The sequence below is a fragment of the Trachurus trachurus genome, assembly GCF_905171665.1.
Source record: "Trachurus trachurus genome assembly, chromosome: 5".
Classification (NCBI taxonomy): Eukaryota; Metazoa; Chordata; class Actinopteri; order Carangiformes; family Carangidae; genus Trachurus; species Trachurus trachurus.
This window is the reverse complement of record NC_139896.1, coordinates 8361313-8432353: the sequence shown is the minus strand read 5'-3', so window position 1 is coordinate 8432353 and position 71041 is coordinate 8361313. Positions and strand designations below refer to the sequence as shown.

At 42.3% G+C, this 71041-nt stretch overlaps 4 protein-coding genes across 8 annotated transcripts; 2 read left to right on the top strand and 2 right to left on the bottom strand.

Moving 5' to 3' along the window:
- Positions 1-8421: 8421 nt before the first annotated feature.
- On the bottom strand, positions 8422-12715 carry LOC310986545 (keratin, type II cytoskeletal cochleal-like). Of its 2 annotated transcripts, XM_083972493.1 has the most exons (8): positions 12235-12715; positions 10625-10894; positions 10417-10512; positions 10126-10290; positions 9889-10014; positions 9567-9787; positions 9422-9474; positions 8422-9316 (listed from the first exon to the last, which is right to left on the bottom strand). In XM_083972493.1, the coding sequence occupies exons 1-8, from the start codon at positions 12643-12645 to the stop codon at positions 9156-9158; spliced, it is 1503 nt and encodes a 500-aa protein (XP_083828619.1). In that variant the 5' UTR covers positions 12646-12715; the 3' UTR covers positions 8422-9155. The 2 variants fall into 2 exon arrangements, with proteins under 2 accessions (XP_083828619.1, XP_083828618.1); XM_083972492.1 differs by having other exon boundaries at positions 9889-10290.
- A 15438-nt stretch (positions 12716-28153) lies between these two features.
- LOC310986543 (keratin, type II cytoskeletal 8-like) lies at positions 28154-35071 on the bottom strand. Its single transcript, XM_083972490.1, has 9 exons — positions 34540-35071; positions 32606-32814; positions 31282-31342; positions 31044-31139; positions 30760-30924; positions 30305-30430; positions 29901-30121; positions 29759-29799; positions 28154-29152 (listed from the first exon to the last, which is right to left on the bottom strand). Exons 1-9 carry the CDS (start codon positions 35014-35016, stop codon positions 28686-28688), a joined length of 1863 nt encoding a protein of 620 aa, XP_083828616.1. The 5' UTR covers positions 35017-35071; the 3' UTR covers positions 28154-28685.
- A 6845-nt stretch (positions 35072-41916) lies between these two features.
- Positions 41917-45799, top strand: LOC310986548 (keratin, type I cytoskeletal 18-like). 2 transcript variants are annotated; one of them, XR_014595416.1, is made up of 7 exons: positions 41917-42510; positions 43999-44081; positions 44288-44444; positions 44540-44704; positions 44793-44918; positions 45143-45430; positions 45578-45799. XR_014595416.1 is itself a non-coding variant. In XM_083972496.1 (7 exons), the coding sequence occupies exons 1-7, from the start codon at positions 42037-42039 to the stop codon at positions 45615-45617; spliced, it is 1266 nt and encodes a 421-aa protein (XP_083828622.1). In that variant the 5' UTR covers positions 41917-42036; the 3' UTR covers positions 45618-45799. The 2 variants fall into 2 exon arrangements, 1 of the variants encoding a protein (XP_083828622.1); XM_083972496.1 differs by having other exon boundaries at positions 45143-45363.
- A 2279-nt stretch (positions 45800-48078) lies between these two features.
- eif4ba (eukaryotic translation initiation factor 4Ba) lies at positions 48079-65732 on the top strand. Of its 3 annotated transcripts, none has more exons than XM_083972487.1 (15): positions 48079-48124; positions 50389-50586; positions 51888-52087; positions 52969-53085; positions 53260-53314; positions 53420-53563; positions 56418-56597; positions 56758-56925; positions 57083-57452; positions 58134-58222; positions 59306-59573; positions 61712-61749; positions 64753-64882; positions 65352-65424; positions 65639-65732. In XM_083972487.1, the coding sequence occupies exons 1-15, from the start codon at positions 48112-48114 to the stop codon at positions 65714-65716; spliced, it is 2121 nt and encodes a 706-aa protein (XP_083828613.1). In that variant the 5' UTR covers positions 48079-48111; the 3' UTR covers positions 65717-65732. The 3 variants fall into 3 exon arrangements, with proteins under 3 accessions (XP_083828613.1, XP_083828612.1, XP_083828614.1); XM_083972486.1 differs by having other exon boundaries at positions 58134-58228; XM_083972488.1 differs by lacking the exon at positions 64753-64882 and having other exon boundaries at positions 58134-58228.
- The last annotated feature ends 5309 nt before the right edge of the window (positions 65733-71041 follow it).

The following is a 71041-nucleotide window of genomic DNA, read 5'->3' as shown; positions in this document are numbered from 1 at the left end:
GGGGCATGTCGTGTATGAAGTGATGACCAGGAGAGATTTTTCCCCTTCTGTTGCCATTAAAAAAGAAAAAAGCCTGACAAGAAAAAGGGCAAAATGAAAACCCTGAACAATTACACATTCTTCCTCTATAGGGGTATCTATTACCTGATAAGGTCAGTGCTCATTCGTCTCCCTTAAACACCCCGTCAGCTGTTGGCGAGCGGGCGAGCACGGCGGTTGTTGCTGTGATGATCAGACACAGTGAGGAAGTGGGCAGAGCACAATCACCGGGGGTAGCCTTAATGAACAGCGGGACTGTTTTTATCAGCACACGCCAGGAGACATCCTCCATCACCACGACAGACTGCACTCACCTGGGGCTTGATTGTGAAATGGTGTCGTCCAATTGAGCCAGCAAGAAAAGGAGTGCACTGGGCAGATCCTTCATGTTTTGTTGTTCGACGCTGTTCTGTTCATTATACCTGGTAGGAGAATTCATTATCCCTGAATTCAGGCCAAGGCTGTGAAATTCATCTTTACTGACAGATTCATGTGTCACAAAAGGAAAAGTACCGAGAGAATACAATGGCAGATTGTGTCTAGATTACCTGTGAATGTCTAGATTGTGCAGACCCCTAAAAAATGATCCCAATTGGATGGTTTAGAAATAGAAAGCGGTAGATATGTCTTATTCACAAACTTTTGTGGTGTTGTTTTTGATAGATAAAGGCTTCATCCTGACCTGATCTGTAGTTCACACTTTGGCCTGCAGCTCAAAAGCCATACACACTCTTAAAACTAAAACTTTTTGCAGTAGAAAACTAAAACTAAAGAAAGGTGTCATTAAAAGTTAACAATGTAGAGTTGCCTTTACTATTGCTTTCCACTAACTCCTCAGATTCTTATGCATGGTCTGTTACCACTGTTGCTCCAGGTGTCAATTGAGTCGATAGATTTTCGTGCAATAGATTAGAAAGTCAAAGACCCCAATCAACATCAGTGAGGCCCATTGATTTGTCTGATAATGAGTCCAGATAGCCACTTTACACAGGGTCCCAAGGCATATCACATCAATACCTACTGCATTTAAAACCTTTCCTTACACAAGCTTGTATTAGGGAAGTATTGATGGTCAAATCTAGTGCTGGTAGTAATATGAACCAATTAAAGGCTCAAACTTTATCAGTTCCTAAATTAAGGTGTTCAAGTTGCTGCTGTAGCTATGACTTCAAATAATGCACTAATTATGGGAGAACATAGGCTCATACGATTGGATACACATAAAGGAACCAAAGAGTCCTAATGAGCAACATCCAAATTATTAAAATAAACAAACAAACAAAGAAAAGAAGACTACATGTATCAATTAAGTGAAGTTCTTTATTTTCCATCAGAAAAAGTTCCAGTTGGCCGTATAGGGTCCATGCTACTCTGCAGCGTCATTAGTTAAAAGATAAGGCCCATGCAGGAAGTAGCCAAAATACAGCATCAGCACTATAAAGATGCATTTGGCTGATGTCCAGTGGTGGCAGCACAGAGGAACTATTATCCCTTCCAAACATTTTTTTTTTTTTTTTTGCCAATGTGTGATCCAATTAAACAAATGTGTCTTAGTATCCCTGGGCACACAGTGTACAAAGTCTGGTGCAGTGAGCAGAGGGTAAATAGATGCTAGACTGTAGCACAAGAGTCACTTTCATTAACTTCATTAAATCTGCATTAAACAGCAACTTTTTCCAGCAACTTTCAACCACATTATCAGCTGATGACACCGTTGAAGCAGAGTTAATCCCATTTGGTGATTTTCTTTAGTTTGCCCAAAAAGAAATGAATCATCTGCGTCTCAAAACACAGGAGGAGACATCAGGAGAGTACAAACTATTTTCATGTCACATGTCAATGCATGTGCGCATGCTCCACAACCATAGAGACGACACAAAGTGGAGCAGAGAAGCCGCCCGAACCCGGCAAAGTAAAGAAAAAAACCCAACGTCAGCGCCGATTCAATGGATTTCACACAGCGCGACCAGCAGGAGTGTTTTATTTTTAAAAAAGAGAGAGAGAGATGAAAAAAGGAAGCCCGTATCCTATTCTCAGTTATTATTAAGCTTACTAAGTTGTTTATATTCAGTTTTTACGAGGTGACAGAAAAGTCAACAGGACAGGGGGCGTATTAACCCGCTGAAACGACGGGTGACGCCGCATGAGGGGGCGGACCCCGTCAGTTATTCGATTTTCTCAGTTGCATGTAAATTGAGACAAGGACAGAAGTCAGATTAGACGCCAAAATCGAATTTTGAGCATAGCTCGATTAAGCTCTGCATGTAAACGTACTGAGTGACTCTGTGAAGCTGTAAGCCTTGAACTAAATGCCAATGTCAGCATGTCAGTCATGTTACTTGTTTATTTATTTTTTATCCAGCTGCAGGACATGACATCTGGCAGAACCTCTGTGATATCTGGACCACCACCGATGATCTGCAACATCACAAGCCCCCCCCCTACTCGGTCTGATCAATCATTGACTCCCACCATCATTATTAAACATCGCAGCGAATGGCAGTTGAAAGGGCACGGGAGGCGTGGAGACACAGGTGAGCGCAGGTCTTATCTAGACCCTCCAGCTGTGCCCCAGTTACCCATCACTGCTTCTGGTAACAGGAATTTAGTTCACAGAGTTTAAAATTAGCCCGGGCATCTATCATTTCCCACCGGCTGAATAGGTTGGGTGTCGGAGCCCTGGCATAGGCAATTTGTCTCCTCACGTCTGTCTGTCCCGCCTCAAAGCACCATCACTCAAACACACACCGACTTGTCACGGAGGACAGAGGCAGCGCCTGCAGAGCAAAGAAATATTGCTGTAGGACACACAAGCAAACATTCAAGGAGTTAGTGCATGCTCAGTGGTGAGTGTCAACAACAGCAAAGAAAATATCACTCTGCATGCAACAAAGCTGAATCAGAAGAAGGACAAGCAGAGGGAGTTAGTCGAACGTGTCCACGAGGAAAAGAAAAAAAAAATTCAATGGTGTTTATTAAATTGCAAATGTGATGATTTAATTCAACTGAACTGGATGGAAAAGTACTTGTGGAATAACATCCGCAACAAAGAGCTCCTTACAAATGTCTTTCTTTTTTTCCCACTGGGGCCAAAGCTGCAGGAGCACATTTGACATTGCTATTAATCTCCCAATGTTTAAGAGCTGAAGTGTCTGAACACTGGACAAGAGCTACAACACATCAGCTGGAGGGCACAGAGCTGCAGCGCCAACACAAGGCAGCCTATCACTCAGCTGTGTTGACTGTGTAGGTTAATATGCTGTGACATTACACACGTAGCTCATTTAGCATCACCCATAGACCAAGGAATAACACACCTGAGGTCGAAGATGTGTAAAAGCAACCCAAAAGCAATTTCCTCTTGAAATCACATCTTTGTCAGGGTGGCTTTTGTTAGATACAAACTTTACTCAATTTGCATATTTAAAACGACTCCTGTTTGTTCAGTAGCTGTGAAGCTGTTTGGTGAGTTTTACTTTCTATGACAAACTCTCAACGTTTTGTTTATTTATTTGCTACTGGATGCAGGAAACTGCAGGAAACGGTTCTCTGCTCTGCTCCACACACCTCACAGATTCTGGTGTTTTTATTTCTTCTTTTTTTTCCCCCTTGAAAATGCCAGTGGAACTAATAATTAACCTTTACTAACCTTTACTGGAAGCATTACACTGTATAATGCCAAAATAATCCGTCTTTGATTCAATAATTTAGGTCTGACCAGATGCACCGACTGAAGAATGATGCTGATCACCACAAATAACCAAATTCTGATTTACATCCACGTCGTTTAGCATTTGCATTGCGAAGGTCACGAATGCAGATCTTGTCCACAGTAAATAAAACAGTGCATTGTTGTACACACGTTAACATGCTATCCCCACACAACACAATGCAAAACTACTGTATGTTTATGTTCGATATCACACTGGAGGTTCATCGAATCTGAAGCATAAAGAGAAATCAAGCCTGTGGGTCGTCTTATAACTTATTTCATAGTGCTGCGTGTTTCTTTGTGCCCACTTTCTGGTGTGTTTTAGCAATTACTATTACAGTTTTTTGTTCCATTAATAATCAGAAAAGAGGCTCAGTCGGTTAACACCGCTGTGACTTCCTCAGAAAGTAATTTTCATTTCCAGTTGTTAATTGTAAACCATCCAACACCTTTTGTGTGTTTGTTGTCTGTGCACACATGCCAACTTGAAATTTACTGGAAGCCCAATCATACAAGGAGGCGCCACTGTGGCAGATGCTGCATGTGGATCAGCTTCTCCTGTTTTAATAACAGCTGCAGAGGAGTCTGTGGTAGAAAGCACAACAACAAACCAAATATTCTCCCAAAATTTGCCCAGGGAGTTGTTGTGTTGTGCTGAACCTTTTTTTTTTTTTTCAGCATAAACTACTAATTCGAAAGCATAAAATTGAAAATATTGAGTTTATTTTTCTGCAGGAGGAAAAAAAAAGTTCTGTTGTCACGTTAGATATCCATCAACTTTATTGACATACATTAATGAATAAGGGATTATTATAAAAGGATTAAATGTTTTATTAATGTCACTCTCCTGAAAGCACACACATACACACACATACGTACACCTCATTACCACTTGACAGACGCTAAGTGGTTTGACCCTTACACACTCCACATGCAGCACACTGCTCATCAGCGTTCCCAATCGCAGCTGCTGATATTCACCAGTATCGATTGAGCTGTCAGAGTTTGTGGAAGGTGCAATGTTCATTGATCGCGGTGCTGGGCGCGGGTTAAGGGTAAGGTCAATCTTTTCCATCACTCTTGAGGATTTCTTCCAGTCCTGCATGGGGAAGAGCCCCCCCCCACCCCCACAGTCAATAAGTGCATTATAGTGCTTCTTCACGCAGCAGTAAGGGCAAAAAAAAAGGTAATTTTGTATGAAAGGCTCAGCCTCCTAATGAACTTTAATCTGCTGTGCACTGATTGAGATCTTACGCTCACTGTGTGTTTTTTTTGACTCATGAGGATATAAGGAATGACAGATGCAGACTTAATTAACTTTAATCAATATGATATGAGCTGTGATCAGCTTAGTTTACATTGCATGCACAGCCTCAAATGTGTATGCATATGCAAAAAATACAGAAAGATTTGACTGATCAGATGTAGAAAAAGCAGAATTTAAGCAAAAGCTGAATTTGTCTATTTTGTCCTACAGTGAATCTGTGAGAACACTGACAAACTAACTTCGGTGTTTTTTTAATACACTGTACAATCTTTTTTATAGGTAGTATTTACTTTTGAGTTCTTGTCATCTTACCTGTTGGTTTGTGTTTGTTGTGTGCTCAGTGAAGCCGTGAGTGCAGGGAGGAGTTTGGAGTCTGATGTCCTCAGGTTATATGTCTTTTCACATGTGTAAATAATGATTTGTTTAAGTCTATATCCTCATAGTTGTTATACTTTGTTTGGACTGCAGCATGGCCAGTTGGATCATATGATGTCGTTTCCATTTCTGCTGCATTTCATCAGTTTCTGCTACAGCAATCCAAAGATATGATTTCATTATATTTTTCCAATAAGTACTGAGGTTAACTACCCTGAGACACTCGGCTGCCTCACAGCTCTACGTAATGTCAATTTGCCAAACAAGAGCAATCGTTTGAAGTCTTTCCCGAAAACAAAATATCCATATGGTAATAATCAGAGGACCTGCAACAAACATCAAACCTAATATATGGCCCAAAGCACATTAAATAGAAAGAAACCAGCCATTACAGGTCAGATATAGTGTTAGCTGCTGTTTACTTTCCAATCCATAACAAGCATTACGGTTTGAGCAACGAACTTCATTCCTTTACTCACCAGAGAGCTGTCTCCAGCAGTTGAAAACAAAGTCACTGGAGTTCGCATCCTAACCAGACTGTCTTGTCATTGTCCGACAGTGAGTCACTGTTGCCTCCAGACTGCATTAAAGATAAGGTCCCGCTCAGACCTCCTGTATTATCAAGACAATAATAGTTGAAGCTCTCGTTAAGGATTAGGGTAAGGGTTCATCACCACCTTCTCCTGACAAGAACCCACATTTAGTGTCAGAGAAAACTTCCAAGAAGGTCCTTTGCAGTATGTATAACAAGTGTGCAACTGGTTTAAAGCTATGTCGATGTTTAAGGATGTGATGTGAGCAAAAAGCATCAGTAATGCTAAACAAAATGTCACAGTGGTTTCTAAAATGAAATACTGTCTTGTGACATGTTGCTGTTTTTTTCCTGATGAAGGTGAATATGCTGTAGCTGAAGAATGGCATCTGCTGTGTATATTTGTCAGCTTTAATAGCTCATTTGTTGTGAGCTCGACTTTACACGTATCAAAGCGTTGTTTATGAGGGGAGCATATAATTTGATGTGTGTGTTTGCTCCCCCTATGGCATTGCTGGTGCTTTACACAGACCATTTCCTCTCTATTCCACTTTGTCTTTCACATTATCCTCTAAATCACAGTCTGCAGGTTTATGTCCAGCCACAGTATTCTCAGCCTGCACATGACTGCAACTGTAGCCCGATTTCTTCTTTTGCATGTGCTTATAAAGAATATTAGAAATCTTGATTGTCCACATGAGATTGCATCCAAGAAACATAATAATTCAAGTTATTAACTCTGTTGTAAACTCAGTCTTAAAGCTGTGCATCGTATTTGGCTGTACTCCGCTGTGGCTTTAGCTCTTTTCGAAGGGGGCACATTACCTGTTTTCTGAGATATATGGTGTGCTGGTGCTGCTGACACAGAGAAATGGTTAAACACAGAACAATAAGAGCAGTGATCCTCTACAAGGACAAACTGCTTATAGGCCATTGTATATCAGCTTCTCTGAGGTAATGGCCTGTGCTTTTCTTTTCTTCCGCTTCCCTCCTTTGTGCTGTCAAGCACAACATTACCGATGTTACCTTGGTCAATTACAGACACATGTTCATTACTGCCTTTTATTCTGTGTCAAACCTGTTCTCATCATCAGGAGCATTGACGGTTAATGATAGGCACACTGGTGCACAGCAGAGAGAGAACAGTCAGTGTTGTCACTCAGGAGAAGAGGATACAGGCACAGATGCTGACTGCTTGTTTGTTTGGCTAAATGCACGATTTCTAACAACAGCAGGAGTGATTTTCTCATGTCTTCCTCGGGGAGAGAGGATGCAACACCTGTAATTTTTGTCGAGCGGTGGTGTAACTGGTTTGGCACGGGCACAATTGGTTTTTTTTAACGTTTGACACGAGCTCTGCATCATTCTTATGAGTCAATCAAACTTTTAATTCCTCTGGGGCCGAGTTCAAAAAAGGAAAAAGACCTGCCGCCTGACCAGTGCCAACGCTCTGTGCTTCAGGTGACGACGTAAGTAGCAAATCTTTCATCAGCCTGCCAATGCAGACTGTGTGTGCCAGCGTCGGTACTTAAAAATACTCCATTGTATGTGCAGGAAGTGGTGCGGGTCAATCAACACCAACTCAGTATGATACAGGTCAAACCCACAAAGGCATGTCTTTCATAAGTTTGCAAAACTTCTAGGTATTTTTAGACACTCCCTTCTATCTGATCTGTGAGTACAGGGCATCACTATTACTTAGAGAAATGATTCACAGTGTTTCCTGTTTCTTACTCTGTGGAGTGGCAGGGCGTGGTGTCGTGTTGAGTCTGTGTGTTATCTTGGCTTTGTTTGTCCACCCCTGTGCTGGCAGTATGCTGGCTGGCTGCAGTAACACAACACCCACACTTGGCACGAACACTTGAAGACATCATTTCTCCTTGTCGCTGTGGGGCAAATAAATGGTTGTTGATGCGAGATGTCGGTGGGGAACGGACACGCCGGCCATGGTAGCTCAGAAAACAACTCACGCTCACATTCCTTACATTTCAGATGTAAAGTGTGTTGTGTAACAGCGGAGGCCTGTGTCAGGTTTCACTGTTCTCTGACTAGAATAGAAAATTAGTCTCAAGAGAACTGGAAGAAGAAGTGTGAAGAAAGTTAAAGACTGGATTTTGGGTGATAATGGTGCTGGTAGTTTTCTTGGTACACCTTAATCAGTCTTGATTTGAATATGATTTGTGTAGTTGCTGACCACGCTTCCCTTTATGGCTCAAGTGAAATAGTTTCAAACTGGCTTCAATAATGTTCTCCTGCCCAGTGATACTAAGGTGTTCCTCCATAAAGCGCTCAGTGAATGTGCATACAGTTCAGATGGGAATGCAAAAGTCAAGCAGGAAGAGTAAAAAATGGCACAGCACTGCCACCATGTGAAATCTACGTAGGTGAGAAAATATCATCTTGCTGTTACTGTGCAGACGTTTGCAGCAGCTTTTTTTCCCCCCCCTTTTATTTGTGACAAGAAGTCAGAGAGAAACATTCATTTTGGTACTCAGATTTATTTAACAGATTGATTTAGTGTCATTTGCTGCAACATTCATCAGTCGGTTGCTGAGAAGGCTCTTGCAAAATAAATCTGGTTTCAACATAGTTTTAGTTTTTTAGGCAAGAGAGGGCAAAACTAAGCAGGGAAACATTCGACAGAACAGTAAAAAACAGCAACAAAAAGACAGGAACAAGTCAATAACCAATCAACTGTAAACATGTAACGTCACACAAATGTTCTTATTTCCGATTTGGTCAGTGACTTGTGACTACTCAATTGTAGAAATCATCAACTGAGAACAGCACCTTCTCAGAACTACAGTATAAAATGTTCTCCCAAATAGTTTTCTTGCATAGTTTTAACTCTCCATGAAACCCTTAGTGTTTTTGCCTTTTTTTTTCTTATTTCTTGGATGGAAGTACAGAAAGAAAACAAATTTATCTTTGCTAACTGGTCTGGCCCTGGTGTATTTTAGGCCATGTCAACCTTCAGAAACTCTTGTTTAAGGATGGCAAGGTACAGACTAAGAGAAGCAGCCAGTGATCCTTGAAAAACAAAAACTGGTGGCAGTGTAACACGATCCAGTACACCTTTCTTTTAGACATTAGGAGTCACTGGCTTTTGGGAATATTCTTGTTGAACATGACAGTATTGTATTGCATAGCACCGTGAAGGGGTCACAGATTTAGATGAATTTCAAAAGTTTCTGAAGGGAAAGAGGGATGGCTCTCCTTTTTTTTGGTTTTTACATGATTCTCCTGCTGGATGTTGTGACTGTGCTGGACTTGGTGACCATGCCACCGCCATATCCGCCAGACATGCCACCACTGCTGTAGCCGAATCCGCTGCCGGAGCCGTATCCACTGCCGGAGCCGAATCCACCGGCGGAGCTGGCGTTGGAGTATCCTGGAATAGGACAAAAAGAAGGTGTTGTCAGTCATCCATCCATGTTTCTAGGTGCTCTGCTGGTTTGGGCATCATTTGTGACAATGATAAAAATCTGAAACTTACCACCAGAGCTCTGCTGCACGTGGATGGTTGCGTTGGCGCCTCCGCTGGCCAGTCTGATGGGGTAACAATATCAAGTTAGTGCTTGATATTTTAAAACCAGTGCTACAGCCATTGAAACAACACTGAACATTCAAGTCTAGCCCACCTGCTCTCCTCTCCTTCCAGCAGCTTCCTGTAGGTGGCGATTTCAATGTCCAGGGCCAGTTTGACGTTCATCAGCTCCTGGTACTCGCGCACCTGGCGGGCCATGTCCTGCTTGGCTCTCTGCAGAGCATCCTCCAGGTCTCTGATGCGGAGCTTGGCGTCCTTCACTGCCAGCTCACCGCGCTCCTCAGCCTCTGCGATCTGGGCCTCAAGGCTTGCCCTCTGTGGAAAGGAATCAAGGATTAAGGAGCTGCACATACTATACGATGGACTGCGTTGATGAAAAGGCATCCGTCAGCCATGAGAATTTTCTTGAAACGTACCTGTCCCTTGACAGCCTCGATCTCATTCTGGAGACGGGCGATCATGCGGTTCAGCTCGGCGATCTCACCCTTGGTTGTGCGCAGGTCATCACCGTACTGTCCGGCAGAGGACTGCATCTCCTCATACTGTTGTAAAAAAAGACCAAAATGTGAATCATGAAGTTTGGGAGAGATGCTCGATGGTTTGGTTATAGAAGATGCAGGGGATATCGTGGCTTGGCTTTGCTCTTCACTCACCTTCTGTTTGTACCAGGTCTCGGCCTCGGCCTTGCTGCGGTTGGCGATGTCTTCATACTGAGCGCGCACTTCAGCCACGATGGAGTCCATGTCGAGGTTGCGGCTGTTGTCCATCTCCACAACGACGGAGGTGTCCTTGATCTGGCCCTGCAGCTCACGGAGCTCCTACAGAACCAAAGGTTGGTGAAGAACAGTTACGTTTCTGTTGATTTCAGCTTTGAGATCAGCTTTGACTCAAGTGCTTATTATTATATTACTATGAAATCAGATGGCATTAAGAGTGGTACATACAGCCTCATAGACGGCCCTGAGGAAGTTGATCTCATCCTGAAGAGCATCAACTCTGGCCTCCAGCTCCACCTTGTTCATGTAGGCAGCATCGACATCCTGAAAGGAAAATTATGCACAAACAGGAAGTGTTACAACTGGTCACATTTAAACCTCTAGGGGAAAACAAACAAAATCAAACAAAGGTCCATCTATCTTGATGCATTCCTACCTTCTTCAGGAGCACGAACTCGTTCTCTGCAGCTGCACGTTTGTTGATTTCATCCTCGTACTTCTTCTTGAAGTCCTCAACCAGGCCCTGCATGTTCCTCAGCTCTCCCTCCAGCTTGCCCTTCTCGTTGCCCAGGCCATCGAGCTGTCTGCGCAGGTTGGCGATGTAGGCCTCGAACATGCCCTCGATGTTGGAGCGGGTGGTGGTCTGGTCCTGCAGGAGGCTCCATTTGGTCTCCAGCATCTTGTTCTGCTGCTCCAAGAAACGGACCTGTGCACATAGAAAACCAGAGCAGATGTCAAATAGTGTTATAAAGAATATATTGTATTGCAGTTTTTATACTGGATGGTACAAAAGTATGGATTGTGGTTTTGGATGGGGCTGAATTCTTTGAGAGCTGAGAAGTGAGTAATTAAAAAAAAAAAAAAAATTCTTATCATTTTTAAAGAGCCGGATCAGCACTAATAGAATTTGCTGGGTGTGTCGTTTATGGTGTCAGGTTTTAAAGGGCCTCACCTTTATCTGCATAACTGAGGAGATAGCGACATATCTGAATGGCCACACCCAAGTCTGAACAATTGCAACTCATGAAGGCCTATCCTTGTGTGCAGACTGCTCAAAGCTGGAAGACTAAATGGAAGTTTATAGAAAATATTTCTCCTATCCTGAATCAACGGGCACAAAGAATATATTTTACCTAAATGTTCCTCTAACATGTATGTGGCTTTAAGAATTTCTATTGTGTCTCTTGTTTGGCTATGACTCATCCTTCATGCTCTGTTGAGCCATGCAGGCACAGTCACTCCAGTCATAAAAAAAACTAGGTGTGGCAGACAGACCGCAGAAAACAAAGCAGCTCAGTATCAGGAGATGAGAGTTTTTGTGTGTGTGTAAACTCACACAAAGTGTGTTTCACTCTCGCTAAAGATAATCATCCTGTAACTCACACGCAACAAAGACTGTAGACCGTAGCATTGCAAACAAGTAAAAGTTGAGTTACAACTCTCTATTTGGCATTCCTGTTGTCCATGGCAACCAGGTGATAGGTGGCATGTGCAAATAAGAGACTTTGGACTCTGTGGGCAGAGTACAGATAGGTCCCTGCTCTCTCAGCCCGTCTGCCAGGTGAGAGATGGGCGAGGCACTGCAATTGTATGAGACCCACCCATGTTTAGATAGTGGGCAGAGAGGCTCAGACAGGCTAAATGTTACTCTATGCATATTTTGCTATATGACATGGTCACAAACGCTGACAGACTTTGAGATTTTTATAAGCTTTCCTAATCCAACAGGCTGTAACTCATTGATGGATACGACACCACATAGATAAGATTCACAGTCCTCTTGCTGTGTCAGCTTTGACAGTAAAAGTGCCGTGTTTTCATCTAGTGAACAATGGTCAGGAGTTTCTTTACAGAGCAGGTTGTTGTTAAATGTTTTAAAAGTTTAACTGTTTCTTTTCAGTAAAGAGCAGAAGTAAGACTGTTGACTTTTGACAGCTGCTAGAGGTGAGTGAAGCCCAGAGAGGATGCTATCAGTGCGGAGATAATGAGGCCTGCAGTAAATTGAACATTAAACCTAGGAGAGACAGAGAGCTGACAGGAACCAACCTTGTCGATGAAGGAGGCGAAGCGGTTGTTGAGGGTCTTGATCTGCTCCTTCTCCTGGGTGCGGACGGCCTGGATGGTGGGGTCGATCTCCAGGTTGAGGGGGGCCAGCAGGCTCTGGTTGACCTGCACAGCTGTGATCGGTGGGGCGATGTAGCAGCCTCCTGCCTGGCTGGCGGACAGACCGAAACCACCAGAGCTGCTCATGGAGGACATTCCCATGCCGGCACCGAAACCAGCACCTGAACCATAACCGGCACCTGAACCATAACCAGCACCTCCACCAAAACCAGAGCCTGAACCAGACCCATAGGTGGTTCTTTTTACAGAGTAGCTGGAGCTGGTGCCTGGTCCTGCAAAAGACCTCCTGGTGCTGCCACCGGAGCCGGAGACGGAGTATGATTTCCTCATCATTATTGTAGTGTTAAAGGTGGGCAGCTGTTGAGCAGGAGAAAACTGGAGATGAGTAGCCTTCAAAAGGAGAGCCAAGTCCCTCTGAGTGTCTAGCAGCAGTCCCTGCCTGCTTATATGGCCGTGCTGAGTCAGGGGGAGGATCCTCTTCAGCCACTTCAACCTGTACTCTTACTTTTGCTGTCCAGCTTCAGCCTACACGCCTCTGGCTCTGAATGACAGGAGTGGCCAATCCTGTAAAACAGGTAGGGAGGGATTGCGAGGAGATAAGCCGGGACACACCCTGCACAGGCTGAAGGGAGAGAGAGAGAGAGAAGGGGTGAAGTGAAAATGTGATTATGTAAGGAAAACGAGTCTTGAAGAATGTGTTCATTAATTTTACTACTTTACTTTTTTCCAACATCTGTTGTGGCAAAAGATACAATTGCAATGACATAAAATTTAGCAAATCACCTAAATAACATTTTCAGGTCGTAAAAACAAACGAACTAGCAAACACTCACAGACAAACATTCGTGTTTTCACACACTATACATATAACATGGAATAAAAAATCATCCCCCATTCTTGTCATGCACAAATACACAATCTACTCGTCTCTTAAGAATAGCATGAAACTGTTCATAGGAATAACTAGTGCATTGTTTATGTTGCTCTATTTATATAGTCCACAAAAAAAAAAACTATGTTCAGTTTGCATTCTGCATAATAAGTAGTTTTTATTTTCAGTTACATTTTGCTGTAAGTAATACTTAAGCAGCGATATTATTTGATTCTTGATTAAACTTTTTTAAATTATTCTTGGCATTTAGAAATGTGGCCATGGTGAAGTAAAACCTGGAGAACTGCATTTAAAAAAAAATTCTTTCAGCATTAAATCTGATGTCAAAATCACATTTTAACCAAACAGATGCAGCGTTGCAGGGAGAAGATCTAGACAAATGATCAATGTTAAATGAGACAAGATTACCACAAACATAACCTGCTTTACAAGTATTTAGTTGACAAGGAATGGATATTGGAAACATATCGAAGTCCCTCCCTCCCTGCTTTCACACCCAATATAAACATTATGTTAAAGGGACACATAAGTGTGTCTCTCAGAAAGTAGATTAAACAATAAAAACACAACAGTGTTTACTTAAGTGCACTAAAAGGCTTGGTAACTACATCCATTCTTGGTCTGTTACAACCAAGTTAGTGATTGTTAAAGGCTAGATTTGTAGGTAAATGTTGCTGTGTAGTATTGACCTGGTATTTTGACAAAAAACTGTTACACTGTCTGAATAAGTGTTGTTTTATTAGTTGCATCTTTGCAGAGCTGAATTAGTTAGTTTCTAGCTGGACAAGTTAATCCTGACACCTTGGCTAAGAAACAGCTTCACAATCATCTTGTCATCTGCAAATCCCATCAATTGCAGCCAGGTCACACTCTGGATTGTTGATGTGGTGTGCCTCCCAGTCAGGAATGCCATGCTGCCAAGCCAGGTCGCCCACTGGTCAACTCGCTGTCAAACCTTATGCACAAACCTGAAAGTCTGCTTAAAACAGCTCTCTTGTCAGTCTGAGACGAAGCTAACCTGACATCTGATTAAAAAAGATCTAATGGAGTTCCCTGAAACCGATGCAAATCAGACACCAGCATGAGAGTGCTAAACATAGCTTGACAAGCAAAGTCTACATTAAGTTAAAGTTATCATTGAAGGTTATTCAAACAAAGGCCTGAGCCAGAGTTATGTTTAATCAAGTCTTTCTCATAACAGCAAGCAAATGTCGATATAAATGATATCCCCCAGACTTACAGTATCATGCATTTTGTTTTATTTTGCAGGAGCGTCCTTGTTGTAGCAAAAACAATCTTGCACATTAACCAATGATACGTTCACAGGCTTAGTGATTTTTTTTTTAATCCTGTATATAATACACCACACCCAGTTGTTCCAATATCAAACACTACCGCTCTTTCTTCTTGCCCCTGCACCTTTGCTGTAGGTGAGGCCAGCATTCTTTTTCGTTCTTCCCCAACTTTTCACATGCACATGCCTTCAATTTCTACCATGGTGTGGAACTTTACTCTAAAGCTCAAATATCTGCTGTCTAACAGCTATTTGGAGACAATTTATGTGCTGGTTTTTGCTTCTTACAAAAGTTTAAACAGATGCACTAAAGTCAAACTGATGATTGTGTAAGCATTTACTTATCAATAACCACACTTTGTAGACACCTTTATCTTTCTCTCTGTTTCATTAGGCTGCAATTAGTCCACACATACTCGAGTGCCACATGATGGTAATAAATCAAAACCACCGAAAAGGGCAGAGTGAGTTGTTTACAACTGGCCTAGATAGTTACATTACAGAGGAGTCTGATAAAACTGAAGGAAGAGAGAAGATGTTTCAGTGAGGAAGCATAAAGGAAAAGTGCAGGACACAGATCACAATCGTCGTGATCTTTGTCTGTGCTTGTTTGAAATGTTATCGGTCATGGCTGTCATGAGCCAGGAGCTCAAGCCCAGTCAAGTCTGGATCATATGAACTCAGCTCAGCTCAACTCAACACATGAAGTTAAAGTTCATGTTTCCAGATGTGTGGGATGATACCTTGGGTGGTTTGCCATATAGGTGGATGACACTTGATTATTATTTGAAAATGCGGCCGTGAGTGTGAGCAGTAGGTGTGGCAGGGTTGAGGGTATAACAATGCTGCGACCGTCTGTTAATGTGTTCACATTATTTCTTATGGAACTGCGAGTTCTCTTAAAGCGGCTGTCTAGCACGTAAAAAAATACTCTCCAAGGAAAGGCATTTGCCTCATCATGGCTTTATTTGTTGTAACTCTCATGTGAACAAATAAACATAAGCAGTGGCAGAAACACATAGTTGTAATATGCAAGTTTGTACAGGGGTGCACACACATGCACAAACACAAATCTCCAACTTATCCGTGTTCACTATTGCGTGGGAAAAAAATACCTGCAAACAAAACTGGGTAATACAGCTCTGGTTGCTTCGCTGATACTTTCAGTCGACTTTTTCAGTTATTATACAAGTGCATTTGATCTGATTTACAAGCAAAACAAGCAGCAGTTGTGAAACGATGGACGTTGAATGAAGACTGAATGAATACATCTGTCAAGTGGACAAAACAAAGTCAACGAAAGTGTTGCCTTCTCCACCCCAGCTTTCCCAATACTTGATTTCCATGTTAACTATCAAATTGGTATCTGATCATGATAGACTCATAGCTGCCTCTCCGGTATGAGTAAACTGGGTGTGGGCACTGAACAGTGTCTACAGTGTCTGTATTTGAATGAGAGGCCATTCAGAAAACTGACCTGACAGACTGATTAAGCAATGCAAGTTTGTTGTGCAAATGAAAGTAGAGATCAATCTGACAATGGTTCAGATGTCTGCACCTGACATGTCCGATTTCAAGATAAAACAAAACATATCTCTGATCTCGCAGGATAGTTTTTTAAGAATACAGTCTACTCGGACTGAAATGAATTACACAAATATTTGGATGTAGCTGCTAAACTTGTATACATAACATAAACACCAGTTCCTGTCTAGTCTTTTACAAATGCAGCCATAAACATCAAAAGTTAAAGCGCTTTATGGCTGTCAGGTGTCTCTGGCTTTAGGCACTGCACTTTTACTGTTTCAACATTAAAAAAACCTGACGAACAGCTCCAGCTTTCCATGTCTCGGGGTAATTTGCCTTTTGTTTTTTGTTTGTTTGAATTCAGCTCTTTAGTTAACATAACTTAAAGCATTCTGTGCTGCAGTTTGGTTTCACAGGAGTGGCTACTTGCCATTATCCAGCCATTTAGATGTAACTGAATTAAGAGCACACATGCCGTGGCCTTTACTTCGCCTACTACTATGTGTTTTTAACTGCAAGTGGCATCACTGGAACTCCTCCTGAGAACTATGCTGTTGTAAATCCTCTCTCGCCGTTGAACCGGTCACCTTCATATCTTATGTGCATTGTGTTTGGGTGGAGCACATTTTTGTCAGAGTAAGCCACTGGTTGTGAAAGTCATTAATCTCTGCAAACATCATGAGACAGTGACTCTCACTTCTACTAAAGAGAGCAGTAGATTCATGTTTAAACGTATAAAGACACAAACAAAAGAATTTCATCGGTGCTTTAAAGCTGTTGTGTGTGTGTGTGTTATCCCAACATTATTTCCCAGCTAACGGCCTTTTTATTTTTAGTTATTGTGCTCTTTACACCGCAACTCTCAGTTCACTTAGAGAGGAAACAACTCAGTATATCCAAATCCAAAGTGTAGCCTTGGAAAAAACCAAATGTACTGTAGTATAAAAGCTACATTTTGGTGATGAAAGTAAATAAGTAAATTTCCAATCATGTGAACTCATTGTCTTGGTAATTACTGGAATGTGAAGAATTTGGCCAACCACATGCGAAGAGTGACTGGTTGAACTGGCAACCAGTCTGTAGCTGTGCAGCTTCGCCAGTGGGAACTTTTAACTGCATGATTGTGGTACAATAGTCATTCCATTTGTCGCGTATGTATCATATTCTTTGTTGTCCCATTGACAGAGTTATTTGTCTTGGTGTCACTCTAATGCAAACACACTTGCATGGTTACTTAAATTCAGCAGCAACACCTGTGACTCAAGTTTCTGCATGTCTTGCCTGCAAATTCTTCGCTCCGTACCATAGTCCAGCGTATGTTGAGCATAACTGTTTCCATGGCATCGTCTTGCACACACTATCCATTACATGACATGCCCAGTTTTACTATGTTTTCACTGCGGCATCACAGAAGTACGTTATAATACTGCGTTCACTGCAGTTTAATTACAGATCTAAGTCAAACTATTCTTTGACCATATGAAGTATAATGAATCGACACAAAGGAGAAAATCTAAAGCCATTGGACACACAAACACACCCCGCTGTGCTTGCTTTGGCATCCTCATGAAGTGGTGGGTGTGTTCATCATGAGGGAGTGCTGTTGGATTGGATTTTAATCTAGGCCTCACAGTTTCACCACCTGCAAAGGGTACACACCCTTACAGTAGAGCGACCACAAATCAAGCATGGAAATATCTTGTGTGGTGGTTAACCTGTGTGTAGATACAACTTTCGTCAGCACAAAAGTGAGATTCTCATTCTCAACTCTCTCAAAGTCTCACATAAGCAAGAAACTATGCAGCATTGAAGAGTTGGCAGTGTTCATTGATTTACCAGTGCTCTCAGTTTGTTGTCATGCTAACGCACTTCCAAACACACATTCACACTGTTTGTTTAAGAATCACCAGGAGATATTACTTTACAATTCTGGACTTGAGCACCTTTGCTAATAGCCCACACACATACACACACACGCAGCCGCACTGTAAAAGTGTGGGAACGCTGGCACAAACTACAGTCTGACTGGATGACTCATTGTCCGTCAGACAAGGAAGATCATGAGAGTTGTCTAGCAAAATAGAAACCATAGCAACCAAGTTGATTACCGGTGTGAGTGGGATTTCAAACCATCTGTTTTTATATGATGTCATATAGGTACAGTGTCTGTAATCCCAGAGTTTTATACGTGTATGCGTGAGAGTTTGTTTTATTTTGTTTTGTTTTGTTTAAACAGTTGCGCTGAGAAATGATTTCGAAATGTTCAGACGGTTTTACAGATGACCCAAAAAAATGCCAACAGCTCAGTTTACAATGATAAAACCTGCAGATTCGTGATGGCAGAGGGTGTGGCAGATGGCAGATGTCTATCTGTTGAAAAGGTGCTTGGTGGGTATAACTATGTCACCTTGTTTAAATCAACTGTTAATGTTCCCCAAAGGAAGAATCCAACTAAATCTTAGTTAGCTAATTAGCTTTAATTTGGTTTATAATCAAATATCTGCAAAACGAATGACTCTCCTATCATTGTGTGCTGATTTGCAAATGTTAGCATGTTAACAGGCTAAGACTAAAGGATAATGGACATATGCCACATGTTGGCTGCCAACCATCAGCATGTCACAGTGAGCATGTTAGCATGCTAATGTTACCGTACAGGATAAAGCACCACTGTGTGAAAAAGTGCTGTCATTCTGGCAACAGAACAGAGGCACCAACACCAGACCGCTTCAACACAAAGACACAAACACAACCCAATCTAACAAGCTGCCGCACTGGACACAAGATAAAATAGTTGTATACCCGTAATAAATGCATAATGTTTGTGTTTTGGTAGCGGTAGTCTGGTAGTACACATCTCCCAACACTGTGTCCACTCTTTTAGTTAACCATAGAAATATCATATATATTCATTTCTGCCACTGGACAGTTCATGGTCTGTTGTACTGGAAGGTGTCTGTATAGTCAACACATTCCTGGGACACCACCCACCTGATCAGTCAGAGGTTTAGCACTATCGCTGGCCTCGCAGTGACTCATCGCAGAAGTCATGCACTTGTCTCAACCCACTCATTCATCACCTGCTCCTGAGAAATGAGTAGATTTGATATATATATGCTCCTTACAGACACTGAGGCCTACACAATGTTGAGTCGTAAAGGGTGTCGGCCACTCAGTAGCTGCATAGTTATCAGTCCTGTATGGGTTAAAGGCCCCTATACAAGTGTGAAAAACATTTCATGTTGCAACTGGGCCTTGTAGACATGGAGTGACGATACGTGGCTGATTCTGCCAGAATTGCAATGACATCTATGTCTGCGATGTGTTTGTGAGGCAACCTTGCTGATGTCACGGCTTTCATTACAACCCGAAGTAACAAAGTATTCGTATTTTTGTGTCTTTGAATTCAAACACACAAGTTTTGTCAGGTATAAAGACGAAGATAAGGTGTGAGTTTGTCTTATGTCGTCACACTAGACTAGATCATTTTTCCATAATTCATGCTGGCTGCTGTGTAACTACTGTCTGTTGTTGTTTCTATTGTACTTAGCAACCACCATCATGTCATTATATACTCATCACCTTCATAACTCCCTTCTTTGAATGTGTGTGTGTGTGTGTTTATGAGTATGAATATGAATGAAGATATCTTTTGGGTCATTAGCTCATCAGATGATTGAGCAATAAACATTTATTGCATGCAAATAAAAAATGGCAGTATGACAATACAATCAATGACCTATTAAAAAATTAAAAAACAATAGAAAATTGCAGCCTGTGCCAGCAGCTCTACTGGGCACATACCTGCATACCTGCATGCTAGGACAGGTACAGTAAAAGAAAAATGAGATGTCATCAGACCGCTCCACCCTTCTACACCTCCACATTTGATAGTAGGAAATTATTAACCTGTGCTCATAAACCACACTCTGCCAACAGGATCCCAGAACTTTACTACTTATCAGCACACGTTGCTATACAATAACACAATTCAACAGAGTCAAATAAAGTATGATAGGACAAAGTTTGATATATAAAGTTCTGTAACATGGGTGAACATTAAACTTCATCTAATAGCCCAAAGAAACCTGGCTTAAAGAGGTAACTGATGACGTCTGACACCAATTCGATTTTCCAAATAGCTTTATATTGAACATCGATCTGTCAGCCTGTGTGTGGGCCAAGCTTATGGACATGTAAGTTAGGTTTCCACATAAAAGTTGATTCATTTTATTGTCTTAACTGTAGGAAGACACTAAAGATATAGAAGAGATATAAATATACTGTATGAACACCATCCACAAAAAACATAATTTTAGGGATCTGCCATCAACATATCTCGATGAAATACTGTACACATTTCAACAACAAAAGAACATGTATGGACAGTAAGTAACTGTAAATGTAATATAATATCCCTGGTGTACTCATATCAGTACAAATATCACAATGAAACCAAGAAAAAACATGCTTTTAACTAATATTTACTTTAAAAGTTTAGTTCAGGACCAGGAGAATGTAGATTGACACACCCATGGATTATTCATAGTGAAAGTTACGTGAGAGAGACAAATAAATGCACACCAGCATGCGTTTTGTATCAGAGCTGGACACCAGTGATTAAGCCTGCAGGACTGTCCCACACCTCACTGTGGCTGATTTACAGAGAGATCACAAAAAAATGACACAGAGCCTAAGCAGCTGCAGCTTTGCACCGGACACTCACACACTCACACACACACACACACACACACACACACACACACACACACACACACACACACACACACACACACACACACACACACACACACACACACCTATCATGTCATTTTAAGACCATAATAATGATGATTGAGTGAGTTGGAACCACACATTCTTTTTTATGTGATCGGTTGTCATTTTAACACAAAGCCTTCGTTGAGGGAGTGTTTTCTGTTGACACAAAACTGTCATCCTGCCACTGCCACATACAGTAAAGAGATTATTGATACACACAATTTGGAAAATATACCTTTGTACCAGAATTCTGCAAAAACGACATGTATTTCCATGTGAATGTGAGGAATCGGGAAGGAAAACCATCTTTTATTGTGGAAAAACAACTTTAAACCATTAAATATACCAGAGCAGACAGGGTCTTTGCCACTGTGCTGATATCATATCTGTGAAGTCAGATGGCTGTTGATTTAAGCATTTGTGATAGTGCTGTCAGATTGAGATTCTCTGGAAACATCTCCTCCTGAGGTGGGATACCATCTACAGTACCTGCGAAGCCGCCACACCCAGTTTTAGAGAGATGACTCCAACCTTGGGGCAGGGCAGTTAAACTCTGCAAGATCATAGCTTAGATACATATAACTGGAACCAAACTGGTCCAGCTGACAGGTTGGCCCAGTTGATGGGTGCCCCACGGTCATGCACTAGTTTAACCAAAGAGTCTTTCTTCTCCTGCTGTTTAGGCGATGCCCTCTGGGGCCTTGTTAAATAGGTTTCATAAGAAAGTGACTGACGACGTATTGTCAAACCAGCTCTGGCCTCTCTGACAGGTGGGCGCCACCATGCATGACATATTTAGGATGGTTGACCAGGGTGGAACAGTGGAGACTTCAATAACAAACTTTGAAGGTTTTAACCTTTTAGACCTTCATTTGTTTGATTATCTGTCAATTGCACACCTGAAATTGATCCGTTAGGGATAGAAAAACTGTGGCTTTTAACCTCCACTGCTTTCAAGGCCTGGCCTCCACGCGTGGTGCCTCACCCTGCAATTTCTCCGTTAAGTGCAGCAGAACGAAGCACTCCTCTTCTCCCTGCGACGCCTCAGGCCCCAGTTTTTCCCTCCGTGTCAGGTAGTTAGTGGTAAGTTGATTGCTTTGAAATTAAATAGAGATTTCAAGGAAGTGCCAGCAGACATTGAGTTGCACTGCCACATTCACAAGCAATGTGCATTATCTAGTCTGGTGCACCTGAACAGATTCAAGCTTTTCGATTGGCTCTGCAGGTGCTGCTGCTTCATTGCCCTGCAGTGACCTTTACAATCATCACTGCTTTAGACTCCAGTCTATAGAGATAATACTCCAAACATTAACTCTACTGCTTGAATACTCTTTCCTGCCTGCTTTGCTTACTTTATTTTTTTTATTTTAGTTTTAAAGAGGAACTATGCAGGATTTGTAGCTGAATATGCTACGTTATTTACCTTAATGAAACCGTTTTGGATTAAATGTGATGGTTTAATAAATGGTTTAACTTGTTACGAGGGAGAATGGAGGCTCTCTTCCTTGCACCTAGCGTGACACTTATTGCGTCTCTTGGCTGAAAAACAACTTTGCAAGATCAGGGCCGCCGCCCCGGTGTCCAAGCTCTCGTCTCTGCACACCGCGACACAAACGCGCCCCGTACCTGTAATCTCTTGTTTATGACAGATAAGACTACACAAATATACACAACGTAACATTGTATATGATTCATAACGTTATGCACCGCTCTATTGATTGATTTCTCACTGACCTTGTTGTAAATACACTTGACCAGGAGGAGGGTTAGCAAAACATCGGAAAAGTGACTGGACTTACATAGTTCCTCTTTAGGTTTTTGTTTTAGTGGCTATAGGCGGCTGATAGCAATAAGAATGGCATTTCCTGGGACTTTGTCATGTTGTATAAGATTGGCACAAGCAAAGTTGTGACAAAGTTGTCAGTCATCTGAAAAGAGCCTTGAGGGAAGTCATACTGAACGAAAAAGTGGATGAGCAACAAAATGTTTGTGTAGACTGAAGACTGAACAAACAAGGTTTTGTGTGGGGTGGATGTGAGAATAATAAAGCCTTGTCACATTATAAACCTCAAACTGTCTGAGTCATATTTTATAAATCGATTTTAGTTTTTACTTCTTTCTGCTGCGTAAACATGTTACAGTTTAGACAAGACATGGTGATGTAGGGATTAACAGCAGATTCCTGCTCTGGACTGCAGGTTTTCTCTTACAGCGACAGCACAAAGTCCCAGTAGATCAAGGTCTAATCAAATCCACTTTAACAGCATCAGGACACCATAGTTTTGAGTTTTCTCACTTATTTATGTCAGAAATAATGATTGAAAACCTGCACTTGACTCAGATATCACAAATATGCCGATCACATGGCCTTCAGGGCCTGCAGGGTTTTCTGACCTTGTGAGAGAGCTGGTATTTGAAAATAAAACAATTCAGGAGCTTCATAGCCAAACTGGATCTGCATGTGATGGTAATTCACAACCTTTAATGATAGCTTTGGATGTACACTCATAGGTCAACTTATTAGGCACACACCTGCTTAATTCATGCAGTAGGATAATCTTCTTTTCCTGTTGATGATGATGCAGAGTGCATTGTATTGAAAGTTGATAGGCAAAGACAGGATGACAAATTAGGTCATCTTGTTTTTGAATTTAGATGAAGATGAAGCCACATTTGCTTTTCTTTCATGTTTTTCGTCAATGTTAAATAATCTAATTTTTTAGATTTAGATTAAGATTATCCTAAAATCTCAACTTCTACTTTGTTCTAATTGATGCTGTATGTCCATTTTCTTTTTGATATAACCAGACACATATCCACCACAGTTTAGATCACAATTTTCAAATGCAGTGTGACCGTCCTGCAACTCAGAAACTTTTTTTTTCTGTCAGTGTTGTTGTCGCATGCTTTGGTTTTAACAAAAGATAATGAACACACACCCCTGACAGGCATTCCGAAAGTAAAATACTCTTCTTTCCCCTGATTTAAATCCTCTGTCTGTCACTCACTCTCTCTCTCTTCGCTCCGTGAGTCCACAGAGGAATTTAGACCTGTTTGTCAAGACGAGAGGAAATCTTTTTTTTTTTCTCTTCTTCTTTCTCTTTGTACATGCTTCAAAATACACTTGATAGATATGCACTATGGAGGCATGTATAGACGAATCCCAGCAAATTGATGCCATTACCAGTATTGCCGCTGGTGCAGTTTCAATGTTGGCCTAATAAATCTGACAGTTTACACAACTACATAATGAAAACCTGGAAAGACATCAGACACTGATGGGTTTTTTTTTCTTACAGGCATAGTCAAAGTGTTACATTACAGGCATTTAGTGCAGATGACTTGCGGATATATTTCGCATTTGCTACTGGGTAACAGAGCACAACGGGAGGTGTTCAACTGCCAGAGTTTGTATCAGCCGTTCATCGACGTACTGTGTTTCATTGAGACAAAAGTTTCTCTCTGATGAGCTCATAAACTGACTCAGTGTAGACTCAGGTGTTCATTCAGGTGTATCTGTGATCAAACCCCTGTGTTATGGGTGTTGTTGTTGGCTCTGCCCTGCATTACGACACCGCCACACAATTCCCATACATGATGCCTGGAAAACCACAGGCACTTTTTAATAATACAGAAAAGAATTACCATTTTTAATAACTCTCATCATAGACTGAGGGCAACATGTAGATCTGGCCTTCTCCTGTGTTTACCCCGCAGGCGGTCGAATGAAGCAGAGAGAGAAAAGTATTCACCTGATTTTATTTTCTCATCGAAGTGTGAACGTATTTACTCTGCAGGCCGCCCCGAGGTGCTTTAACTCAGCATTTTAGACAGAGGCATATTGTATTGATTGCATAACATGAAGCTACTGTAAAACTGGTACCTGTGATTACAAGACACGCTGTTTACCCCGGGTCAGTACGAGGAATGGGAGGGGAATGTCAGCTCCACATCAATCAGCCACAGTGCTGCAGCCAAGTTTCTTTCATTACTGTCCTTTTTACTTTTGTCACAATGGTCCACACCCAAGCCTGTGCACTATATAGATATCTGGAAAAAAAAATAAAACATTTCTTTTTTTTTTGTCCTTTTTGTTAAAGTTACTTATTTTCTATCCTGTACTTTCCTGTCTGAAAAAAAAGAAAAGGTTTTTCATTCACAGGCCTAGATTTGGCAAGGGTGCAACAGCAAACATGACATCAGGTAGGACTGATGTCAGGTTTTCCTCTTCAGCATTATCAATCCTTCCTGTTAGAACAAGAACAGTGCGTAATACTGCAGAGAGAGAAGACGTAATGTGCCATCTGAAGAGAGGTGGTAGTTGTATCATGCCTCCTGGCAAACTGGGCGGCCGTTAGTGGATGAATAAGTGTCACAGTGTTAATACCTGATTGACGGATTTTAATTGCTTAATGCAGAGTTTGGATCTAGAAAGCAGGGCGGATCTACAGCAACCAGCAGAACCACCAGGAGCTTGTAGGGGCAGTCACAGCAGATTGTCCTGCAGGGCAAAAGCAAATAGGTCAGCTTCCAGGAGGAGACACTAAAAGGATCAACTAAAAATTAAATGTTTTAAAGGAGCTTTAAAGGGACATTGTGTAACTTCTCCTGTTATCTATTCACGAAAATCGATTATTTGGTTCAAAAGTCTGTTTTTCATTAACCAGTAATTACCCCCATCAACAAACTGAAGTGTTCCGGTAAGCTCTGAATTTGCCGTTCATATCATTCATATCTACATGGAGCGGGCAAGTAACGCAGTGAGGAGGAATGGAGCGTTACACTGATGCTGCATTCACCTGCAGTCGGGCAGACGGCCGTCGCTAACAAACCAGATGTCATTTTAGTCACAGAAGTCGAGAGAAAGACGGTAAAACGTGGGTCAGGTAAACAATACGACATCGCCATGACAACATATTGTCACGTGTATTGTTTTGCCTCGTGCTGACGGACCACTTGTTTACATAGAGGCTTGTTTATGCCGTTACGTGCAGCGGCTGTCGTCCGTTTGCCGTCTGCCCAATTTCACGTGAATGCAGCATGAAAAATACGATTGAGTTGCTTGCGATATACAGTACATCCGCAACGCTAGATGGGGGGAATTCTTACGCAATGTACCTTTAAGGAGCTGTAAGTTTTGCAGCACAGCCAACGTTAGCATTAACTATCTATTTCTGTACCAGTAGAAGAAACCAGTTCAGCACCATCTTCTTTTCACTGAGCAGTAGAAACCGGTGCCAGAGTGCTAATCATTGTCTTTTCTTCTGATGAAGTTGGCAACAGCTAGCGAACCAGCTAACCTGGAGCCTATTTCATCACTTTCCAATCACTACAGTGACTCAGTGTAGCCCTCAATCTGCCCTGAAGATATGACGCTGCTCAGAAGGTACATAATCATTTTACGTCTTGTAAATGCAGCGACACCTTTTCAATAAGCAGCTGTGTCACAGTTTGGTTGTGTGAAGGCTCACATATAACTCGGTTAGGGTCAGGGAAAGTTTGAAGGATAATAAGTTTCAAGCACACACAACAGATGGGTTGTCTGTTACAGGACAGTTTAAAATAATCAGCTATGATATGATAATTAGGTGGCACCGTTTGCCTCCATGCATACTGGTGACTCAAAACTGACACACAATGGAACCTTTAATACACGAACAATAGTTTGTTTCTGTTGTTTTTCAGGCTGATTATTACAAGTTTCGATACTTACACACAGTTTACCACCACCACTGCCTTAAATTAAGTTTCTAGATGAGATATCATTCTCAAAAGTAACCTAAATATAAGGCTAGCTAGGTTAGTTAAGCACCGCAGTTGTCATGAAGTCACCTGCCAACATAAAGTCCAATCATAACCCTGTTAAAACCATAAGTTGTCCTTTTAACATAAATTTAACATGTTGATATCTGAGCTTTGGTTTCCCTTTGGACAGAGTGAAGACTTTTTTTTCACTCTTTGCATTAAAGCTAAGCTACATTTCTGCTGGCTGTAGGTTTATATTAATCACATATACGACAGATGTGAGATATAAGAGTGGTGTGTCAGTCTTTTCAGAAAGCAGATGTGTGTGTTCAAACCAGGGCGAGGACATAGGGAGTGGGGGGAGGGAGTGCAACCTGAACATTTCACCAATCCATCACAGAGCAGGTATATTGAGACAAACAATCTCACTCACTCGCATTCACACCTACAGGCAATTTAGAGTCAGGTGTTGATGTCTTTGAACTGCAGGAGAAAGCTGGAGAAGAATGCAAACTCAAACCCAGAACCTTCTTGCTGTGAGGCGACTATGTTTCTGCAGATTTCAGTTTCTTGTAGTGCAACTTTTTATTATTTTAAACGCAGAAAAAGGCAGCGACTCAGGCCTCCCCAGCTTTTCACCACGCTTACACTGAGAAGTTATACCAGAGGTCGGGCTATCACTGTCATTTCAGGTCACCTGTATAGTTGTTGTGAGCATATTTGCGGTTGGTCTGCTGGCTGATGACTTTGATATAAAGTTTTTGTTTAGTTTTTTTATACAGTTAAATCATCAAGCACTCAGACCTGGAATTGTTCAAGTGCATTACAGCAGCAGCGGCAGTGACCACAGATCCGTTGAAAGCGATGAACAGTGGGTGGGATTGTGGGATTTGTGCATTTTTTTTCTCTCTTTGACTTCATGAGAGCCTTGGGCGCGGCTCCACCACCCATAATTCATGTTCAAACCTGTTCCTGCGGGGCGGAAAAAGCCTCTTAAGCATTTACTGTCAGAGAAAAATACCCCACTCCCCACTAAATCACATAAGCAACATCAGTTTCTCCTGGATACTGTTGCTGGTTTTCATGATCTAATTGTATGTCGGATTAGTTTCTTCTGTATGTGCATCGTGTGGCCTTTAGATACATGCAACATGTGTTAAAAGGTGTTGGAAATACGATATTTCCTATTTGAATGCCCAACCTTTAATTACTGTAATGTCATTTAAGACGAACGACTCATGTGTGTCCTTGCACTGCGGCCTGCTGCAACTTGTCAGCTTTTACAGAGAAAAGGGTTGGCTGTGTGCGTGTGTGCGGACATTCATCGCTTTGTGAAATTTAAGTTGTCTAAAACTTGTTTTTCTGTGTATGTGTGTGTTGACGTAGTAAAATAACACAACAAATCCCTCCAGGCTGATTCTTAACGTGTAAAATATTTCTTTTGATCATTTTTGACCCCCCCCAAAAAAAAATTTGGTTGTTTTTGTAAATTTCACAATTAAAGCACAATGACATAGAAATTCGCAATTCAGCAATAGAAAAAATGCAACAGAACAACATGTAAATTACTGTTTGGAGAAGATTTATTGTCGAGCAAACAGGACTCCAGGTGTTGCCAACAGCAGCACACCCAAAAAAAAAAAAAAAAGGCTTTCATAAAGACTGTTGTGGCTTTTCTTGTATATTTTATAGTTTAGATACAGCAGGTTTAGCACAAGGTGTTTTGTATGTCGATGGTTGATCTTTCCCAAACTTGCTCCTGTTTAAAAGTGTTATCAGACTTTAAAAGTTAACAGGGTTTTTTTTTCACAGTGTGTTGTGTTGGTCCAAGGACGAAGGTGGAGCAGCAGCAGAGGAAGAGGAAAAACAGACACACAACAGCGCCACCTGCTGGCTAAACAAGTGTGGTGCAGTGACTCAGACTAGAGTTGACAGTAAAAGAACAAGATTAACTTTTCAGACGCCTCATCCATCAGCACCTGTTCATGGAGGATGTGTGTGCATGTGTGTGTGTGTGTGTGTGTGACGCTGTGTTTGCACCACACACACACACACACACACTCACATTGTTTGGTGAATGAACCATGAAAGAACTGGATGATAAAGCAGAGACCGATATTCATAAATCTAGGAACATTACTCCTGGACCACGGCTGCTTCGGCCTCCACCTGCTCCTCCACTTTCTCCTGCTCCTCCTTCTTCTCCTCAGCAGCTGGTGCCTCTGTTGCCACCTGCTCCTCCTTCTTCTCCTCCTCCTCCTTCTTCTGCACCACCTCAACAACCTCCTCCACTTTCTTCTCCACCACCTCAACAACCTCCTCCACTTTCTTCTCCACCACCTCAACAACCTCCTCCACCGCTTTCTCCTCCTCCTCCATCTTCTCCTCGGCCTTGATCACCACAGTTTCTGTCTTGGTGACGGTGGTGCTGCTCTTCACTGCTGCTCCCTCGACGACGGCGGCGGTGGCGGCGGCGGTGACGATGGAGCCGGTGGCGACGGAGCCGCTGCTCGCTCTGACTCCACCGTAGGAGGAGCTGACGTAGGACGGGGTGCGGGAGCTCTCCAGGCCGTAGGCGTTGTAGGCGTTGTAGTTCGTAGTAGCTGCTAATTTAGAAGCAAAAGGCAGTGGTTTAAATGGATATACGAAGATTTTAAACAAGACGACATGATTTGCACATGTTGTTGTATTTTGTATTGATCTCTGCAAAGACTTTCTTGTCAGCTCATGTCAGAAACAGGAGACGATGTGATTCTGAGCAGCCCTTTTTTTTCTTTTAAATGCACTGCTCACAACCTCTAATACACTCTCTTTTAAAGGTGTTAGGACCTTATGAAATACTTTTCTTTACATTCACACAACCATCACAGCAGATTTCACCTGATTCTCACCTCTGCTCATAATTTTCTCTCTCAATCTTGTCTCAAACTCCTCTTGTCATGGAGACAAAAGATGTAAAGTATATTTGAAAATGTGGAGACATACAATATATTCTGGTTCTTTAATCACAGAAAGTTGCATAAACTATTTTATTGAAGGTGTCTGAGATTCTTTATGAAGATGAGACTTAAACTTTTTAACTATGTATATATTTCTGTGTCTTGACCTTCACCTTATTTGGCATTGTTTAATAGTGTAATGGTGGGGCAAAAATCAACAACAGTGAGATATTTATATAATATTTGCACCAAGAACTAACATGAACTTACAAGTCTGCTTGGTTATATTGGTCTTGATTCCAGTTAGTAACCTGTAGAGACAAATGGAAAGAGACAAATACCATGAGATGCTAATACTGTGAATATGATGACAATATTCTTCTTATTATCTGCTCTGACAGTAACGTCTCACCTGCTCTCCTCTCCTTCCAGCAGCTTCCTGTAGGTGGCGATCTCGATGTCCAGGGCCAGCTTGACGTTCATCAGCTCCTGGTACTGGCGGACCTGCAGGGCCATGTCCTGTTTAGCTCTCTGCAGAGCCTCCTCCAGCTCTCTGATACGAAGTTTAGCATCCTTCACCGCCAGCTCGCCGCGCTCCTCGGCCTCCGCGATCTGAGCTTCCAAATTGTTTCTCTGAGAGCAGAACCAGAGGAAGTCGAATGAGGTAAAATTTGCAAACTCTTGACACTGTAGTCTTTGTTTGGACTGGTACATCCAACTATACAGCTGCACATACATCAAAATAATGACTCCAATGTGGTCAATTCAGGGGTAAAATATGTCTAAATATACAAAAGTGAAATCTGTGAACCTCACCTGTGCTTTAATGATGTCAATCTCAGACTGGAGCCTCATTATCCTGCGGTTCATGTCGGCGATCTCGGCCTTGGTTGATTTCACGTCGTCACCATATCTGCCTGCAGACTGCTGCATTTCTTCATACTAACAGACAGTGACACATCAAAATTTAACATGACAACTTGGCTCTCGTTTCGTTCCAGGTGTTGCTGATGTTCGTTTTTATCCTCACATTTGGCCCAGAGACAAATTAATTTCAACACACAGCGATGTGCAGTCAGCAGATTTAGTTTCTGCATGCGTGCACTTGAGATTTTTGAGGAAAATGACAGTTTCGGAGGAAATTCGTTGAAATGAGATGAGATGAAGCAACAGTGCAAAACAAGACAAGACAGGAGAAGAGAAGAGAAGTCATTTTATATGTTTTTTACCAAGATGTCAGAGGGACACATTCACAGGAGTGTGTGTCTCACCTTAGTCTGGTACCAGGACTCGGCCTCTGCTCTGCTGCGGTTAGCGACGTCTTCATACTGGGCGCGCACTTCAGCCACGATGGCGTCCATGTCGAGGTTACGGCTGTTGTCCATCTCCACCACGACAGACGTGTCCTTGATCTGGGACTGGAGCTCAGAGATTTCCTACACAGGAAATCACGTCAACACGGACAGACATTTTTAAGGATATTCTTTCTTTTAAGATGTCGTATAAAGCTAAATCAACTTTTCACAAGTGTGCGAATGAAATATAAAGTTATTACAGCATCATAGAGCTGCCTCAGGAACTCGATCTCATTGGAGAGTCCGTCCAGTTTGGCCTCCAGCTCCACTTTGACCATGTAGGCTGCATCTGTGTCCTGCAGCACAGAGAGAAAATCAATGTTGCGTGTACAGTACAGTATAGGCCTGACCCTGAGGAACAAATGGTCATTGTTGTGCACTGATCGTGTTCACCAGCTAATTATAGTTTCAAGATCAAGAGCATGTTAGAAAACAAACCTTCTTTATGAGGACAAAGTTGTTCTCACACTCGTTGCGCTTGTTGATTTCATCCTCGTATCTGGAAAACAGAACATTTAGATTTAATCTCAATCTGCCAGTCCAGGAAGCTGGATACAGGGATCCAGACTGCCCCTTAAAATTTCAGTCAGTTTCATCTACTTGCACATGTGCAACCAGTAAATTTGACATTTTTTGTTTTTTCTAAAACACAAGTGAAACGTGGAAGGAGAGACTTAAAGAAATCTGTCATTACAGGTGGCAGGCCAATGTGTGAGGATCATGAATGAAAAGGGAAATGTGAATATTTTCTTTTGCAAGTGGATTTAAAGTGTGTGGCCCTAATTTTTTTTGCTTGCGCTCCTAAAATCTTAAAGTAGGGGCCCCTGTGCTCCTAGTAAAAGAAACTTAATCTGGAGCCCTGGGATATCATTGCAAAAGCACAGAAAACACCTCGGGTTAGAGTATAATTAAAGCCAAATTATATGCAGTTCATTGAGTAGTTCTAGGGACGTACAGCGTTTACTCTAAGGTAAGGTAACTTTATTCAGGTTACAGCTTGTGAGAAGGTTTTCTTCACACAGTCAAAAATCCTTCAGGACACAGTAAAACATTTAGTACATAGTGAGCGTAATAAAATCACAACGAATGGTGACAGATAAAAGTGCAGTGATGCATCCTATTGAAGGACAGGGATCAAGAAATAAATTAATGAGTAAATAAATAGGTAGATTAAAAACAAAAATTAAAGTATATATGTGTGTATATACTATATATACATGTACGCATGCATACATACACACATGCACATACGGTATGCATACATACACATACCCATACCCAGTTTATTATTGCAGACATGCTAGAATTAATGTGGATATATCAGCTTGAGATTGCAGTACAGACATGTCACACTAGGACTGAAGTGATGTAGAACCAGTATCATGACTTGTCCACCAGATGGCGCTGACAAGTCAGTTTTTACACTGTGACACATGCTGCTCAGTTTTGTGTCCTGTGTTGAATCAGTGCTTGACGTAATTTTTCCTGCATTTTCACTCACGTCATGTTCACAAAGTGTTGTTACATATGTCATGTCGAAAAAATCCAAACCACCAGTTTAAGCCTGTACGTGGAGTGGAGAGGTTTATCTACGAGCAGGCGTGAATGTGTAAGTGTGACTGGTTGTTTGACCTGTGATGGACAGGTTGATATGTCAGATGTTAAAATCTAAATCAGTGCGAGCAAAGAAAGGATATTTCCAGTTGGTGCATCAGTGATCGTCAGTGTTGAACATCTGAGCCTCTTCAGGTTAGAAACTCACTTGTTTTTGTAGTCCTCGACCAGGCCGGTCATGTGATGCAGGTCCGATTCCAGTTTGACTTTTTCGTGGCCCAGGTTGTCGAGTTGCTTGCGCAGGTTGGCGATGTAGGCTTCGAACATGGCGTCGATGTTGGAGCGAGATGTCGTCTGTTGCCCCAGAAGCTTCCACTTGGTCTCTAGCATTTTGTTCTGCTGCTCCAGGAAACGAACCTGCAGAGGGGAAAAGTCAAAGAGGTAGATGAGTAGTTCTGCTTCATTTGCTCCATTTATTGAGTGTCAAACTTGTTTTAGGATGAACGTATAATGTATGGATGTCACCAGTCAATACATGACTGTGTAGAGCAGGGAGGCCAAACATACTGAATTTGCCAAGAGTTAAAATTACATAGAAGTCAGAAGAGGCATAATTTTGTTGAAATTGCAAGTATTTTTCAGGCTGTTCATAACATGTTTTGTAAAAGGAGGGTTTATTAGCACTAAAACAAAGGGAATGTTTAGAGTTCCCATTATTTCTAGGTTATTATGCTACTATTTCACTGGTCCGGCCCACTTTACTTTAGATCAAATTGCGCTGTACTGTATGTGGCCCCTGAACTAAAATGGGGACGTCAGTGAGATACATGTGTGGTGGTGGAGTAAGAATCCATAGGAGTGACTCAAAAAGCATGAATGGCTTCACTATGAGACAACATGGACAAAGAAACACAACCATGCATCTCCCACCTACAGTGACCCCCACCTCCACCCCCCTCCACTCCTTAAATGTCACATCAATTAGAGGTCACTCACTCACTCACTCACTCACTCACTCACTCAGTTTCTACCCTCACTGCCACGTTTCAACACAAAGCGTCACTGTTTCACACAATTGTGACACACGTTCGCCCCTTTATAACTTTTCTATGCAGCACCCTGACCCTGGGTGGGGTCCTGCTACCACTCTGCAAACATGACGGGAGACACGCAGCTCTGCGTCATGTCACAATGTCACCATGTTGAGGAGGGGGAGAGTTAGTACATTGTTTTGCTGTTTGAAGAATTAGCCTCAGTTAGTGTGATTGATTAACAAGTTAACCTCCATCCTACTTTTCTTCTGGGGGGCCTCTTTAAACACCGGACACCATTTATGAGTTACAGTGACAGATAACTGAAGAATCTGATCAATCAGCTGGAGAACAGTGGAGAACGGCTATTTATATAGATAAGATTGATGTTTCTGATATTTAGCGTCCTTGACTATTTATAAAGTGAGTTTTATTCCTATTACAGATGTTTTACTGCAGTGATTTACTCCAGAGCCTTTACTGTAACAAGCTTATCTCATCCAAACCTCTACCCCACCACTCCCTCTTTTCTTTTTTTCCCTCTATAATTTTTTCCAGGCTTTGAATTTTAAAAATAACACAACTCATAACATTTGTCAGAGCTTTGTGTAAGAATGGATTTATGGCCTGAATACCAGTGTGCAGGAATACACCTGCCACTTTGTCTACTTTCATAAAAGAAAAAGAAAAAAGAAACTATCTTTTGCAGGATATTGCTCACACAGGGATGTTTTCCCCCCTCGAGCAAAAAAAAAAAAAAAACGCTCTGTTCATCTCGGCCCTGGACTGTGCTCTGTATCCAGGTTGATCCTTTTATCTGAGATCTGGGATCTCCACATTTTTATGAAGCTAAGCTGCGACTCAAAACAGTGGGTAACATCCACAGAATCACTGTTGCCTGCATGGCTTTTAGATAGACGACACTTTGTTTTATACACAGCTTTCACTCAAGGATGATCTCAACTTTTTCACCTTGAGCTATTTTTGTCGTGCACTGCACTAATATCCTGCATGATTTTATACTTTGTTTGGACTTCACTAGTTTTTTTTTTCCACCACCAGTTGTTGAATATGACAGAATATACACAGGCGCATCCTCCACTGGACTCACCTTATCAATGAAGGAGGCGAAGCGGTTGTTGAGGGTCTTGATCTGCTCCTTCTCCTGGGTGCGGATGGTCTGGATGTTGGGGTCGATCTCCAGGTTGAGGGGGGTCAGCAGGCTCTTGTTCACGGTCACCGCGGTGATGGGGACAGGCACTTCGTGGGCCATGCCACCTCCCATCCCTCCACCGAAGCCCATGTAGCCAAACTCTACTCCTCCTCCTCCTCCTCCTCTGTGCGCCGCAGACCCCCCAGCGACATACCCACCGACCACCTTGAACCCTCCGGCGCCCACAGATGCACCACTGCTGCCCACTCCCCCGTAGGAGCTGCGGACGGCGTAGCTCTGCTTGGCTCCACCGCCGCCGCTGTGGCCGTGGCCTCCTCCGTAGCCGGAGAAGGAGCGGCTGCTGAAGCCCTGGCTCGGCCCCATGGAGGAGGCCCGGGTGGAGTAGGTGGTGGTCTTCACGGCTCTGACAGACATGGTCACAGAGGACGGAGGCTGCTGTGGTGGGAGAGACTCTGCTGAGGGAAGGAGAGGCAGGCAGATAGTCAGGACCCTCCCTGGTCCTCGGCGCTATTTATCGGAGCAGGGGAGGGACCCTGCTGAGGTACGATTGGCTGGTGGCCTCAGCAGGGGAGTGAAGGATGAGGGGGGGTGGAGGAGGAGGAGGAGGAGGAGGAGGAGGAGGGGGGGTGACAGATGAGGGAATGTTAGGGAAAGAAAATCGCATCATGTTACACATTTACAACACACACACACACAGAGAAAGAAAAAGAAAGAAAGAAAGTGTGCTGGAGCCAGAACAGGAATTGCATAATCACTCGTGTGCCAGTTTCTATAAAACTACTGCAGAAACACTGGAAAAACTCTCCAGAGGTTCGTCCACCTCAACAACGTGTCTGTGAAATGTCATTTATTTTCCAGGCTTGAAGCATTACATTGATTCCCATTGTAATGACACACACAAGCTCCCGGGCTGTTTTTTGCATCCATAAAAAACACACTACACTTCAAACAGAGCCTGCATTGTTGTGTCCTGTGTGTACAAACACACAAACACACACATGCACTCGCACAGTCCCAGAATATCAAGTCAAACTTGGATATAATGAACAAGCAGATCATTTTATGACCTTCTTTCCTCCTTTACTAGTTCTCATGGACGTGTCATATTGCAAAGTAAATTGCGGTTTCTCATGTGTGATGGGCTCAACGTGCTTGTGGGGAATGGCTGTAGGTCTCATTATTGTGGCAGAACCAGTTTCATCCGCTGGAACTGATCCACGGTCGACTTGTCTTTGCTAGAGTTTTTCATATCATAGTATTGATCAAATGATAACGACAAAAAAAAGCTCTAGAATAAGCAAAAAAAAGTTAATTTGACTTTTACAGGTGGCACTTCAAAGTAAAAGCCTGCACTTATTAAATCAGCCTGTTGCACAAGTAGGTGCACTTTGCGGGATGTCGCCACTATCAGCTACAGTCAGTCAACCAAACCATTCAACGCACACACACACAGAGGAATTATTGATGCACATTCCTCCCATATCAGTGAAGTGAAGAGCAAACTCTCAGGACCCCACCTGCGTTTAAAAAGCTTTTCCATACTCATAAAAGTGCAGTGTGCTGATAAATAACCAGATAAAACATGACGACGTGAAAGCACTGAGACTAGACTAGATAGATAGATAGATAGATAGATAGATAGATAGATAGATAGATAGATAGATAGATAGATAGATAGATAGATAGATAGATAGAAAGAAACGGGGTAGATAGAGAGAAAGAAAGACAGAGATAGATAGATAGATAGATAGATAGATAGATAGATAGATAGATAGATAGATAGATAGATAGATAGATAGATAGATAGATAGATAGATAGATAGATAGATAGATAGATAGATAGATAGAAAAACACAAAGAAACGGGGTAGATAGAGAGAAAGAAAGAAAGAAAAACACAAAGAAACGGGGTAGATAGATAGATAGATAGATAGATAGATAGATAGAAAGAAAGAAAGAAAGAAAGAAAGAAAGAAAGAAAGAAAGAAAGAAAGAAACGGGGTAGATAGAAAGAAAGAAAGAAAAACACAAAGAAACGGGATGGATGGATGGATGGATGGATGGATGGATGGATGGATGGATGGATGGATGGATGGATGGATGGATGGATGGATGGATGGATGGATGGATGGATGGATGGATGGATAGATAGATAGATAGATAGATAGATAGATAGATAGATAGATAGATAGATAGATAGATAGATAGATAGATAGATAGATAGATAGATAGATAGATAGATAGATAGATAGATAGATAGATAGATAGATAGATAGAAAGATAGAAAGAAAGAAAGAAAGAAAGACTGACAGAGAGGGGAGAAAGATAGAAAGAAAAAGACAGAAACGGGGGAAAATAGAAAGAAAGACAGAGAGAGGTAGATAGATACTATAGATAGATAGATAGATAGATAGATAGATAGATAGATAGATAGATAGATAGATAGATAGATAGATAGATAGATAGATAGATACTAGATGGTTTTATTGGAAACGTTAACCTCAACAATCATCTCAAGCTGTGGAAATCATGATTCATTTGTCGCCAGGCAGATTTATGACTCATGATCTTTTCTGAGTGGGTAAGAGAGTGCTGTCTAATTTGGACCAGAATCGCCCCCCACCCTCCCTCCATCCCTCCTCTTCCTCCTTTACCTCCTCTTCCTCCTCTTCCTCCTCCTCGCTCACTCTACCAACATTTTTACCACCTCCACCACCACCACACCCCGGCTCTTTTGTTTCCCAGGTTTTATATGTTTCTGAAAAAAAAAATCTTCATCTATTTAGCAGCTAATGAAAAGAACCAAATCCCATGGTGCTCTGCTGGCATGTGTGTGTGTGTGTGTGTTTGTGTGTTGTGGAAAGTACATCTTAACAACCTGAGAAGGACTTTCAGGTTTTGCACCGATCAAAAAAAAAAAAATGCATGTTTTACTTGGCTGGACTGAAACAGTGACGTGACTCTTCACAATGGGGCTGCTATGCTAAACTTGGAGGCAGCCATATAAGTACAAGTCAGCCAGTTTTTTGTTGTTTCATTAACTCAGACTCTCCCACAAATTTATCATCATCGCCGGGGAAACAGAGCTGCATTCATTCTGCGTTTTCAAGGCTTCGGCAAGATTAAGACTTATCTTCTCTTGTCTGTCGCCGGCCGTCACCCTCGATGATGAGATAATTCCTCATTCTTTGTGCGCGAGGGACAGTAAGAGGGTAATGAAGTAAAAAAGAGCTCACCCCCTGACCTGCAGTCTCTTAAGAGGCCAGTGATGTTTTGGTTTGTGTGAAGCTGCTATATGACACAGCGAGTCAGGAATGTGCTAAGAGAGACACGTACATGCTACAAGTCGGAGAGGAGTGGGGTGGTGGAGAAAGAAGATGAGCTGGTGGTGGATACGAGAAGATAATTAGCAAAGATAAGAAACAAACCTATTTCACGACCACTGACCAAGACTGACTGAGAGGAGAGGAGAGGACAGGGTGAGATATGTGATGTGCAATCTTTAAGTTAGAGTGAGGAAAGATTAAAATAAAAGTCCACCTAAGCCTATAGCATCGTTATTAACTACACGTGCATCGTCACGTTTATGATGATGATGATGATGATGGCTATTCTTAACTTTGTGGACTATATATCGCAATAGAATTACTGGATAAAACTCAACCTGAGAAAAAGCTACAAAAATATGGTAGAAAATGCTTTCTCACGGTCTTTAATCACAAATGTCACTCAAAAAAGTCACTTTTCCAGTTGCTGCCTGTTCAAACACAGAACCCCCTGAATGAATAAACATGAATAAAAGCTGCACCAAGACCCCGGAGCACTTATATAGCACTAACATATAGATATCATCAGTGTACATATTTATGTTCTCAGTGGAGGTCTGCAGATATATACTGTAGGTAAAAAAAAAAGCCAAAGGCGTGGCCATGAAACATGAAGCTGTGAGCTCACTGCAACACAGCATGTTTGCTTTGAGACTCTCTCGCCCTCTAGTGACTGGAAGGTGGAAGTGGATGTTTTCAGGATGAGGAGGAGTGGCAGGACAGGACGTGGTCATACAGTAAACGCTCTGCAACTCAGAGATTTTTTTACCTGAGTCACACTGAGGGTGTTTTATTAAGCCTCATGAGGTCACTGCCTCGGTCCAAACTGAACTGAAACATCCCCAAAGCTGCGTTGTTATGAAACTCGGCACAGACTCTCCTTGTCCACATGGGATGTGGAGGATTTGCATGAAAGTTTCCACAGATATTCAAGGATAAATTGTAATGAGTTTTCATGATCCCTGAATTTTTCATCTAAGCTCGTTGCTCCCGTTCCCAGCTTGTTGTTGCTTTTTATTTGACTTCTCCTGAAACTTCTGCACATGTAACTTCAATATCTTAAAAACATTTATCCTTAAAGGGATAGTTCAACATTTTTGGCAAATTGGCCCATTACAATAATCCCTATAGTTTTAGGAGTATGTTCGTTACCTTTATTTGTTGGTGCAAGCTATTTTTAGAACGGCGGAGCAGAGCCATGAGCTGCTCAGAGCTACGCTACAGAGGCTCATAGGATTTCTTGGTTTCCCTCATCAAACTCACAACTCATCACAATCCAACAACTCCAAACGCTCTCGTGGACAAGTTGTGACCTACACATCACGCTATGGGGTAATAACGTAACGTTACGAGACAGAGTTGTTTTTGAGGCAAATGCAGAGACTGCTTGCCAAAAAACTGCCCCCGATGGGAACGTGCATCAGCGGTTTTGCATGAATTTACCTTGAAAACAACTCTGTCCCCTAAAACTATAGGGATTATGGCAATGGGCCAATTTGCCAAAATGATGAACTGTCCCTTTAAGGTGATATATTATCAGGTTATTGACATCCCTCTTTCTCTGTACCCCCTTTTATGAAATTAATCATTTGCTTCCACCTGAGAAATGACAGTAAATGTGACCCTCCAGTGTCCGGCGCAGCGGTTTTACCTCTGCTCCTTTTATGTCTTCCTGTGAAATGTCTTTGTGCTGGAAATGGACATGACATCCCGCAGAGAAAATGTCTCTTAGTCGACACATTTCGCTAACCTCTGATGTGCGACCCCTGTACTGTCGTGGGCCGTGACACTGGAATATGGTCACATAAATTAAAGATACAGGAAGAAATCAAGAAACTGTCCCTTTTAAAGAAATCCTATGTGTGAGTCAGTAAGGGAGTGATCGAGAGAGGAAGGGAGGAGGTAAGGAAATTGGTGTGTATGAGTGTGTCATATGCACATGCACGTCCACATGCCTTCCTGTGTGTGTCAGGGGGCACACAGTGAGCTGCATGCATACATGAATATGCATCTATGCAGATACGATCTGTTTGACTTGGTATAAAAGTGTGTGAGAGAGAGCACTCGTTCTGCACTGAGGCCCGACAAAAGGAAACCAGAGAGAACAGGGGGGGGGGGGAGTGAAGTTCATTCAAGGCCGTGGCAGCAGAACTAATCTGACAGTTGTCCAAGATTTGTGAGGCACATAAACACCGAGTAGTAGTTTCCAGATTTCTGCTGTGTTACAATGAGTCACAGACTTGGGCTTCTGCCGTTCTTTTCTCCTGTCTTATCTGTGGGAAGAGGTGTGTGTGCGATTCAGATCTTCATCTGAGTCTTCATTCATAAAACAACGTCTTAGGATATAAGAGAGGATTGTGTAGAAGAAAAAATCTAATTTAAAAGCAGGTTCATGTGCCGTGATTATGCAGAAATGTTCAAGTAAAGTCCCTGTTTCTATGGCAGGCCAGGCTGCATGTTGCCAACACACATTCAAACAAACAAAACGGAGGGGAAACGGTCATGAGATATGACTCAGACTGATTTAATTCACTGTTCCTCTTTTATATCTGCCTGCCCTCGTCACAGGTTTGACTGGACCGACCGACTGACTGACTGACTGACTGCTGTTTCCTTTGCTTTCTGCTGCCTGTTTTACTAAAAGAGAAAGGTGTAAAGAAATGCACAGTATGGAGCTGGTGTGAACAGTGAAACTTGATCAACAATAGTGGTGAGGTAAGCTTAGGGAAAGAAAAGAGCTAGGTTGGATGTGTAGAAGCAAGAGGGTGTAGAAGCTTTTTTGCCATTTCAGCCCCAGGGGGTTGGTTCATTTGGCGCTCAGCGTGAAAAATCCTCCCTGACCACAACTTTAGCCTCGGTTAAAACTTTCCATGGTCACACACATTCACTCACACCAGAGCCATGCATGCCAACTGGCGGAAAACGAAGCAACTTTCTTTCTTTCTTTCTTTCTCTCTCTCTTCAGTCAAGAGTAATTCATCTTGGTTATATTGTGGTGCTTCACAAAGGATCGGTGTAAAAAAAAAAAAAAGAGAGACAAATCTTTTCATGGCGACATTTCAAACGTAGCTCTCCTGATTGGTAACGCAGATAAGTCTTCGAGGATAATTGTTAAGAGCAGATGTGTTCAGATGTGATTGGTTAATGAGGGCAGGTTGTCTTTCCCTTCGATTGTGCTCTGAGCTCGGTGTCGGCTAACATAACTAACCCTCTGGGTATATCTGAAGCTCTGTTTTCCTTTCAAACCTGCAGCTTTCTTTGTTTGTTCATGCCACACTATTGACCGTGTTGAAATTTGACCACAACTACTTTGATAAACAATTCAATGCTTATGCTGCTGGTGTTATCATCTCTAGATAATTTTTTTGCTCTTTTTAAGAGTAGAAACCAGCGCCAAAAACAGAAAATATGGCTCCGCTCTACAAACATCTGCACTGTATCAGTTTGGTCCAGATAGCAAGGTAGGAAAATATCTGTTTATTTTGGAGCATGTCTGCCCACAAACTTCGAAACTATGCAGTAAATGGTTGACATTACGCCTTTTATGGGCAGACCAAAGGAATTTGGTTGCATGCTTAGAAAGCAAACCTCATTTTGCAAAGAATATTCTCTATTCTATTCTCTTTAACTTTAATTTTAGTCCTTTTTACCAATTTTACTCTTTGTTGAAGCGTCTACTTAGAGTTTGTCACTGTTTTTCTATCATTATTTGATTTCTGTAGTTCTCTACTGCTCTGATGTGAGTGTTTTCAAGTGTTTTCACGACAGAAAAACATCTGATTCATCACCTTGGCAACAGAAAATACCCTGTACGTTAAAATGGGGAACATGTGGGAGCACATTATAGAGCAAGAGAGAGCAGGGAGGGAGGAGGAGGAGGAGGAAAGAGGAGGGGGGGCAGGAAAGAAAAGACTGGGGCGATGCTGCTGAAGTGGGCAGGGTCTGAGAGGCCAGCTGTGATTGAGGGAGAAGCCGGAGTATAAAGTTCCCACTTCCCGTTGCCAGCGTCACTTTCTGAGCCGGCCAGCACCGAGCTTCCACGTCCCAACTTTTCTTTTCTCCATTCTCTCCAACTCTCCGGTTGTGTCTAAAACCTTCAACTCTCCAAGATGAGTTACAGAAGAACCGTGCAGCAGCAGATTCCTTCCTCCCACATCTCCATGACGCGCTCTGCGCCGCAGTACCGCGCCGCCAGCATCTATGGAGGCGCCGGGGGACACGGTGCCCGCATCTCCTCCGCCTCCTCATCCTCCCTGCGCTCCGGCGCCCCGATGGGCTCCTCTTCATCCTCCTTCAAGCTGAGCAGCGCGCTGGATGGAGGTATGGGTATGGGTATGGGTATGGGCGGCAGGGTATCCGGTGGCGGCAGCAGCGGCGGCGGTGGTGCCGGTATCCTGGGCAACGAGAAGGGAGCGATGCAGAACCTCAACGACCGCCTGGCCAACTACCTGGAGACGGTGAGGCACCTGGAGAAGGCCAACGGCGAGCTGGAGATGAAGATCAGGGATGCTCTGGAGAAGGGTGGGCCCGAGACGAGAGACTACAGCAAGTACGAGCCCGTCATCGAGGACCTGCGCAAACAGGTGAGCATGGAAATGAAATAAAACAATGAAGCTGGAGGTGAAGTTTGATATTTTTATTGAAAAGTGGGAGATTGTGGTAGTTGGTTGAATCTTTGAAACAATGAGACACGACTAGTAAAGTTAAAATACTGTCAAAAAGTCTTAGTGAAAACTGTAAAAACTGTTTCAAACGTGGCAGTGACTTGTTTCTGTTTGATATCTAATACCTTTGATTGAGAAGTTTTACCTATTTCTTTTGTAAGTTATCAAATTTCGTGTAAGAGAATGAAGGGTGTGGTTGCTCTATACGCTCGAAGCCTCCTCCCTCCCTCCCTCAGTCCTATTCTCCCCTCCTTCCCTCCTCCCCCCCTGGTGAAACTAATTTATGCCACAAACTGTCCAGAACTTCCTCCTCTGGTGAATCACGACCACGAGGGTCTCATCAAGCGCCGCCCTCTGCAGACAAAAAGCCATTTCCAACTTCTCCTACGTGTAAACGCCGATCCTAAAACTCTCTAGCTGTAGGAGCGGAGGCCCCTCAATGTGAAACAGATGTGTGGTTAATGACACCCACACACACACATGCACAAATAATCTCGGACTGCCAGCTGCAACGAGTATGTGTGTGTCCGTGTGCGTGCATGTATGTGTGTGCACTGGTTGTATAACAATCAGCTCCAGTCAGGCAGAGTCAAATGTCACATTCTTCTACACACTCCACTTCTTCAGTGCCACATCATGACACACTGATGGTGGCGCTTTGTTTCACTCAGCTCATAAAGGGACTTCGTGTATCTCTCCCCCTTCCCCCCTCCTCCTTTTTTTTTTTTTCCTGCGAGACACGACAGGATATCACAGGCACAATAATAATAAAAAAAAAAATGTAAAAAGCGATAAACTGACCGACACACTCATGCACTAAGAATTTTGCAATCGCTGCAATCACATAAACACACACACAGTTAGATATACAAAGAGAAAGACAGACAAACAGACAGATGAGACTTTGCAGCTGGGGAGGAGAAAAACTCCGTGTGTGACTTATTCAGACAGGAAACCCATTTTTCCAACAATGCTAAAACAAACCAGATTCTGAGCTGGCACTGAAACATCCTCCCTTCCTGCTCTACAGTTTGTGGTTCCCCTTTTTTTTTTTTTTTCACCAACCGTTGCCGTGGATTCAACCTTGTTGTGGCGCTCTCATGTGTGTGATTTGGATCTGGAGTCCATATTGTTACATAACGGAAATACTGATGATGATTCAAATCATATGTTTCAATCTGTAGCTGTGTGAGACTTTGCTGTAACACATAATGACTCCAGCAGTCCGCTGAAGTTATGTGCTGAGCGAAGGGGGCTTCTGGTTTACTACTGCTGTTTTTTCTAAAAACCCATAAAACCAGAACCAGAACCAGGACTGAACAAAGAACTAATTCATTATTGTTGGGTTTGTATTTTATTCTATTTCACACTCACTGATCATAAATTCTTCTCTTTTTTTTTGCCCAGATCTTTGATAAAATTGCGGACAATGCTCGTTACGTGCTCCAGATCGACAACGCCCGCCTCGCTGCCGACGACTTCAAAGTGAAGTAGGTTGTTTCATATTTAATCCCAGTGTAAATTATGTTGCAATGTGCATGAGAAACATCTAAGCTCACTCTCAACATCCTGGACAAACACTTAGTGAAGCTTTGGTGTCAGAGGTTCTGAACTTTGTACGTTTCTATACAACAACAACAAACATTTCTGCAGGATTTCACTGATCATGAACTGGTTGTGTGTCTCTCCCCCATAGGTTCGACAACGAGATGGCGATCCGTCAGTCTGTGGAAGCCGACATCGCTGGCCTGAAGAAAGTCATCGACGACACCAACATGAGCAGGATGAACATCGAGAGTGAGATCGAAGCCGTGAGGGAGGAGCTCGTCTTCCTGAAGAAGAACCACGAGAACGTGAGTTGAAGCTACACTGTTGTATTTCATCACGGAGAGATGCGGGTTAGAGTTTGACGTCTTCTTTTTCTTTTCTCTGTCCGTCCGTCCTGCAGGAGGTGATGGAGCTGAGGAGTCAGATCTCCCAGTCCGGCGTGCAGGTGGACGTAGACGCTCCTAAAGGTCAGGACCTGGCCCAGGTCATGGAGGACGTGAGGTCCAACTACGAGAAGATGGCAGTGAAGAACGCAGAGGACCTGAAGAGATGGCACGAAAACCAGGTAATGCAGCGTTTTTTTTTAAAAAGTGGGAAATCATGAACAAATACACTTGTTGGTTTTATCTTTAACATCTTTTTTTCCTCCTCAGATTGCAGACGTACAGGTGCAGGTATCACAGAGCACAGAAGCTCTGCAGGGAGCGCAGATGGAGAAGAGCGACTTGACCAGACAGATTCAGACGCTGGAGATCGAACTTGCATCACAACAGAGTCTAGTAAGAAAAGAAGCATGAAATAATTAAATCTTCTCATGAGATTCTGAATACTTCTCTAAACCACCCTGACCCATTGCATAACCTCTGCTCACGCATATTTCATTACTTCGTTTTGTGAAGCCGCAAATATTTTCCAAATAAAGGTTGTTACTTTCCCATGATGTTCTCCCAGATTAGATTTGCATGCTAAAAAAAAACCCCTTCTCATTCCTTCTCGTTATCAGAAAGCCTCCTTAGAGGACACACTACGCAACACAGAGCATCGGAACAACATGGAAATGGAGAAGTACAACAACATTATTATCCGCCTGGAAGAGGAGCTGTCCAACTTGCGCGCGAACATCCAGCAACAGACCCAAGAGTACGAGGCGCTGCTCAACATGAAGATGAAACTGGAGGCAGAGATCAGCACTTACAAGACTCTGCTGGATGGTGGAGACTTCAAGTAAGAGTTAAAAAAAGAGGTGGAAGAGAAAAAAACAGGTCGGGGCTTGGTGATGATGGTGGTGGAGGTGAATACTAAAGTCATTTGTTTTCAGAGTTTGCATGGTCAAGTATCGGAGGCATCACTCCCAGATGTTTCACCGGTGATATGAATACTTGAAAGGCTAAATGTTCTTTTCTTTCGTGTGTGTGTGTGTGTGTTTTTTTTTGCACAGACTCCAGGACGCACTCGAAGAGCTGGCGGCCTTGAGCTAATTTGGAACAAAAAGATCTGGGACCGAAAAACAAAAAGCGGAGAAGAAACGAACCCACAAGTAAAATGTTCCTGCAGGCCCAGTCAACTGAAGCCATATGTGAACCAAGAAGAGACCACATACTGTGTAAAACCGTAAAATGATTGAAGCACTTCTGAATAAAGGCATTCAGCCACACCACAGTGGAACTGGCAGCAAAAAGCAACAACCACTGTCTCACCTGCCAGCTAAATAAAAAAAAAACTAAACAAATAAAACTGCCTGTTGACCCAAAGTCCTGACTGGTGTGCATTGTTACATACAAATGTGTGTGATAAGGTGTTGTCATTTTTATTGCACTGCATGATTGACCAAAATTGAAGCAGCACATGATGCAAAGAAATGAGCAAAGTGTGTGATCTAATTTCAGTCTAATCTCGTTTGTCCAGTCCCCTTTGTGTTCACACACTGGAAGCATTAATCTTCCTGTTCTCACTCATCTCGGCCATGATAGAGTCACATGTGAGGCTTTTTATGTGAGTCGTCATGGCCACAGATGAGGAAAATATGTTTGTGTTATGTAAGACACACCACAGGCATGCTTACTGTGCACTAACCAGAGACTAAATGACAGGTTGGATGAATGTTTCTGGGATCCAGCTCTGCAGCATCGGTCGGTTACAATTCCCGCTTAACCTAATTTTCTCTTCAAAAGACTTAAATCAATCGAATTGACACAGGCAGACATGAAACATAATTATCATACAGATATAAATATTGTATGAGTTATTAAGAGGGGCCAGTTCTGAAAGCTCACCGTTCAAGCAACTCTCTGTAACTTATGTTAGTGGTGAAATGGACACAAGGGGGCGCTCACCTCACATCATTCAACAACAGCAGAGACACTGGCAAAGCTGCAGATGTGATTGTTAACAGGCGCTGTGAGTGAGCGCCATCTATTTCACTCCACTGCATTCATTTGACAACAGGGGATCCAGTGTGCAGATAAATATTTTAACTACAAACATATGTTGATCTCATAAAATATGATGCATTGTTATAGCTGAAACAACAGTATGAAGTTATTAACAAAACTATCAGCAGCTGCAACATTCAAGTTATACTGAGGAGATAACTGTCCAGTGATCAGCTGCAATATAAGTTATATATACATATTTAAAAGCAACACTTATTTCCTAAGTCTGCTCTCTATTGTTCAAGCAGCAGCCACAGGTTAGTTATTCATAATAATCCACATACATGTGATAGTTTTGTTTCATTTATGATGCTATAAAGGTCACAAAGATTAGTGTTTATCAATGTTGTTTCTTTTTTAATTGATAACAGCCCAAGCACCAAATAATAAAACATAAGGAGTCAGGTCTTTATTCATATGACAGTTTGAAATATGTATGCCCCAGAGAGTGATGTTACTGTATATGTCACCTATATTATCATAATACACATCCTCTGGCTATGTGAAGATATAAGTTTATATGGTAATAAAGTTCATATACAAAAGTTAAACAGTAGAATATGTTTCTGTTCATACACTTAGTATTGTGATTTTATGATATGTATTTAATGTTAATGGGAAACTGGTCTTCAGACTTGTATATATATATTATAATATGAACATACATTGACAGGTTTTGAGATTATATTATTTCTATTAATATAACGTGTAAACAATATAAGCATAAACATTATATCATAGATAAGGCAAGGAAAGGCAGCTTTATTTACAGTATATAGCACATTTCACACCAAGGGGCAACTCAATGTGCTTTATTGTACATAAAAACAAAACATTTAACAGTAAGAATTGGAAATGGGGGGAAAAACATGAAATTAAAAATATATATATAAAACTTATAATAAAAATTGGAAACATTAAAGCAGAATTAAGTGATACGGTCGTTTTGGCTAACTTCTTGTCAGCCGGCCGATGGAGTTAGCAGTTGCCGCCCTCGTCCCTATGTCACCACATTCACGCGCATCCCTTGGCTGCACACACAGAGAGGACCGCCCCTTTATGCCGTTCTCTCTCCTCATTGGATAAAGGTTGTAGGATACAAGGAAAGTTTTCTCCTGACAGACCCGTGTTTTGCACCAAACACTCTATATAAGTGATTGCTGTCGGAAGATATAACTATTTAAGACTTATATTAACACAAACATTCCACTTACTTCTGCTTTAAAATATTAAAAATTGGACACATTAATCATACAATTAAAAGCAAGAAAAAGTATAAAAGAAAGTACAGGGGAAATATATACATATAATAAAATAAAAACTAGACTAAAATAGAGCATAAAATATGAGTTTGCAGCATGAAATACTGATTTGTATTAAAACTATTACACACAAACTGTAGTTGTGTCGAGGATTAGTGAGCGCAAACCAACCAACAAGGGAGGAGACACGCGGGCTCGTGTACGCCGGCGATTGCGCGCTCCCGATCATAAACCTCTGACGCCTACATCCGGGAACTACTACGAACTCGCTCTCCAACATGGCGGCGTCAGGTGAGGTTTATGTGGGTGAACGATGTGGGTCGGTTGGGGTGGTAAATTTCACAGGTTTAACGCGTCGATACGACCCAACACGATAGATTATCCGATTGCTAACACCTCGTTTGATCGATCCGCGTCGTTGTCCCCCGCGTGTGTGGCCGCGGTGACGGGGTTTAGCGGCTTGTTTTCGGCCGCCTTCCTCCGGTTAACAGCGACGGTAACTGCCGGGGGAAGGCGGCGAATGAACGAAGCTAACAGCGGCTCATCAGCCTCAACGTGTTGTAACCTACATGTGTCTGTGTGTGTGGAGGGAAACTGTTACTGCAGTGCTAACGATGATGACCGTGACTCTGTGTAGTAGTAGTATTAGTAGCTGTGGTTGATTTTAGACGGGCTAAATGTTTCTAACTGCGTGCAGAGCTGGCACATTGTAGCTACCGTGGTGGCGCTAAGAGCAGCCGGGCGGCCGAGGAGGAGGAGGAGGGGGAGGAGGAGGGGTTGGGGCAAGGAGTGAGTGAGTCCGTCCGGGCTGCCCGGGGAGTCTCCCTCCCCACGTGTGCAGCAGCAGCGCAGCGCAGCGCAACGCAACGCAGGCTTTTAGGCTTTAGGCTCTCTCTCCTTGGTGTCGGTGTTTAATGAAACCGGGGCAGATCGTTTCCTATCCTAAACACTTCCTCCCCGGCTCAGCTTTCACAACTTTAAAGCCAAGTAAAGAATAAGTCCTAGTCCTTCTCCTCCTAGCTAGCTAGCTTGCCGCTCAGCTCCGGCCGGCGATGGCGCACTTGGGTCCTGGCGCTGCTGCTGCGACGTGCACTAACTACTAGGCCCTAAAACCTAAAAACCTAGCCGAAGCTAAGCAAAGCAGTGAGTCAGTTCACCCCCCTCGTCAGCAGCAGCAGCGGTCCTGTGCTGACTAAGCCCGCATCAAGACAAAAGCGACCTGCGTAGATGGCAAACAAACAGGCTATAATGTTGGTTAGCCCCTAATGGTGAAACTGTCTGCTAGCAGCAGCTGCTGCCGGTGCGTTCACGGCCCCTCCAGCTCACACAGCGTGCTAATGTTACATCAGTGCGGAGAAAAGCTGCAACCCAACAGTGTTTTAATTACACCCTGCTGTAAATAACACGCATATCTATCCAGTATTTATTATTGATCTCATTGCACTACCTCAATATTTATTTGCACTACCTTTAATCCACCTGCGACTTTACTTAATTATAATTATACTAGCTGTATTATTGCTGTCATCATTCTGTATGTGTTTTTATTATATATATATATATAATTATCTATGTATTATTATTAATAATAATAATAATTATTATTATTATATATAAGTATGTCTGCACATACTTTTAAAATAAATGTGAATCTGAGTCATGTGTGTTACATAGCACAAACTGTCCAGGGCCAGTCAAGCCAGTCAGGCCTGGTGTAGTTGTAAACAATGACTTAGCATCTAGCTGGAGAGTTGTAAAAAAAAAAAAAAGTGTGTGTTGTGTTTTTGTGTGTGTGTGTTGCGTTTGTAACGTTGTGAGTAAAGAATGTCCTGACAGCTGGGATTTTCACAATAAAGCTCACACACAGCCAGCTTTTTTGTGCCCCTCGCTCGGACCAAAACAAACCAGACCTGCTCTGTGACTGGTTCCCACTCCACTCCACTCAGAAACACACTATGGGGAATGTTCTGCAGTGGGTGCAGAGAGCCATTGATTTTTTTTTTTTTTTTTTTTTTTTTAAACAACTCCAAGGAAGAGCTGCATCCAATGAAACGTGCAGCAGCCTGAATGCATCGCCTCACACCTGACCCTTGGAGCTGAGCAAACAAAAGAGGAGAGACTTTTCTTCTGACCTCCTGTGACAGTGACAGTTGAAACAGGCCCGACCACTCCCTCTTTGTGTGTGTGTGTGTGTGTGTGTTTACTTTCCAATAGAAAACAAGTCCGTGTCTTCTTTTTTTATCACCCACACATTCGCCACAGCCTCCTTATCTGGTTCGACTGGATAACACTCTTCGCTCAGCTTAACAAATCAGCCCCGCAATTAGCGATCGTCCATGCAGAGACACTTGTGAAACCCCAGACTGTTATTGTCGAACGAGTCTCGGCGGTGAAAATGTTTCGCTGCTGTTAATATTTTGCACTGTGAATTGCTCCAGACAGACATCCTCGTGGGCAATTATTAGCCCCCCCACCCCCTCCCCCCTATAAAACCCAGCATGTTTGTTTCCATGACTGACTTCTTGAGTGCTGCGTTTCTGCCTTTTCGTCTCTAGCTAAGAAGAAGAATAAGAAGGGGAAGACCCTCACTCTGACTGACTTCTTGGCAGAGGACAGTGGAGGAAGTGGCGGCGGCGGCGGCGGCGGTGGTGGTGGTGGCGGAGGCGGTGGTGGCGGCGGCGGCGGCCCACCCCCCAGCTACCCGAGCAAGTCCACTAGCTGGGCCGATGAGACCGATGACCTGGACGGAGATGGTGAGGAAGCAGCCACAGCATCTGTCTTTCATTTCATTCCCCAACACACACACACACACACCCCATCTAACTATATTAAAATCAATATAATCTCCCTGGGCCTTGGGCCGTTTCTCGCTGGATCGGAAAATAAATGATAATAATAATACTAATGCATTTATGAAAACTAGTCAAACTGGTAGTGACATCAGCACAGAGTGGGGTCCAGATTATGTTTGGTTTTTTTTTTCCATTGAAGAGAAATCAAGTTGTCTAATGTGAGTTTTTGTTCTCGGCAGCAAGAAAGTTTCAGGTTGATTAAGTGGAGATTTAGTTTTTTTCCATGTCCGCAACAATAACTTTTAAATGCATGCTTAAGATTTTCTGTATATAAGCATTTGCTATATAAATAGGTCATTAATCAATCATGCTGCTGCTGCTGCTGCTGCTGTTGTTTTCACTGGAGTCTCATTCTGAGTTCACATGTCAACTTAAAATTCACCACTTCACTGTTTTGGCAGGAGTTCACCAACGTGTTTGTACAGATTTGGATATTAATCAGCAAAACTCCCATGTATTCAACTGTGAACCCCCCCCACACACACACACACTTACAGTCACTCACTGCTGTTTTTCTCATGTGTCTTTCTTTGATCTGACATGTTGATTGATTTTGTCCCTTTAGCTTATTTCCTCATATAGCTCATACAGTTTCATTTTGCGCTATACATTCATGGTACTGATCTGATCTTTACAGACGAAATGATGCAGTAGAAGCACTTAACAATACTTTTAAAGACACTTTTATTTGATATTGTAGTTTGACTTTTACATGATTATTTTACCTGATAGAAGGTTTTTATCGCTAATATCAACCTCATAGTTAAGTAAAACATTCTCACAACACTTAAACATCTGCATAACTATAAGAGCATGTGAGATAAAAAGGCCTGACACATCTGTCTTAGTCTCTGTTTCGAGTTGTTTATATTAACTGCATGTAACTCCACAAACTGAAGAACTAACTATCAAAGAGGAAATAATCTGTTATTCAGGAACTAAAAGGAAGTTTAATATCATAGCTGCAACAGTGAATCAATGAATCTTATCAGTGCAGCTTATTCAGATAATGAAACATTAAATGTAATCGCTTTTATAAATGTTCGTCACACATGGTGGTAGATTCACAGTATCTTTGTAGTGTGACGTCTTAATGGAGCAAAGTGATCGACCAGAAAAGAAAACTCAGATTGATCAATAAAGAAAAGTATTTTCTAGTTGTTCATTGTTTGATTTAAAAACTCTGTTGCTCATCCCTCTAGTCTCGACTTCGTGGCACACGGAGGAGGAGTCGTTCCGCTCCATCGACCGCTCCATCCTGCCCACAGCCCCGCGCTCGGCCCGCGAGCCCAACATCGACCGGTCCCGGCTGCCGCGCAGCCCGCCGTACACGGCCTTCCTGGGCAACCTGCCCTACGAAGTCACCGAGGAATCGATCAAAGACTTCTTCCGCGGCCTGGCAGTAAGTCTTCACAAGCAAACACATGCTGCAGGATGATGATGATGATGCTGCATGTCACACGCAGCGCTTGGTGGCTGCATGTTGTTGTTGTTGTTGCATCTCTTTGTTTTGCAAAGCAGCTCGGCCAGCGAAACTCAAGAGACAGTTTCAGGTTTTGTTTCTCTAGACAGGAACCCGACTCAACACGACACAAACTATTTTCCTTATTGCATCTAAGGACAGATATTTTTAGGAACTTCCTCAATGTTCCTCAACCTGTTCAGTGTCGCAGATAAAACAGTTTACAGCAGTCTGAATAGTCAGAGTGACAGTAAATCTCTCAATTAATGGGTAAAATATCAGATAAAAAGGCTGAGGTGCAGCTTCTTTCCTGTGGCTCCTGGCACTGCATTGCACTGTACATTATAACTGCATGCTACCCCAACATGTTGCTGCCTATAGTGTGTTTTATTTATTTATTTATTATAAAGGTTTTTAGTTCCTAATATTGGTTCTTAGGTTCCTTTTTGTCTTCTTTTATCTTTTTATCTCACTGGTCCTGAGAAACACTTTTCGTTCTGTGTTTTAACACACAAATAAAGAATCTGATCTCTAGCTCATCAGACATAGCTGAATATAATACTTATATAATACTATTGCTTAAAGCTTATTGAGATAATTTAGCCAGTTTGTCTTATTAAAGTTGCCTGCAACAACAACAGCAGCCTGTCACAGAATCAAGACCTAAGTCTTTTTGTGTCTGGAATCTACTCCATTACTTTAATTTGCACACTTCCCTTTGTATTTCCTGGTCTTATTTGTGTGAGCTTCTGCTGGAGCGCTGCCCCCCAGATCGGCACCTTCTCTTGTTCCTCATCTTATTCTCTATCCTCTGTCTCCAGATCAGTGCGGTGCGTCTGCCTCGAGAGCCCAGCAACCCAGAGAGGCTGAAGGGCTTCGGCTATGCTGAATTTGACGATGTGGACTCTCTGTTGAGGGCCCTCAGTCTCAACGAGGAGGTGAGACAGTGAAGCACATGCAATAAAATGTTTTAAAGAGTAGGATTCATTCATTCATTCATTGGCTGAAATGAGATCTGATAAAGCCCACAACGTAATATTTCTTTCATAAAAACATGTGTAGGAGACTCACTCACCATTTAATTAATCCCCTCTGTGTGTTCATGCCAACAGAACTTGGGAAACCGAAGGATCCGTGTGGACATCGCAGACCAGTCTAATGATAAAGGTTTGTTCATAATTCGGCGAAAAAGGAGCTTCTTCAACCCTCCACCTTCATATTCCACAGTCAAACTCAACGTCATCCTTTCTTTTCTTTTTTTTTACTCCACAGAGAGGGACAGTGGGATGATGGGAGGACGAGACAGGGGCGGACGGATGTCGGACTTGGGCCCTGACAAGACAGACAGCGACTGGAGAGCTCGGCCAAGTGCAGACGATGATGGACCTCCCAAGAGAGATGATGCCTTCGGAGAGAGTGAGTCAGAAAATCGTTTTTGTTTTGTTTAGTTTTGTTTTAAGATGCAGCAACGTCGTCCGTCCAAACTTATTTGTCTTGACGTATCCCAGGGTTATTGTTATGGCAGTTCTTGGAAAGAGGAGACTCTTTCTGCTTCTCACTGGTGTCGCTCCCAATTTAAGCCGCTCTGCTTGACGGACACCTGATGTCAGACCGTCGGTTCGCTGTCAGTGAAGCAACAGTCGGCCCATTGTTCTCTTTAACCCCCCTGTTGTCCTCCTGGGTCGAGGAAGGAAGGAAGGAAGGAAGAATGAAGGGAAAGAAGGAAGGATGAAGGAAAAAAAGGAAGGCAGGCAGGAAGGACCAAGGGAAAGAAGAAAGGAAGGAAAGATGAAGGGGGAAAAAAGGAAGGAAGGCAGGAAGGATAAAGGGAGGGAAGGAAGACAGGCAGGAAGGAAGGACAGATGAAGGGAAAAAAGGAAGGAAGGATGAAGGAAAGGAAGGAAGGCAGACAGGAAGGACGAAGGGAAAGAAGAAAGGAAGGAAAGATGAAGGGGGGAAAAAGGAAGGAAGGCAGGAAGGATAAAGGGAGGGAAGGAAGACAGGCAGGAAGGAAGGACAGATGAAGGGAAAAAAGGAAGGAAGGCAGGAAGGATAAAGGGAGGGAAGGAAGACAGGCAGGAAGGAAGGACAGATGAAGGGAAAAAAGGAAGGAAGGCAGGAAGGATAAAGGGAGGGAAGGAAGACAGGCAGGAAGGAAGGACAGATGAAGGGAAAAAAGGAAGGAAGGCAGGCAGGAAGGACCAAGGGAAAGAAGAAAGGAAGGAAGGCAGGAAGGATGAAGGGAAAAAAGGAAGGAAGGAAGGACCGAGGGAAGGAAGGAAGGAAGAAGGGGGGAAAAGGAAGGAAGGAAGGACGAAGGGAAAGAAGAAAGGAAGGAAAGCAGGAAGCACAAAGGAAGGAAGGCAGGGAAAAAGGATTGTGGAAAGACGGAAGGGAAAAGGAAGGAAAGAAAGATGGGGGGGAGGCAACAGATTGGGCCAATTAGATCAAAAGAGGAAGGAAGAAGAAGTAAGGACGAAGGGAATGAAAGAAAAATGGAGGGAAGGAACAGATTAGGTCAAGGAAGGAAGGAAAGAAGGTAGGATGGAGGAAGGGAAAGAAGGTAGGATGGAGGAAGGGAACACATTGGGTCAATTTGACCCAGAAGGACGACAGGAGGGTTAAGGTTGTTACTGATTGGCTACTTTCTGTTGATTGAACAAACGTTTAAATCAAGAACAGTCACTTAGTCTTAAAGCAAGAAAAAAGCATCTATGGGGTAAACGGTGTAATATTCATTCATCTAATGTTAGCAGTGGTAACACTTTGCTGCAACCAAGTGGTTTTATGTTAATTTATTCAGACGCAACCAACATTTCTCTTTTCTTTTTAAAATTTTCCTGATTGAAATTCTGCTGAACTTCAAACTTTTACCCTGATTACGATTAATGAGCAGTCATTTTGGCATCATTCAGATTCTCAGTCGTCTTTTTCCATGCACTCTCCTTCATATTGTGCCGTGTCATTGTGTTATAAAGTGATTCAGCATTTCTGTGCATATTTAATTTATCACTGCCTGGTTGTTGTGAGTGATGAGAGAGCATTGAGAAGGCAGAAAAGCAGGTGTTGGACAAACAACATCCAGGGTGCTAAACAAAACACAACCCACCACGCCCACACCACAGTACATCTTCCCCCAGAATGACGGGATAAATTGGCTCCATAAAATGCTTCTTTATAAAAGAAAAATAGATATTTATATAACTGTACACATGATCTATACAGCATGTAGACAGGGAGCGCGGTAATAAGGGAAATTATCTCCAGAAATAAGACAGATCTGGCTCTAGCACCCTGTCAGCTGTAGGGCTGGGTATCGCTGCTGATTTACTGAATAGATTTGGTTCACAAGATCCCGATTCGATTCAATATTGATTCATTTAGAGTAAGTTCAGTTTTAGTACCAATTTTGCATGGTTTATTGAAGAGATTTTTCACAGAATTAATGCTGCAAACAGTACAAGGTTACATTATGCACATGTATTTAACCAGAAGTTTTAAAAGTGCAACTCTTCAGTACAGTTTCATATTTTATTTCATATTCGTACTAAATAATCTAACCAACAAACAGGAAATGGCAAACATAAAATGATCGATAGAAGGATTTTATGAATCGATATCTGATCCTGCAAATGAAGATCGATATTAACCGGAAAATCCATCTTTTTTAAACCCAGCCCTAGTCAGATGGTTCAGAGGCACCCGAGTTATTTTAGTTTTTAAAGAGGGTGTTTCATTAACACATGGGGGTGAGATATTAATCACATTATCTCTCTCTCTCTCTATTTTACTCTCTTTTTATTCTAAATTTGTTTTAAATTGAATGATTATTGTTCCTTGCGTTGTTTTTATTAGTGTTTATGATTAACTATATTATATTTGTACAACTGTACAGCACTTTGGTCGACTGAGGTTGTTTTAAACATGCTTTATAAACTGTGACTTGCCTTAACTGACATGAGCAATGAGAGGATCTCAATGTTAGTTTTCCCTAAATCTGTCCAACTTTCCATGTTGTGTCATACGCACTAAGAGAGAGAGAGAGAGAGGGTGGTGTCTGCTGCTGTCTGCTGGTCCTGCAGCAGCCTAGAAGCCGGCGTCTGTGTTTTATGAAATAAAATATTAATAACACTTAATAACACCAGCTACAATATCTGCAGCCGATCAGAGAGAGTGAAGCAGCGTTTTATAGTTCAGATGGATCATGACTCATCATCGACTCAGCAGCGACGTCCCCTGACTCCTTTGTTTTTATTTTAATTCTCTGCAGGATCACGAGACCGCTACGAGTCGGATCGTTTCAGCAGAGATGGGCCGCGGCGCGACAACGATCGCTTCGATAGCGGAAGAGACCGCTACCGGGATCGTTATGACGACAGGGACCGCAGAGAGTACGACAGGGGAGGCCGAGATTACGACAGGGGCGGCAGCAGAGACTACGACAAAGGAGGTCAGTCGTCGTGCATCTCTAAATAATATAAATATATAGTTTTCTTTTTAATTTGGCTCGTTGTTCATGTATTTCTCATTTACAGCAGCATCATCTCTTCGGGGGGGGGTTTCTATTTTTGTTTCTAACCCTCTGTCCTTGTCATCCGTCCTTTTTTAAGGTTTCGACTCTCGCGGCGGCAGCGGAGGAGGTCGTCGCGCCTTTGGCAGTGGCTTCCGCCGTGATTATGATGACAGCCGGGGTAGCAACGATCGCTACGGGGACAGGGATCGTTACGGTGACCGCGAGGACCGGTATGAGAGACGGGAGGAGAGGCGTGAGGGGGGAGGTGAGAATCCAGCAGCAATTGGAGTGTTTGTTGTTCACATTTGGCGCCGTATTCGCCATAAATCCAGTGAACGTGAAGGAAAACGGATTCTAAAATGAGGAATTTCATAAATATGTGCTCACATATCTAATCTTATCCTCCCTTGTGCTTCCTCCAGCTCCTACGCAGAGGCCCAAGCTGAACCTCAAACCCCGTAGCGTGCCCAAGGAGGAAGAAGGAAGCGGCGGCGGCGGTGGTGGTGGTGGCGGTAGCGGCGGTGGTGGTAGTGGAGGCGGCGGCGGTGGCAGCGGCGGCAGTGGAGGTGGAGGAGGTGGTGGCGGCGGCGGCGGCGGCGGCGGTGGAACTTCTCCCGCTGCACCTCCGAGCTCCGGCAGCAGGGCCTCGTCCATCTTCGGAGCAGCCAAACCTGTCGACACAGCGGCCAAGGAGAGGGAGGTGGAGGAGCGGCTGAAGAAGGAGGAGGAGCGGCTGCAGAGGCAGCTGGAGGAGGACAAAGGCCGAGGACCCGACAGAAAGATGAGAGACAGGTCAGAGGGGCGACATCCTGGTCGTTAACACTTATTCATTTAATTATTATTGGTAATCCTTTAATTTACAGGCCGTTAATGACGTGATAATGTCAAGAAATAGCCCAGAAATAACAATTAATTGCATAGCAATGTCAAGAAATAACAATTAATTGCATAATAATGTCAAGATATAGCCTAGAATAATAATTAATTGCGTAGTAATGTCAAGAAATAGCCTGAAAATAACAATTGATTGTGTTGTAATGTCAAGATATGGCCTAGAAATTATAATTAATTGCATAATAATGTTGAGAAATAGCCTGGAAATAACAATGAATTGTATTGTAATGTCAAGATATAGCCTAGAAATAACAATAAATTGTGTAGTAATAGTGAGAAATAACCTGGAAATCACAATTAATTGTGTTGTAATGCAACTGACCGATATTACTGGGCTGTTTCTACGCAATCAATCGTTATTTCTCTGCTATATTTCTCGACATTACTATGAAATTGTCCATTATTTCTAGGCTATTTACAGACATTATGACACAATTAATTGCTATTTCTTGACATTGTCACATAATTAGCGTCCTGTAAATTAAAGGGTCGCCAAGTTTGAGTTTTAAAATATCCAATTTTTTGGGAAGGAGTTCATGTTTTTGATGCTCAAGCTGTTTTTTTTTTTTTTGTTTTCAGGGACCCGAGCTGGCGCAATGAGGAAACTTACACTGAGCGATCTCGCACAGGAAGTGAGTCTTCAGGGCAAGGAAGCACATCTGGAAGGGGTGAGAGTGAGACACCTTTATTTATTTATTTTTTATTTTTTTTACACAAAGCTTACAATCAGGAGTCTGATTTCCACCTTGTGTCGTGTTTCCATAACCAGACAAACTCACTTTATCTCCTCGTGTCTTTTATATAGTTATATTGTCTGGTTTGATGTTTTTTTGGCTCCTATCACACTAATATCAACCTCAAAGTAAAGTGAAACAACAGAATTGTGTGTGTGAGATAAAAAGGCTGACACATCTGTCTTAGTCTCTATGTAGATAAACGGCCTGGTGATTGTATTTTTTCCATATATTATCATAAAGTTGTTGTTAAATTGTTTGGTAACACTTTATAATAAGTACACACTATTAAGCATTAGTTAAGCAATAATAAATACTGAATTCTTCATTTATAACGCATGAATACTCATTAGTATGTAGTTTATAAACACAGTTAGTGCCTATCAATGATGTGTAACTGTTTATAAACTACATACTAATGGGTATTCATGTGTAATAAATGATGAATTCAGTATTTAATGCTTAATAGTGTGTACTTATAAAGTGTTACCAATTGTTTTTGGTTTAACTGTATAAAGAGGAAATAATCTGTTGTTCAGGAACTAAAAGGAAGTTTAATATTACAGCTGCAACAGCAAATCAATGAATCTTTGTTATTATTAAACAAGGTTTGTCCAGTTGAGAGCCTGGCCAAGAATGGCAGCACATACTATAGTTAGAAAAACAAGCAGTTTCAGCACATTGTCACATTAAACATAGACATAAAAGATGCAAATAACAATAAACAATTGAATTTACAAAATTTGCGATGAAGCCTGGATACAATGGGATTTATCGTGGACTTAAATACAGTCAGAGATATTAGATGTTGGAGTTTGAGCTCTGATTGCAAACTGTTCCATGTAGTTGGAGCAGAAAACCTAAAAGCTTCCATCCCCATTTCTGTTCTGACCTTAGGAACAGTAAAATGTAAAAAGTCCTGATAACGAATCAATCGATCAGTGAAAACTAAATTAGATAAAAGACTAAAGTGTAAAAAAGCTCACTTCATCTCCTCGTGTCTTCTTCTCCTTCCAGCGTCCCGGTGTCGAGATAGCGAGCGCTCCGGCGAGAATGAGGTGTTCAGCGGGAGGGAAGGCGAGCCCTCCTCCCCGGGGTCCACCCCGACCCCGCGGCCCCCCTCCACCAGCTCCTCCAAGGAGCCCCTGAAGGTGATGCCTGCGCCTCCTCCCAAGGAGAACGCCTGGGCCAAGAGAAGTGCAGTCAGTACCGGCTCCAGCGAGGGCGACGGGCGAGCTCCAGTCTCTCCTGTGTCTCCTAGTGGTTCAACTCCTCCCAAGTTCAGGTGAGACTTGTTAAAAAAAAAAAAAAAAAAACACCCAGAAATGTGATATAATGGAAAAGTTAAAGGGATAGTTCACCCAAAATCAATAATTCACCTAGCCTAGAAATTTAGACGCACCCTAGCGGCATCAAATATATTTGCTCTGTAGGTGGGTCTAGAAACGAGCCATAGGAACTTTTTGAGTCTCGAACACCGATTGTGTTCACCAATCACAGCGCTCTATCTGTTTAGAGAGTCGTTGGGCGGGCTTAACGCGATGACGACATACATTTTAATTGGCTTGTCAGGCTAACGTCATCCTGCTCTTTGCTCTGATTGGTCGTAGCGCTACCTTATTGCGTGCAGAGGCAGTTTGAAAGACAGCCTTCATCCCGCCCCCTGGATTGAGCCGAGGTCTACCGGTCGTTGCCAGACTAGACATTTTAATGATATAGTCTGGCTTGTCAGGCTAGAATTCACCAATTTTCTACTCAACGTCATGCCGAGGAAGATTTTGGAGAACTTTCTGAGTTATCAAAATGCTTTTGGAGTTCCAGGGGGGGTCCAGCTGGCAACGGATTTTCATATAATGGCAGCGAATAGAGCTCACTTTTGAATTGTCCAAAACACACACTATAGGCGCTTTTCCACTACACAGGCACAGCACGGCTTGGTTTAGGTGCTTTTCCATTACAGATGAGTTCTTCCACAGCGGGGGCGAGGTCGTCATATCACGGCTGTAGCCGCCGCATTGTCTCTCTCTCTCTTTTTTCGATCCTCTTGTCAGCTCCAAACTCACTCGTCTGCACCTTGATCACGGACCACAGCCTGGTTTTCCACACAGCAGACATTTCACTAACATGAAAGAATAACAACAGTCTCAGCACAGATCAGTGGTTGCTGTTGTCGGTGTGTTTTTAAATTTAGCAGGTTTGATTCTTGTGTTGGAAGTCGTGCTCGCGACTCTTCCAGCAGTGTCAACGCTCTGGCCAATCAGTGGAAGGCAGTCGGCCAATGTCACGTTTAGTATCGCTTCGGCTCGCTTGGAACCAGGGCTGAGGCGTTACCAGAAAAGTACCAGGTACCCGGGTACCCGAGTAGGCAATCTGCTATCCGGTTATGAATTTATTATCCGGTTAATCTAGGATTTAAAAAACGGCACGTTAGAGCACAGTCCAGTGTCGGATCAAACTACATCATCATGCCATGGTTCGGCTTTTTGTATTGTTAAACAGTTTTGGATCAAGCAACGTGATTTTCCGCTGTGTAAAAGCGTTTTGGATCGAGCCTCGGACTTTCAAACCTTTTACAATAATCTGTGGTGGGAGGGAGACGATAGGTGTCATCAAGTCTGTTAGAAAATATGCTTTCAGTTTACAAACATTCTGAAACTTTCCCAGTTATTTCCTGAAACGATGCGAGGCAGAGAGGACCGAAGGCACCAACATGTAGTGTGGACTAATAAATAAGCACCGCTAATGATTTAAAAAAAAGAAAAAACTGTTTTCTCCTCCGAGGCAGCCGCGGCATAAATGCGCTAAACGCGCTCAGAGCGCATGCAGCGCATTTATTCCCCGGCATAAATATGTGTATCTTAAACTCCAGTCTCTACTCTTATTATCCACCTGATACACCTGACGACGCTGTGTGTCAGTAATGCGCTCTGTCTGACGGTCAAAACACATTTATGCACCGGCTGCGCTCTGTCTGTCAGACATGACGTCATTTTATTTTTTTATTACAGTATTCGGTTACCCGGGTACGACAAGGTTAGGATACTGAAAATTATTCGAAATGCCCATCCCTACCAGGTTCTAGTGGAAAAGCAAAAAGAACGAGTAGAGTTGTGCCGTGCCGCACTACCTCCATACTGCTCGTTCATACTGAAGTGTCTTGGAGCCGCGACATGAAAAAGTTGGTCAGGAAAAATTAATTTGATCCGTGTTTTTAGCCTTGTTGTAGCAGCAGCTCCCAGTGGCTCTGCTGATGTTTGTGCACATGCGCGAGATTTGCTGCAATATGTTCTTCCGTATTTACATCATACATCCAATGGTTTACAACGATGAACGTCAATTTTGGGTGAAGTATCCCTTTAAACTTGTCTGTGTTTGTGCTGTTGTTTTTGTTGTGTCACTGACTGTTTTTCACTTTCTCTTCAGCTCCTCAAGTTCTGCAGATGAGAGAGGATCTGGAAAGGGTAAGGATGAGTGCTAGGATTTTACCCTAACCAAACTCCCTCCCCCACTGTAGACTACGAAACAAAAACAGAAAAATTGACCAACCAAGAAATGGTGTGACTTGCGCGCTCGCACAACAACAACAACTATAAAAAAAATAAAAAAAACACACAAAAAAATGGACTCATCAAAAACAAAGGAAACAGAAGAAGGAAGACGCTTATTTAGACAAAAACACTTTGCATACATCTGCAAAAAAAAAAGTGATAATGGAGACTTTGGGATTCGAAACAAGACTCAACAAAGCCGTCAGCCGCATTAGCCTCCCTGTGATACTGTAACACAACACAACTTTGCTCTTCTTAGATGTTTTACCACTGGTCCAGCAATAATACAGAGTTTGGCACCAGTTGGAGGAGAAAAAAAAAGGCCATGTTATGTTTTATCACAACGGTTTATACCCTCTGTACGGTGGCCATCTTAGGACATCTCACACTCTTTTCATTCAGGCTTGACTTCCACACTGTCAGTTTTAGGCTCGGTTGTTCTCTCTGGCTCATCTGTGCTTCGAAGCTAAAACAGCTAATGTGAGCATGTCGGCATGCATGTCCACGGCCACTTGGATGTTTGTTAATGCTACTACCTCTGTGTGTAGTATGATGACATCATAACGTGAGCTTTATTAAACATCAGCACAAATCACAAAAGTTACAAGGCTGATGATGAGAAATCAGTCGTTAGTTTCAGACGTTATCCTGTCATGAACTGAAAAGGAAAAAAAAAAAAAACGTTGGATGAGTGGAAATTATGGGGGAAGAAAAAAAACAACAAAGTGAAAAGGCGATTTCTCTCCTGGGATCTACAAACTGTATTTCAGCCCATCCAATAGTTTTTTTTTTTAAACTCTGGATCAAAGTGTTTTGACTTGCAGACCAACTGGCACCGCTATTTCTAGAGCTTCAGAGTTTAGCCTGTCGGAAAAAGTAAAAAAAGTTCTCTATTCAACCTTTGTAGATTGTATCTGAAAGTGTATTTTTTTTAAACGTCTGACTGCCCATATAAAAATTGCATTTGGGACTGTTGTCCACAATCTACGCCAGTGTCCTTGTTTCTTTTTCTTGATGATTGTGGACGTGCTTCACTGCTTTCAGTTCATTTTCAACGTGGCTCTACCTACCTATACCTATACCTGCTTTAATCTACTTTATGTTTTGAACGTTTTCTCTATTTTTTTTTTTTTTTTTTTTACCGATCATCATCCATCATGAAAACGCTGACACGAAGGTGGTTTCAAACTCTCGTGTGGTCAAGAAAAGGCATCAGGGATCTGTAGCTGTGAGAGCTTTTTAACAGCTTTGCTCCTCTATTATACATTTAATACTGCAAATACAGTTTGCAATCAAAATGATTCAACCCCCACTGCAAACTAGGTTTATTGGCAAAATGTACAAACTAGTAGATGTTTGCAATAAACAAATCAAACAAGAACTAGCAAGAAATAGCTCAACACAACTAATATTGTAGTGGTTTCTCCAAATTCAACGCAAAATGCCACTTTTAATGACTACTGCAGTCTCAAAATGATTCAACCCCTTCATGACAAGCATCTTTAGGACTTAGTAGAGCATCCTTTTGCCGTTATGACCTGCTTCAAACGGGATGCATTATAGCCCGACACCAGCTTCTGGCAGCGTTCCTGAGCAATCTTAGCCCATTCCTCCTGGGCAAAGGCCGTCAGTTCACTAATATTCTTGGGTTTGCGTTCTGCAACTGCCTTTTTCAAGTTAGACAACTGTGATGGCCACTCTCTATTTAAATTGTTCTTGTTTGATATTTTTATTGCAAACATCTACTAGTTTGTACAACTTGCCAATATACCTAGTTTGCAATAGCCTCATAAACCAGCCTCTCTCAGAAATGCATTTCATTTCACGGGAGAGTCTGGCCTCGTTCCCCATGTAAGCGCATGGGATGGGCGAGAGCTGGGCGGGAGTAGTAGCGTTGACAGACAACCCCATTCAGCCAATCAGCATTTCAAAATAAGTGACGGTTGGAAGAACAGTGAAAACGTCTTTTCCTTCAAGAAACTCAACAAGCGCCGGCTCTTGCTCTTGTTTAATTGCTGTAATGGTGTGATGGTATTTCAGTAAGAACTTCCCTTGTTGCTGTTTTTAGGCTGCTACTGCTAGATAGCTCCGCCATGTTTGTTGTGGTAAAGAGTCGCGCAGTGTAGTGAGGTTATCATCCGAGGCTTTGCACCAGTCGGTCCCTGATTGGCCAACGTGCTGTGTCAATCACAGAAATCTGAGCAGCGACGCTGATTGGCTCGGTCTTCTGAGGGTTTTAGGCCATGAATGAGGAAATGGAAATGAAATGAAATTTCAGGGAGAGGCTGGTTTACGAAGCTAAGTTTGCAGTTGGGGTTGAATAATTTTGATTGCAAACTAACTGTATATATCAGAGTAACACTGTTTGGTCAGTTTTCACTCCTCTTATCTTCCATATTGTTTGGTAACTCTCATTATTCTAATAATAATAAACATTCAGCACAGAGATCACAGGACACGAGCTGGTTCTGGGCTCATCTTCCTGCTCAGTGTGTTTTGCTGCACAATCAAAATGCTGAACAGCAGCTTCAATAAGACTTGACACCACCTCCTCATGCACTTGAAAATCCACTGCTGTGTCAGAACTGGCCTTTTATACTTTTCTGATTGCTTTGGAAAACCTTTCAGTGTAACTTGTCGGCCAGTAGCATTTTATTAAAAACACGTGGTTTCCAGTGTAGCAGCTCAGGCAGGTGTGCACCCTTTTTTTTTCTTTTAATAATATATATATATATATATACAGTAATTATATATATATTTGGCCCCACATCAGTGACTAACACGGTTTGAATCCAACCCCAGTGGCTTTTGACGCTGCCGTGCCGTGTGTTGTGAGTGTAGTCTACTACTATAACGGTTTTAAAAAAAAAAGTCCTTCAACCTCCCTTCACTCAACTGTCTGGCTTCTCCTTTAAGATGAGAACAAGGCTGACGGTGTGCGTCGGGACCGGGGGCCCCCGCGGGCACGAGGGGGGCCTGCAGGGCCTGGAGCAGGGCGGGGCCGAGGAGAGGGGCCCAACAGAGACCGAAGAAAGGAGGCAGACAGGTCAGCCCATCCCCAAGAAAAACCAAATAAGAGTAGCAAATCCAAACTAAAAAAAAAAAGACTGGGCATCTGTAAAGAGTGGCCTGTGCTCAGTGACACAACTGATGATGCATGAACTGTCACTCCAGGACTCCTGGTGTGTACATTTTAATGCTTCCCCCCCCTTTTTTTATTATTTTTTCTTTTATTCAACAGTTTTAATCCCCAGAAACATAGGGAACCTAGAATTAAAATTTGAGACATTTCAGATGTTTTTTTTTCCTTCCTGAGAATGAGGCCTGGTCCCGGTGAGGTGAGACCTGGACGTGAAGCAGCTTGTTAGAGAGGAACACATTTTTTTTTGGAGTTTGTCTTTTTATTTTTATATTTTTATTTTAAAAAGAAATCTGTGTGGGTGTGAGGCATCACTTTCCAGTTTGCTCAGCCCGTCCCAAAGAGTCTTAACCTCGGTGTTCATTGTGATTTGTAGAAAGGATAACAGAAGAGACCGAGACTCAAGACCACCTCCAGAGCCAAAGAAATACGAAGAAACCCCAACCCCCGTAAGTCCCCGAGCAGGATGACGTCACCTTTTACAACTGTACACTGTAGTTTTTTTTAATATTTCACACTAGTGGATAAACAGGCCGTCAAAAGTCATACAGTCATTTCCCTCATGTTTCCTCTCTCCATATAAACACATCAAACGCTCTCGATTCTGATCCAGGTTCTGTGTTTTTGTTTTGTGTCTTTTTGTCTTTTTTTTTCTTTTTACAGAAGTTCAGCTCAGCCAGTAAGTACGCCGCTTTGCTAATGGACGGAGACCAAGGAGACGACGCCGAGGACGTCGAATAGAGAGAGAGAGAAATAACGAGACAAGGAATCCAACGAGGAGAGAAAAAAAAAAACCTGATAAATGCAGGAAACGGAGAAAAAAAATCTCACATAGTTTATGAAAAATCTTCTCACATGGAAGAAGCTCCTGGGAGGACGTCACTCCCTCCCTCCTTTCCTCCTATAAAACTGTCCTTTTACTTTGAAAACCTCCCACCATCCACCTACCCATCCTTCCTTCCTCCCCTCTTTTCCTCCCCCCTATCTTCCCCTCCTTCCCTCCCTCCTTCCTTGCCCCATCCACCTTCAGCAGGACTTTTCAGGATCTAAAGAAATAGTCTCATATACTGGACTTGTTTTAAATGGGGAAAAAAGGAGTAGCTGACACATGGAAAATGATGGATAACATTGAATTAATTGTAATAAATAAATGGAAAAAGTGGGGAAATAAATAATGAATTTGTATATTTGTGGATCACAGATTGGAGGTTGGAGCTCACGAGGTGGAAGCTTGTTTTGTTTTTTATCAGTTTTTCACATATTGCATAATCCTTAGATTATAAACTATTCATCATAAAGCTTTTTATTATTATTATTATTAATAATAATAATCACTAAATGATTTATTATAATAAAATCAACCTTAGTGAATTCATTCGTGAGATTTAGTCAAGAAAATCCTGTCTTCCACTACTAATAATCATGGATGTTGAGACTTGGCTACTAATTTAAAACTTTTTTTTGCTAGTTATTGATTGAGTTTGTTGCGGACTGATCGACAAGAGTGTGTAATTCATTCACAGTGGGACTGATTTGTTTTTGAGACTGGAAGGAAAAAGCAGCAGCTACACAAGGAACAAGTAATGTGCCATTGTTACTATTATCCCTCCTAATCAATGTGCAGATGTCTCTCTCTCTATGTCTACACTTGATGAAATGATCACATCCATTAAAGGCTCATCATGGTCTCATCTCATGTCCGGGACGTCTTACAGATTCTCTGCAGCTGTCGAAATCATTCAAAGTGAGCAACATAAATATTTGGGGGTTGGTTTCCTTCAGATTATGTGAACTTGTCTTCCAGTTTGCAAATAAATTGGGAGTTATGTGCATTCAAATAGTATGTGGTCATTATATATCTGTGCATTATTGCAGGGGAGCTGCAGCTGAGACTGAGAGCCGAGTTGGTGCTTATCAGTAACAGATGATGATGATGATGATGATGACCGGCGGCGTTTTAAATCCACCGTGAAGCCGTTGCATCATCAGATTCGTCACTTTTATCAGGGATGCAAACAGCGCGCCGAAAAGCGAAACTCGCTTTTTTCATGACCAATTAGGTGACTTGTGTGAATCGTTCAGATCCGCGATGTAGGATGTGTTCAATTAAAGTGAAAACTAACACATTTTATAGGCCTATATGTCCATTACACACTGAATGGGATGTTAAATCCCATGTCTTTATTTCTTCAGTTTATTTTAATAGTAATAATTATGACTAACATTCAGTGAAGACCTAAAAATCAGTATCTCCAAAATTGAAATATTGCAATGGTTTTTATTTTTTTAAACCATTTTTAATATAGAAATGTTGGCCTTCTGAAATCTATGTCCATCTACTGTATATGCACTCAATACTTGGTTGGGGTTGAACTACTGGACAATTCCTCTCTTTTTTGGTCCTGACCCGTTTGCATCCCTGTTTTATGTTCAGCAGCAGCAACAGCAGCAACAAAGTGTTTCTTTCTCCTCCGCTCACCGGTCTCTTCTCCTGGTGTGGTCTATCTGAGAGTCGGAAAATGTCCACGGTGTTTCTTCAGTCCCCTCCCCTGCTGAGCGCTGGGCTCCTGGTGGCAGCTGGTCAGGAGCCTGCTGAGACACACATCCCACACACACACACACACACACACACACACACAGGCAGGGCAGTGGCTCCACTGTAGGACGAGACTCCTGAACAGCAGGTCGCTACCCAGCAGACACCAGCAGTGGGAACATCAAACTGGCAGCAGGTGTGTGTCTGCATGTCTCTATCAAAGATGCCGCCTTCTTTTTTTTTATCATTGATATACACTACTCACAAACGTTAGGGATATTTGACAAGAATCTCCCTATAAAAAGTTCATGCTACAGTGATATTCTATCATGAAAACAGGCCTTTTAAGTAGAAGGATGCAATGGTCATTTCTTTATCTCAAACAAAAGCTAACAACAGTCGTGGCTATAGCACAACAAGAATCTCAATGTCTCAATAACTTGTCTTGGTCTCATGATGTCAAAATGTGAACATCATGGAGAGAAGAAGACTGTATACAAACTGTCATTGAACCAGAACATTTTAGTGGTTCTGTGACATTTGAACTACTAAATCAGACGGTGCTTGTGATGTTTGTGGTTAATCAGCTTGTTAGAGAACAGCATGTTATTCAATAAGGACTGAAACATTGAACAATTGGACATGTGCATTCAAAAGTTTAGAGAAGGTTAAATTAAGTTCACCGGTAAAGGTTATATAGTGCATTTTAGGTGCATGCTGAAATTTAATCCAAAAGCCAAACATCCCTAACTTTTTGTGCGTAGTGTAGATGAGAAAAGTGTGTGAAGTCATTATCGGAAACCAACAAAGCTTCTTGACCTGATGCAAAGCCTTAATATTCACAGGGAATATGTTGTTTCTAGAGACACTTAGTGGCAACACAGGAGGATTTAAATGAGACAGATACTGACTCTCAGTGTTCAATAACCACCTGTTTAAAAGGAACATTTCATCATCATGTTATAGATTAATATCAGTTTTGTGACACAGAAGTCGACCTCGCATTAATCTGAGGGGTTAAACAAGCTTCAGATTCATTTATATCTTGATCTTGACGTGTTGTCGGTGCAAGGCGGCAAACTTTTCCTGCTTAAAAAACTTCTTGTATTTTTGTCAGAGGAGGATATGAATGTCTGAGCAGTGGCTGTTTTCGGTGAGTCACTTAAAAACACAAACACCAACCTGTTGGTGGCACTAGAGGAAAAGTCCTTCTGAGCAAACAATCATCATCATCATCGTCTCTGGAGAATATTCATGGAAAAACAACATTTCTGTTACTTATGAGTCTGACACAAAATGTCAGACTGACTGGTGTGTTCAACTACTGGTTTAGTGTCCCTAAAAGTTACCAGTAGAGTTTAATAGAGTTGTTTATCGGCAAAAATCAGGATATAATATAATATACTCAGAAAAAACTCTCATAGTAAGTAAGTAAATCTTTATTTATATAGCACCCATTATAGAACGAGTACACAGTGCTTCACAGTATACAAATAAAACCATAATTCAATCACCACAAACATTATATAACAATAAAACGCATAAAGGAACTTATGCACAAGGCATAGATAGGACAGTGCATAGATAAAATGTAATAGCAATCGCATGACACTGCAAGGCCATGGGAGGTTAACACAGACAGTTTAGTGACATACAATGATAAATGGGCAGTGGGTACCTCCTAACATTCAAAGGCTTGTCTGTACAAATGTGTTCATGTAATATAATGAACACGTGTCTATTTTTAGTCTGAAAAGTTGCACCTATATTTTGTATTTCACACCTATAACATCCTGCACACAAAGACTGAACGTACTAAAACTCAAAGGTGCAAACAGGAAGGTATAAACAGTGTTATAAGTATAGTATACGGTTGCTGCAACATCCAGCAACACAATTTTTCAAAGGCTTAAATACAACACAAAACCACCAGGTAAACTATTTATAAATATAAATACAGGGTAACACTTTACAATAAGTGTCCCTTAATTAACGTTAGTTAGTACATTATTAAGCATTAATATACTAACTAATGTGTTAATGCTGAGTAATGCATACATAATGATAACTAATAACATTATTCAATTTTTATTATTACTTAATAATTTATTACCTAAACATTAATTAACTGCTCACTAATAGGCTACGTTAATTAATGTGTTTCCTAATCCTAAGTAATACATGATAATGATTGTTAATATAGCTGTAATCAGTTAATCAATGCTTAATAATGTACTAACTAACGTTAATTAAGGGACCCTTATTGTAAAGTGTTACCAAATACAGTATCACATTATAAAATATTGCAATATATTAATATTTCCTTATGCACAGCAGCTCATGTCCTGATGTTTAGGTCCTCTGTCATTACCAGGCTGCAAACTGTCTCAGTAAGGGAAAAAATAAATAGTTTAATGATGAATGTAAGTGACCCTCCACCCACCCACTCACTCACTCACTCAGCCACCAGCAGCTGCTCCACACAGGAGGCTCCTTCCTCCACAAGTCACAACCTAAATGACTGACTGACTGACTGACTGAGGGTGTGTGTGTGTGTGTGTCATTCATGGCCCTTGATGACGTATTTAGAGGAATTAGCCATAACTATGTGCTAATTTTACACACTGTATATAATCTGTGTTGGTCATCGCCTTCACACTGATGTCTTTAATAAGAGCCTCGGCTGTAAATCCTCGCCCGAAACATGCATGTTGATGGTTTGTCGCCTAATTTAAACCTCGCAGAGCCACGGATTTGTCTCACTTTTTTAAACCAAGGGTCGCTTTGTATCGTCTATAACTAGGAAGGGGGCCTAAAAAACACGGCTTCAGAAAGAGCTTATTGTTGGGAGATTTTTTTTATTTTTTTTCCCTCCTCGCAAACCCTAAAACCCTGCAGCTTAAAGCAGAGTTTTGTCTGGAGAAGCCGGTTTTAGGGGGGGAAATACAGTTATAAAGAGAGAGAGAGAGAGAGAAGCTGGAGTCTGAAGGAATTTATAACGAGGGCAACGCAGATCTAAGATTTAAACACAGAGCACATCATTGTTTTCATTTCAGAGGAGACGGCAGCGTGCAACTGGGACAGGACATTCATGCTATGGTCGGTGTCATGTGTCCTAACTATCAATCCGCGGGGTCGCAGAGGTCATTACATCTGGGATCTTGCATCATACTGTATATCCATGTGTCTCTGAGTGATGAGATTATGATCCTCAGACACTTATTTGTCCCAGAGAAAAGTCCTGACTTCCTCACAACAAGCTGCGAGGAGGGAAAACGAAGAGGAGGAGGAGGAGGAGGAGTGGGATCAGATCGGAGCGGGTGAAGTCCGCAGAGTGATTCTTCTTCCTCCTGTGCAGAGAGTTAACAGAGTCTAGAGGGATGACGTCTGTGAAAGGAGCTCTATCTATCTAATCACTGCTCCCGTGAGGCCGGAGAAGACAGTGAGAGGAGCTGAAGTGAAGCCAAAGGAGAGAGAAAGAGGGGAAGGGCCAAAGCCAAAACAGCTGCCCCCTTCTCCCCCCATGAGGG

Bases quoted from the DNA above. Each gene is read 5' to 3' on its own strand.
- eif4ba (XM_083972486.1), top strand. The intron at 53,315-53,419 runs GTTTGTTCATAA...TTTACTCCACAG, and splicing joins AGACCAGTCTAATGATAAAG to AGAGGGACAGTGGGATGATG. The intron at 57,453-58,133 runs GTCAGAGGGGCG...TTTTGTTTTCAG, and splicing joins GACAGAAAGATGAGAGACAG to GGACCCGAGCTGGCGCAATG.
- LOC310986545 (XM_083972492.1), bottom strand. From the start codon at position 12,645: ATGATGAGGAAATCATACTCCGTCTCCGGCTCCGGTGGCAGCACCAGG. The intron at 10,895-12,234 runs GTTGGTTCCTGT...CTATGTGCACAG, and splicing joins TCGCCTCCTTCATCGACAAG to GTCCGTTTCTTGGAGCAGCA. The intron at 10,513-10,624 runs GTAGGAATGCAT...TTTTCCTTTCAG, and splicing joins AGTTCGTGCTCCTGAAGAAG to GATGTCGATGCTGCCTACAT.
- LOC310986543 (XM_083972490.1), bottom strand. From the start codon at position 35,016: ATGTCTGTCAGAGCCGTGAAGACCACCACCTACTCCACCCGGGCCTCC. The intron at 32,815-34,539 runs GTGAGTCCAGTG...TCCCCTCTGCAG, and splicing joins TCGCCTCCTTCATTGATAAG to GTTCGTTTCCTGGAGCAGCA. The intron at 29,153-29,758 runs GTAAGTTCATGT...CTAAATTAGCAG, and splicing joins CAATATAACCAAGCAGACTT to CTACTACGAACTACAACGCC.
- LOC310986548 (XM_083972496.1), top strand. From the start codon at position 42,037: ATGAGTTACAGAAGAACCGTGCAGCAGCAGATTCCTTCCTCCCACATC. The intron at 42,511-43,998 runs GTGAGCATGGAA...TTTTTTGCCCAG, and splicing joins TCGAGGACCTGCGCAAACAG to ATCTTTGATAAAATTGCGGA. The intron at 44,082-44,287 runs GTAGGTTGTTTC...TCTCCCCCATAG, and splicing joins GCCGACGACTTCAAAGTGAA to GTTCGACAACGAGATGGCGA.